Consider the following 72,089-nt stretch of genomic DNA (forward strand, 5'->3'; position numbering starts at 1 on the left):
GTTAAAGAGATGTTACATTGTTACAGTAAAGCTTTGGTGCTTTTAGTTTTTATGACTTTACTAAATACTTATTTGTTTATTCATTGTTATGAGGTGTTTTATGTAACGTAAAACCTTTATATAAGAATAAGTCACATTTAATAATATCATTTTGTAAACAATTATATGTAGTATATTGATACGTACATACTATTTTTAATATTTACAATCTATTCATGACACAATCCACTGTTAATTAAATTTAAAAGCATAATACATATTAATTTTATAGTTTTAACTTCGTTTTACGTGCGTATCCAGAAGTCACACACTGGTATAAAACGAGGAACAAAGCGTAAACAAACATCTGGGGGCACGGTCGTGCCCCCGACAAAACTAGCCAAGCGAAGCGCAATAGCACTACTGCCTATCTTTTCTCGAATTGTTTCGTCGTTTTTTTTATACATCATACATCGATTTCGTCACTGACACACTGACAACTGATGATGATCAAAATCTTTGACTACTTCCTGAAGTTACAGAGAGCTGAAATTTGGTTTGTAATCTATGTTTAGTATACAACCGAAAATAAATTCATAAAATTATAACTTTCGCCCCCCAACCCCCAAAAGAGGGGGATGGAGGTTTATATGACACCTTATGTGGTCGTCTCGGCGACATTCTACAAGAAATGTTTTTGGTGGGATATTAATTTATTCATAAATAACAAAATTATTTTTCGAGGGTGGAGTGTGACGATACACGCGACCTTTAATCAAATTGTAATTTAGGGATAATATTTTATTCACCTGCAATTTAACTCTTAAAGTATTAATAAACATTGATAAAAGTATGAAATACACCATGTTATTGATATTCTCTGCAAATAGTTTCTAATTTTCCATGTATATAGTAGAAATTCAGTTTCATGCTATTATTTTACTTATTTATTTCAACTATCCACTTACGACTGATTTTACAATTTCCCACAAAACAGTTGTCTACAGTTTGTCTATATTTTGTCCATAATTGTTCCCACGCTATTTAGATACTACAATCAAGATGATACCTCCTCACATACATTGTACATGCGTAATACACGACTACCACATATGCGAGCACTAAGTCATAGTATTCATTTACATTGAATGTCGTTTTAGAGGTCTGTGGGTTCAATTGTTTAGTTGTACGGCAGATATGGTGTTATCTTATATCTAGCGTGTGATCGCTCCATGGCGACTGGCGAGCGAGTGGAACGTACAACCGACAACGTATAGGGCAAACGAACACAGTAACTGGCGCGAGGCGGCCGCGTCATCGCTTCCACTCGCCCAACTCTATAGTTTCTAAACTTGTTTGTGACCTAAATAAACCACCATACGCAATACCACGCGACGAATTTGTGCACCGTCAAAATGTGAAATGGATGTGAAAACAAATCACAACAAATATCACAAAGTGTTCGCTCGAAGTGACTCAGTGTTGAAAAGGTTTTAAAGTGTTCGTCTCTGAGATTGAACGGAAAGTATACGGTCTCGGATATCGTCGATTAGTTCTAAAGTTAGACGAAGTCTAAGTTTATATGATGTAAAACGATGATTGTTGTTTTAAAATTAGTGCGACGCTATTAAAGTTGGATTCCAAGGGAACCAACCAAAATGTTCCCCATGAGGATTTGGCATTTACAAGTCCTCACAGCTGGGCTTTTAGTTTTACACCCGTTCCACGCTACAGGAGGTTTGATTTCAATTACTTTATTAACAATGCAAAAAGTGGTTTTCCTTCGCACGATTCTCTACTAAAATCGTATAGATTTAAAAGCCTTTTCATAAATTTGTTGTAAGGGGCGTTGATTATATTAAAATTTTCTTTCTACATTGTTTCTCTTTGAAAAGTAGTTACAACAAAACTATGTACATGCTACTATTATTATATACTAGGCACCTCAATATTTGTTTACTCAGACGTGTGGACATGTTTTTACATTTATTAGCATTATAAATATAAATTCATAAGACCAGTTTGTTTTTATATACTTAAAACTAATGACGTTGCAAAATATCTTTAGTGTGTAACAAAAACTAAATTTGATGTGCGTAGTGTATTTAATGTATTTAATGAAACTCTGTTTTAAATTTAAACCCAATCAAAACATTCGTGGTCATGTTTACGGCAGATTCTAATCGTCATATTTCATGTTAAAGAATTGTAATCTACTTTTTTTTTCAAGTTCATAATCGACTCAGATATTTTTATTACGTATATCATATAATATTACAAAATAGTCGAAGCATCATACTTTAAATCTGAGACACGTACATTATGTCGGCAATAATGCGAGGTATAATATAATTCCCCTGCCTATACAATACGACAGTAATTTACCAAAGTTCAAGTTGATATTATTATTCCATATTATGACGATTTGTATTGCGTCATCTACACCACAATAATTACATTATGACCTGTGTTATTACTAAATTACTATGTTAGTATTCTTGGATCCAATTTTACTAACGATTGTTAAAGTTAAAGAACGAATTAATATCATTTAACCCGTCTCGTTTTTCTTGTATGAATGAAAGAGAAGACATGCCATTTTAACAAGCTGTTAACACTAACCGTTGGTGAAATTGGGCCTTAATCGATTTGTGTAATGTTGTAAAAGTAATTAATATGGCAGGTGTTTATAAAGAAAAAATTAGAAATCAATCATATTTATTAAATAAAACTTCACCAAAAACGGCACTTGCTAAGTATCGAAAAGGCTTTTCTATCTGTACTCCAATATTCTAGGGACATCAACTAAATATTTAACAAGAAGGTGCATTTTGTTTTGGAGAACTGTGGTTAACCCGAGTCTATAATATGCTTGGTAGAATGGTAGAAGATATTAACAAATGTAAATAATTCTGGTCAATAACCGGTCTCTTAGCTTATCCTGTGCTAATGCAAGTGGGCTGAGGAATCTTGATACTTGCGAATCGACTAATACTTTGAAATGAAACCATGCACCTAACGAAAACAAAATGTAGAGACTAAAGTTGTAGAGCAATAAGTATGAAAAATGTAAACTTGCTGACAATATTGTTTGTGACATTATCATGATTATCAGCAAGTTTAGATGACATCTGTCAGTTGAACCACGTGCTTATCAGTTCACAACTCCTTTCATTTGGTATCAGTCAGTTTGCCTGTCTGTTTGCTCACATTTTGTTAGTGATAGTCCTTTTAAAAGATGAATATGAATGCATACTTCGTTGTAAAAATATTGTCTTGTATGAAAAACTTATCATTGTATTGACTCATACTTATTTTATTCATTAGCATGATTTTGAGTTAGAAATCAGAGATACTAAACCAGTGGTCCACGAATTCGTTGAGTGTTAAAACCATAAAGTTAATATACCTAGCGGAATAGAGAAACAAAGGCCTGAGCAAGAGAGACGTCAATATCAGTAACACTGCGTGGTAAAAAGAGACGTGTGATACAAGACAGCAGCACTCTTTTTTTGACGTCCAGTCGGCACGTGCCGCACGTTGACAATTTAATCTCATGGAAATCATGTTCAATCATGGTTGTGCAAGTGTACACATATTTTTACACACAGATATAAACCAATTTCGGTTTCGTTTGACAGCTCGAGATTGTTGCTCTATTCCGCTAGGTATATTAACTTTAATATGGTTAAAACTAATTTTGGAACCACGTATTTAAAAAATAAGTTTCCTTAAACAAAGTTCCATTGGTCAGTAACTTAACTATATTGCCTGTGTAACTCAAAAACAATTCGATATTTTATAGAGCGCGACCATGATTTTCTTATCTACTTATAAATAACCTAATCATTTATACCCATTACATTCTGAGCCACTACCAAGTAGCCCGATTACAATTTTTTAAGGAGGGGAATGCCGGAAGGGACATTAGGCATTCTTCACTGCCCTCAGGGTTCCTCTTCATACCACATTTTATCTAAATCGGTTCAGCCGTTTAAGCTTGAAGATCTAACAGACAGACACAATTTCTCATTTGTAATATTAGTATGAATACTGGCGCTCGAAAACATTGGCGAAGTCGGGTAAAAACCTTAAGGTTGTTTTCCTTTCTACCAGACTCATACAACTAATGAATGGAGTTGAGTCAGACGTCTGGACATGCTTTTCTCTGGCTCCGACACAGCCTCCAACGTGAGTCATCGCGATGAATCCATAGTGCCTCAGAAAACTTAGTGATTCATTTTTCCGATAATTGTAAGAACGTGATAATAATAATAATTATGGGATACCGTTGGTGAGATAGTAGAGAGTTTATGAATTCATTGATGTTTCCACTTTCGCAAAGTTATTATAAATTAAGGCGACATGCCATTAAAATATTTTACAGATCGGAGTTTATCGAAATTACTCTGTTATACTTGCAAATAATATGGAAGTAAACAAAAAATAAATACCTACCGTGCTTTCCTATGGCGCCTAAAATTGGCAAATTTTCTTATAATTAAAAATCTTATAAAAATCATTAGGTTAAATTAGACCAATATCATTTTCCTAGAACGTTAATTCGTTAACATGATAATGTGTAGGACTGTAAGTGCTCGTTGAATATTTAAAACCTTCCAGTTAAAACAACGTCGTACTACGTGTCTGAGTAAACAGCACGTTTGAGCAACTATACAGTTTAATGTACAGTATGATACATAATACTGACCATTATGTTTTTGCTATTTAAGGCCCGCGTCTAACGTCTCAAGGTTATAATATTATCTTGGTACACATGCTGACTGCATTACAATCATTACCGAACAAAATATCATTTTAGGATTCCGTACCAAAAGGATCGAAACGGGACCCTATTGCTAAGACTTCGTTGTCTGTCCGTCTGTCTGTCTGTCTCCAGGTTGTATTTCAAGAACGGTGATAGCTAGAGAGTTGAAATTTTTACAAATTATGTTCTTCTGTTGCCGCTATACCAACAATTAATATTAAAAATAAAATAAATTAAATACAACAACAAACGCGATTTTTTTTCCTTTTTTGCTCTATATCAATGAGTAATATGGTTCCACGTAGGCCCTTAAAATATTGACAAAATAATTAGTTGTATTTGTACTTTGATAATATTAATGATATTTAAATCCCATAAAAAACACAATTTGTTGTCTATCTCATGCTTTATAATGGTACGGAACCCCTGGTGCGCGATTCCGACTTGGCCGAATTTTTTTAGGTAGTATTATTTTTTAGTAGAAAATTGTTTTGTAGTAGTTTGTACGAATTAATAAAATAAGCTCGTTGTCTATGACATTCGAGAAACACAATGAGTAACACAATTGATTTGATGCAACCCCACCTATAATAACGTAGTGTGCTTATGTATCAACTATCAATGTATCTGATTAGTGATCATACAATGTAAACTACTCTCTATTAGACAATTTATCAATATCAATGCCAATGAAAATTTCCTCTTTCCTTGGTTATTTATCACATTATACTTAACAATACTTTGAGTGATTGCGCTGCCAGTAAAATCGCTCATTACAAGGCGCTCTTTTGTCGAAATTTCAATACCTTTATATTTAGTTTAGACTACAATATTTTGTCTCTAATATAGCGAATTTATAATGAATAAAAAGTTTTACAATTAATAGTAATTACACATGTTAAAAATGTTCACAAAACAGGAAATAATATGTCACTTTTTTGTAATATTTCAAAATGTAAAAGGAAACATCTTATTTTAGCTACTATTTTAGGCTAATTTAATGTACAGGATGTAACATCACGATATCATAAAAGGAACGTCCTGTCCACAGTACATGAGTCCAGTAGCGTCGGTGTAATTTGGATCTAAATATTATAATATTATACTCGGTCTTGCTTGTAAATACACAATTTCGTACAATGAATGTACGAAATGTATCTCTATTAACTGTCACATCCATCACTATGTTATATAATTGTAGGTTATATTATATCGATCGATATAATATATCAATTAATTGCCAGTTAATCGGCAACGATATCGGAGCTAATGATCAATCAATTAGCGACGTTCCTTGGTGTCACCAAAACATAATATTTGGCTACTCCGATAATTGGACGAGATAAATTGATACCCGAGTTCGTTTGGTATAAGACTGATAGGATTAATTTTGGGAAAGGGACCACTCCCGCGTCGCGCCCAAGTGCGAACTAATTAATGTCTGTGTCGACTGTCGATACACGCGTTTCGGGTACCGGCTCAGGTTACCGATTGGGTTGCGTAAGAATCCTTAGTTTACTCCGTCCCCCTAATTATATGACGTGAAATTCTAACCCTTACCAAGGTCGACGGGCCCATGATTAACTACCTGATATCGATGACGGGACGCGATGATAAATTAGCTGCGCGAACTTTCCACGAACACATTGTCTTTTCAATTTGCGAGGTGCGGTACCATCGTATACGGTCATTACTTTATATAAAGTCCCTTTAGCAGTTTCAGCGTTAATTACGATCAGGAGACGAATGTTTTCATTATCTGAATCCGATGTTTTTCACATCCACGATTCTCGTGATCGCTTTCGTATTATTTAATAACAATGCAACTTACGCAATTTTGAATACACATTTACACATTGACTCGAAATTATGCCTAATATACCTAATATGCCTCATGAAAGCACGTAATTTTCAGATGAACATCTCCACGAAGGTCCATTTATCATTCCGGCGACGAGCGAAATCATACTAAAGAAAGGACAAAACTTTACAATTTTCTGTAACGCGAACGCCCCCGTAGTAATAAAACAGCAGGAAATTCCGGAGGAGAGCACGGACACGTTCAAAAAAGTCTTTAGAAACTTGTCGAGCACAGATTTAGATTATAGATACAAAGCCGCCCTCGATTTGTATAACGTCGACCAGTTTTCCGTCGGCTACTACGCCTGCTTCGACGAGGCGGCGGACGAAAACCATATCCTAAACAATTTACTGGAGGAACCTCAAAATAACGAGCACGCGGCGTACATATACGTTTACGTGGACGGTGAGGAACTACTTACATAGCAGATCCACGCGAACTCTAGTTTCTATGACATTGTAATAAAGTGCCTATTGTGAATTTTAGAAACCGGTAGCCTGTTTGCGCCTATGCAAGAGGTAATAAAGTTGAGAAACGGGAACGATGTCATAATCGAATGTAGACCGACGACGCCCGATGTTAACGTTACTCTTATAGGGGTATGTATGACAAAACTGCTGAAATTACACTTTGTAGGAGTTACTAGTCACTAAAGAATTAAAAGAAAACTGTTTAATATTCAATAACATAAGCTTTTCGAGCGGCCGTTGATTACCCAGTTAAAACAAATGTATAAATTGCTAGAATCGCATGACTAATTTGTATACATATTTATTAATTTTTAATCAATATTGTTGTGCCTCTGTGAGGTACCTAAAACATTGTTTAGATGCCTGATAAAAATATTAGCCAATTTCGCTCTCGCCTCATATCCGACTAACGCTTAGAGCTACATTAAAAGGCATGATTAACCTAACGATTGCTTCAAATAAATTCATATCTGCATTCTTAATGTTCAGGAATTTCCAGACAGTCCGTATAGTTATAGCCCCAAAATCGGGTTCACCTTCGATACTGACAGCTTGACCAGTCAGATAGCCCTGCTAAGTTGTGGCTTTATGAGAGGAGACGAGACGATAGACAGAGATGTTTTTGTTAATAAATGTAGGTGATTAGTCGCTGTGTGTATTTTATGCTACTGCGTTCCTATTATATTTACCAATTGTATTAATTTCTTACGATACATGTACTCGATCGTCACTATGAAAATTAAAAGTATGAATCGATTGGTAAATATAGTTTGACATGTTTTTCAATTTTATAACTTCTACTGAACTATTTATTTCATTCCTAAATTGAAAAACAATATTACATAGTACTAAAACATATCATTTATTTCATAATATACGCAGAGTAACAGGGCAACAGTTAATAAAAAGTACCCGACTATAAAAAAGTACTCCCCAAAGATTGGATTATTAGTGAGATTAGATAGGCCTAAGACTGGAAGTCTCGGATGCATTGCTCAGCGTGGAAACGAAAGTTATACGAAATATTTGCGTAGTAAGTAACGAAAGTGGATGTCAGTTATCGAGGTAGCGTGGTGTGATGGTTTCATAAGTTCTAGATTACAATTAATCCTTTTGTTTCTAGCTTTCGCTTGTTCTTCTTTTCTTTATGTTTGGTGTGTTGCTCTGCGTTACTTAGTGCACATTTTTAGTGTTTTAACTACTACTAAACACTAACATTTAATGTTATTTTTGTGATTAATTATAGTTAGATTATTGTTATGAATGCTTTCTTCTAACGTATTCTTTAAATGTTTGTATAAAATTCCATTACGCACTGGTGTATTACTGTGTTATACTTATTCATTAACGGTATGCACGACGCAGTTACTTAATAAAATAATGATAGCTCTATTATAGAGCACCTTTGTAGTTGTTTAACCTCTTAATGAAAACTAGAATTTCGTACCAGGATTATGAAGAGTATAAATTATTTATTATTTATATTAATTATAATATTATAATAAAATATTATTATTTATATTATTTATTAACTCTAATTTGGCTTAATTTGTCCGGAATGTTGAGTATAACACCAGTGCGCGTTGGAGTTGTGCATTTTTTTAATAGATTTTTTCTATTCAAATCAGATTTACTTGACCACTGTTATTTTATATCAGAAAAAAAAACGTATTAGCATTTTTACACAGGTTTTTAGATAAAATTATAATACAGAAATATGAGATTTTTATTTAAAAGAAATAAACGTTTTGTTTTATAATTAAGTAGGAATAATAATTATTTGTAGTTAAGTGTGTTCAAAACAAACCTGTTTTATGAAAATTTTTTTTATAAAAGAAATGTTAAATGTTATGACATTACACAGGGTGTATTGTGATATCATTACACTTTTAGTTTTTACAAACGTAATGAATTTGCCATACACTTAATTGAATTTAAGTTCTTTTCTTTTACTCCAGTCTTTCCCAGAGAACCTTTTACAAGTGACACAGACATCCTAAAGTACTTTGTTCTACAGGGGTAGAGAAAAATATGATATTGTAAAAGTTTTTTTTTTCGTCGCCGATTTTCTTTTTAAAATAAAAAAAAATTAATTTCGTTTTAGTAGTAGCTTTTAGATTTTAGATGCACTGTTTTCATTTTGAACTATTTTTATTTTTCTAGGCAATGCTACGATCGATTGTTGTACTATTAACTAGTATTTTATGATAGGTTATCCAAAGTACAATTTCACATTTACCTTTTAGATACAAATGATCCGGCTCCCCCACCGAGAATACAGAGTAGTTCAAAATGGTTCGTGAAGGGAGAAACGTTTTCTCTAAACTGTGCAGTTCAATACAAGGACAACTCTGCTTTAGCGTTGGAGTGGAAACTGCCATCATCAGTTTCAAAGGTAATCTTGCATTTTGCATTGATTTATGCACATCAAGATGCAGTATTCACGTACATTTCATGTATTCAGTGATTCTCATGCCTGTTTTTACCAACCGCCTCCGAACGCGAAGATTAGCGATCTAGCGGGCTGGCGGACATTAAGGGTTTTATTTTTAATGAAATAAGGGGGTAAACGAGCAAACGGGTCGCCCGATGGAAAGCAACTACCGTCGCCCATGGACACTCGCAACATCAGAAGAGCTGCAGGTGCGTTGCCGGCCTTTTAAGAGGGAATACGCTCTTTTCTTGAAGGTTTGCAGGTCGTATAGGTCCGGAAATACTGCCGGTGATAGTTTGTTCCAGCCGGGTACATTTCCTTCAAGATTTCAATCATTTTTTTATTACCATTTTGTTCTTTCAAAAACGTGTTTACTTTAAGCGCCATAAAATACCTCTACGGAACACATAGCGTTAGGAGGCGGTTGGTGAAAACAGGCATAAGAATCTAGCGAAAAAGATTTGCCACCACAATTACTGGTTATATTTCATTGACGAAAGCGGTAGGTAGAGATCAGGCAAATCTGCAAGTGTTAGTAAAGATTAAGAGAATTTACTACTCAGAATAATATGTGTTATATCGCATGATATGATACATCATACAATCATATAATACGTTTACACTTTACACTGTCACTTAATTATTTTGCAGGATCGTGTTAATATAGAAACAAACGAACATAACATAACGTCTGCTGGGATTCTGTACAGTCATATAACGATTAGCAATGCAACAGAAGAAGACCAAGGAAAATACGTATGCGTATGTACAAGCAGAGCAAATTCAAGCGAAGCGACCATAGAAAAGAAATATAGTAAGAACCATATTTTGTGTTCTGACTTATAAATACTTTTTAATTTATTACGCGACAACGTTACTTTAATAGTAGAGTACTTTACTTTAATAGTATCAATTATTAATTTAGGCATTAACTAAGGGCCCACCCACACATAAATACTATATGACGTCGCGTCGCACAATGATGCGGCGTAGTTACACGATAACGTTTCTGCTCTTAAGAGGATACACCAGGGGCTAGAGAAATGAAAAAAAAGTACGTGTAATATCTATAGCTGTCTCCCTTACCTCGAGCCTCTACCGCAGAACGCGATAGAGACAACTGCAGAAAATCCAGAAAATCAACGATTCGTTGTCCCCTGATTCCTTCTCCAAAACTTAACCGATCTAAGGACTTTTTTCATTAAAGATTAAAAAAAGGCTTGAGCTGTGTTCCTATGTTTTGTTTTTTTTGTATAATCTAGCCAAATCTGTTTTCTGGACGTTTGAACACAGCGGAAAATCTGGCCATTTTTTTGGGTTTTTGAACGTTCATATCTTATTTAATAATTAAATTATGAAAGAAAAGAAAACATAGAGACATTGTATTAGTGGTCGTAAATATTCAGGAAAAAAATTATAACTCTACTAGCATTATCCAGGGAGGAAACAGGGGACAACGTTTGTATGGAAAAAAGGGCGGTGTGGACTCCTCTTAATAAGAAAACGAAGAAAGAGAAGACAGTTGATACTGGATCCACCCAGTTCTTTCAACCATGAATAATGTGAGTCACGTTCTAAAGAAACTGTACAATACCTTAAAAATATACCACAACAAGTTTTTTTGATTACTGCGCAGTATTGCATCGTGACACGTCGTCGTCGACGTCGTGTCGTAGATTTCCACGTCGTGTCGTGCTTATGTATGGGAGCCCTAAGGGCTCGTACACAGAACTGCCATGCGGCGTCGCATCGCAAACATCGGTGGCAAAAATATTTAAACCTTATAATAAACATTTTGAAAATTCGCAAATATTTGCGGTGCAACGACGTCGCAACTCGCATCGCAGTTTTGTCTACGTGCCTTTAGGGCCAGGCCACAGCACTGCGTTGGGGCGTAGCATCGACATCAACAGTGACATCTCCAATGAAATTTTTGCGATACGACACAGCAACGCAGTGTTGTGCCTTAGCGGGCCTGGCCCTTATATCTCTAGTTAGACCTGAGCTGGGGATTGACTAGTCAAACTTACGACTACCACCAAGCATCGTACTTTGGACATAATAATACGTATCTCAATGTAATAGCCGATGTAGACTGCAGTAGAGCTCAGCCGCGAAATCAAACTCGCTCAACGCAATCTATTAATTATTACACTGTTACAATATTATGATTCACGAGATGTGATGCGCTAATATATTTTTGCTCTTTTAAGTTATATGAAATTATTAGGATTTAGATGTGTGCTTGAAACGATACAAACTTGTATTTAGATTGGCTGTAATATCTATGTATAAAGAATGGCTGTGTGGTGTATCTGTTCTGATTCTAGTAAGTCCTTTTCTAGTAAAAAGAAAAACGTTTCGTCGATATACTAGGTAATACTTGAATCTTTTTTAAAGTAAAATAAATGCAAGTTTATGGTCCGCACTAGCCACTAGGTCACAAAGTTTCAAACACTTATTCAACTTAAGGCCGTCCCCCGAGCAAACGACCTGGACCATTATACATTTGCCGCGCTGCCGAGATCGCACTAAAACCCATTTTTTTACTTATCTTAGTTCAAAATTGACCTAAAAAAATTAAAACGTGGAATATGTAGTTTATGATATTGTTGATCTATTGGCATGTTTCAAATAAAAGTCATTTGTAAATACTCGAGAGATGCTTAATGAATGCATGAATTTTAATAAATTGGTTTTACTTTGGAAGCTGACATCATAAGTATAATAAACAAAAATAGGAAATTAATAACATGGAAAGGAATGTTCGTATACTGAAGATTATTGGTGTATTTTTATTATAATTTTGTAACTTTCAAATTACGAGTTATAAAGCTCTAAAAAGTGGTAAATTACGGCATCTCCGTAGAGGGACTGCCTTAAATAAATATATTATATGCGGTATCGTGATTTGAACCACCTTGTCTACTAATTAGTGGTACTATGCTTATTATATAATTTATGTTAATGTGATACTTTTTAATTTAACTATTAAATATAATATTCGTGATCAGAAACATACTACAATATTCTGTTTTAGGAGATGTGGGCTTCATCAAACTTAATGTTAGTTATGGATCAGTAGAAACTACTCAACGAACTTATTCACGCCGAATATACGTAGACGCATATCCATGGCCCACATTCCAAGTGTAAGTGTTGTTTTAAAACATTAACGGTAATTAAAATCGCATACTTTTTTTAAACATTTATATTTTTTTACTTTTTCCACAAATATAATAATTTAAGGGCCTGTTTCACCACTTTCTGATAAAAATCCTTAAAAGGCTATTCACAACTTTTTTGACAGATTCTCCATACTTGTCCTCCACTCCATCTGTCAAGTTAATTGGTGGATAGCCTTATCAGGAAGTGGTGAAACAGGCCCTAAGCATTGTAATATTATTCTGGCCTATTTTACACAAGTTGTAATGAATCTGAGTACATGTAATAATATGATAGTCTATTCAGCTTTTTAAATGCCTTTAGTAAATTTTAATTCAGTCATTTATTTTTAGATATAAAGACGGAGTCTATTTGACCGAAGGAAAGAACTATAATATCACGAGGAACGATAATACAATCTACTTTAAAATAGACCGTTTAAGCATAAATGACACTGGAAACTATACAGTGGTCGCACAAAATGAGTATGTCAGAAAAAACGTTTCCGTCGAATTGCGAGTTAGAGGTTGGTGAAAAATTATTTTTATTATTTTTGTGCACCCAAAATAGTAAATAATTTTACTCTCTGTATCTACTGTACCATAGAAGAAATTGATTCATAGGCAGTTTACGGACCAACGTCATTTGATCGGTTTATGTCAATTCAATGATTGGTTTGACTTTATACGACCAAATAACTTAGGTCCGCCATCTGCCCAGGAATTAACTTCTCTGATTGTACATCTGTGCTGAATTTTATCAAAATCAGTCCAGTAGTATGAGTCTATTTAATAGATATGTTACCGTTAATGTGCGTAAGCTAGTTAGACTGCAGATTAGTACAAGGTATTCTGCAGATTATCTGAGTGAGTCAGTTAAAGTACAAAAAGTTTATTCTATTCTCGTTGTATTACATAAAACAGCTTATTGTTTGAATAAACCATGTTATGTAGTTTTAATAGAGAACTATTTAATATAATTTTTTGGACATAAACAAAGTTATAAGTCATAAAATTTTAAGTAAAATGTTACTCCACTAACAAAATATAACAGATCGTATCAATTAGAAAAAAAATAATCAAAACAACAACAGTCTTAGGTTGATAAGCTTAAGTCAAAGTTTTTAGGACTTTTACGAAGGAAGAATTTCAAACTAACTAGGTAAAGTGAAAATATAAGTTTCTTTTATTTTCATTTCAAACTTTATCGGATGGTATCCCTGTTACTGTATCGTTACGTTAACGTTAACGTGCATAATACCTAGTTAATCTGTAGATTAACTAGGTATTATGCACGTTAACGTATTCTGCATTCTAACGGTAACAGATACTCGATATAATATCTTCTTTCATTTGTAGCATTTATAAAACATAGATAAAATTAACTACTATCCAAATTCCTCTTCTCTGATGTCTTCCTCAAGTCTTGCTTGATCTCAGTGGACTGTCTTATGAAGATTTTAATTTTCAGTTGCGCCAGAAATTAATATATGGGAAGATGAAGTTCGAGTTGGGGTTAACACGCAAAAGTCTCTGATATGTACTGTCCTAGCTTATCCACCACCGACCATAACGTGGACATTCCATGATGGCACAGAGGATCAAAATATTCCAGAAAAGGCACGTTATTATGTTCAAATACTTAGATCGATCCGGTTGATTCATTCTGGTTCCCTAACTTGATCAATTTACAGTAATTTCCGCAGCTAGTCGTCACATTTAAGACTCTTGTAGAGTTTTGTTTTTTTAATTTAAAGCTTCCCTATATTCTAGCTCTGGAAATCAAAACAGTATTCTTTTATCAAAACGGAATCGGAACTCGAACTGATTGCGAGAAGACCGGGGACTGTCACGTGCCACGCGACCAACGACAGGGGCGAAACGTCTTCTTCTATCAAATTTATGGTAGACGAAGTACCCGGAGGCTTCGGAGTTAAAAATAATGTCCCGAAGTCATATGCCGAGGGGTTAAATGTTACTATCGACTGCTATGCTTCGAAATCCGATTTCGACAATGTAACGTGGCATAGAAACGATGATGATAAACTACTCAACGGTAAGATTATATTTACCAAAATAAAGTTCACTGACCAAGTATCACGTGTATTATACATAAGTTATTGTTTTGCAGTGAGAATAAAAGAGACCTCGATGTCTTACATAGCGCGATTAATCCTACAAAATATTTCTTTGGAGGACGCAGGAATCTATACATGCGAAGCTCTGGATGAGGAGGGAGTTGTTAGTAACTACACTATGCCAGTCCATGTTGTTGGTAAGAAAAAAATCACCTTTTATGATAATAAAATAATACCTTCAATAAGCATGTTCTAGAGATTACAGAGAAGAGTCAAGCAAGGCACAAGAGTACTACCAGTCTTTTTCTCGATGAGTTTTATTGATTTTGTAAATGTGATTAGTGATAAAATGAATTTACTAATGGGGATTGTCCATTTTTTTTTATTTTGCTCATTACAAAAACATTTCAAGGAATAAGGTCAGTGATCGTTTTTCTGTATTTAAACGAAAAAGATACCCATTAGTTACTTATATTTTTTAACAAATATGTTTAACCTTTGTTTGACCTTCAATGGCGTTAAATTAGCAATAAATTCGACCAACATCACGTTTCGAACTTTTGGTAAGGTTCTCGTATCAGCTTTCACATAATGAGAACTTGCATTTGACGAACCACCCATTATAAATAAGATTGAAAGGGAATTTAAAACATACTCAGAGGTCAATTGTCCGCCGATGATGACGTCAGAGCGAAACTTTAAAAAATTATTGAGAAAAAACTAGCCAATGAATTTCAAAATTATTTAATTTATATTCTTAAAATACCCTATTTTAACGAAAAAAAATATAAAAAGTACATGTGATTTTTTTTGGACAATGCCCAGTGCTGATAATAACAAACATTATGATTTTAACGTATTAATGTATAAAAATTGTCATTTGTTAGAAAAACAACGGCCAGTATTCTACGAGCCCGTGTTCGACGCCGAAGTTGCGGCATTTCCGTATCAGCCCGTAAAGCTTATTTGTTCAGCCTTAGCAGTACCGTCACCCGAGATTATATGGCTAAAGGTATATCTTTAATCTCATTTATATCTTATATCTTTAAACAAGCAATTCTTGTATATATTATATAATTGGAATCTTGGAATCGGCTCCAACGATTTTCATGAAATTTAGTATATAGGGGGGTGATAAATTAATCTAGCTACATTAGCGGTCCCCCGACACACCGTGACAACAATTATTATGTACTAAAATAATTATTACTTTACACAAGTTAGGAATCATTTGAACTTAAAGGCAGTAAATATTATTTCATTACTTTTTAAAGATGTTTTGGCGGGGGTTTTTTTAAATTTCTTAATTTAATTTTATTAGAAAATGTCATTTTATTCATGTTTTATCGAATACCGGGCTAAGCTCGGTCATTTGAGGTCGCGGCCGTAACAACATATTGAAATTAAATTTAGATTAAAATACAAATAATACGCATAATAAATATTGATGGTAGGACATGCTTTTGGACAATCGTACCACAATGTGCCATACAAACAACAGTAATCTAAATAAAAGTTACATACAGGATGGCGAAGCCTTGCAAAATACGAGTGATGGAGAGATCATGATATACACAGATTATTCAGAAGAATTGAATACACCTGTCAACTCCTCGGTGGAAATAAAACAAATGTCTGAGGCACACAAGGGTAAATACGAGTGTAGAGCACTTAGCGATGGAGTTATGGAAATCAAAGCGTACAGTCTTATCATGAATGGTAAGTGCCTTTTAATTTTAATACTTGTAATTAGTAAATCTAGGCGTCTGACAATGATTTCGGTGTTTTCGAAGTGGGAGTCACTTTTTCTAGTAGAATGTTTTACTCTTATTACATTAGTAGACTAATAGGTAGAGCTCTTAGCGAACTCTTTCTTCCCTACCCTCCCATATTTCCTTCCCTACCCTCCCCTTTTTTCTTCCCTACCCTCCCCTACCCTATTACCCTATTCCCTCGTAAAAGGCCGGCAACGCACCTGCAGCTCTTCTGATGCTGGGCGTGTCCATGGGCGACGTAAGTTGCTTTCCATCAGGTGACCCGTTTGCTCGTTTGCCCCCCTTTTTTCATTAAAAAAAAAGTTAAGAACATATTTAATGATATTTAAACAATGATATTCTATGTTACTAAGTATTTTAGAAACTCATTGTATTTAAACATGATATCTAGAGATACACAATATAATTTTTTTACAAACAGTCTAACTGTGATTAAGTAACGCTCAAATTGTCTTGTCATGATAATACATTTTCATTGTAGTTATATTATTGTTTGTACAGTAATATAACAATAGGTAACCCGCACCGGTAATGTATGGCGATCATTAATCAATTGGAATTTAAAAGCATTACAGTATAAATAATAATTAGTATCAAAACTTTATTATTGTGTTAGCTATTATAATATAGCTAGGATAATATTTCTCCTAAGTGTCTGAAGTCTAAACACACCATACCGAAGTTACGCGACGGAATTTCGGCACGGTGTGTCATCGGTAATTTAAAATATATTGCAGGCGGAATCATGCCGAACTTCCGCCGCCGAACTTTGACATGGTGTGTTTAGACACAGTCAAGTCAGGTCAAAAATGTCAAGACGTAATGAAGCATATTGCAATTATTCGTATAAATGTTTTTCAGAAAAATCGCCCTACAAGTCAACATACTTAGGTATAGCCGGAGGCCTAGTGCTCCTGCTACTCGTTTTGGTGGTGTACTTAGTATTGAGGGTACGGAAAGAGAAAAAGTTCAGGAAAGAGTTGGCTGCAGCTGGATTATTGTATTTCAAAGAAGGAGTTCCGAAATCTCTTAACCCGGATCTCGGGATAGACGAGCAGGCCGAACTGTTGCCTTACGATGAAAAGTTTGAGTTCCCACCTGAAAAACTCATCATTGGTAAGTTCCATTTAATTTTATATAGTATCGATTTAATTATTAGTGACTAAAATAACACGTTGCCCGTTAACGTCTTCAAATATCTCGCAGTAAATATAATAATATTTTTTCGCATAAGCCAATATTCCGGGACCCAATAATAATGTCCATCAGCTTTTGAAGCACGAGCAGGAAACGGGCAGACAGACAAGAACGTTTTAGCATGTAAAGTGATATGAGACGGATACTCGTATAACAATTATTTCGGTCATGATATTGAGAGCAATCGAAAATAGAAATTCACCGATACATTTGTTTACTCAGGCAAGCAGCTGGGCGCAGGTGCTTTTGGCGTTGTTTACAAAGCGGAGGCGCGAGGGATCATCAACGCCGAGGAAGTGACTCCGGTCGCCGTGAAAATGGTGAAGAAGACCGCCGACAACATGTACATCAAGGCCTTGGCTAGCGAGCTCAAGATCATGGTGCATCTCGGAAAACACGTCAACATTGTCAATTTGCTGGGCGCCTGTACGAAAAACGCGGGGAAACGTAAGTGCTATTAATCTATACATATTACTAGATGTCCCGCGCGGCTTCGCCCGCGTAAATTATAAATTTTACAGAATCCGTAGGTACATTTTCCCATAAAAAATATTTCCCCCGTTTTTTCCCACATTTTCCTGAGTTTCTTCTGTCGTATTAGTCTTAGAGTAATAATATAATATAACCTTCTCGATAAATGATGAGTCTTACTCGATAAATGATCTATCTAACACTGAGATAAGTTTTTAAATCGGACCTGTAGTTTCTGAGATTGACGCGTTCAAGCAAACATACTCTTCAGGTTTATAATATTAGGTAGATATAGATTTTTTTTAATTATCGCTTGACAAACTCGAGTCTCGATCTAAAAGACTATGAAATGGTATAATATGGTAGTGATGATGATGATGATGATGATGAAGAATGTAATTTGCATAGTAGCATATGCTTTCTGTTCTTAAAACAACGCCGAAACTCCCAAACTTGTATCTATAAAGAATCAGGAATTCTCTCAGCACCTTCCGAACCACGGTATACCAGGTATATCTCGGTGCAAAATCTTACTTGTTGGTAGCATATGCTTAGAATACTTCTCACGAAACCGAAGTCACCATATGTTTCCCTATAAGTTTTGAGGAGTTCCCTCGATTACTTATGGATCCTTCATCAGATCACCACTTTTCTGAATATAATACCAAATTGGGATGATACCCTATATACCAAAAGAAAAATTTTGAAAATCGGTTAACAAACGGCGGAGTAATCGTTGAATATAAGAAAACGAACATAACACCTCCCCCATTTTGAAAGTCGGTTAAAATTGTAGCCTATGTGTTATTTATTTAATCTTTTAATCAGCACATGAATTGAATAACAAAATTTTTTCAAATTAATCGTAGCACCATCTGTCAGGACAAACTAAAATTGAAATAGAATAATATTGAATGCGATGATAGCGCCGTCCGCCGGATCTAATGTAAAACATTCCAAAATCAACAACTCCTTATAAATAAGAAATTAATTCAAAAAACATTTTCCAGTAGACCAAACTGTAAATCTAAACCATTCTCGAATCTCCACGAACACACACAAAAAATTTCATCAAAATTGGTCCAGTCGTTTAGGAGGAGTTCAGTCACATACACACGCACACAAGAAATATATATATTAAGATAAAACAAAGTCGCTTTTTTTCCCTCATGTCCGTTTGTTCCATTTTATCTTTAAAATTACACAACGGATTCTGATGCAGTTTTCTTTAATAGATAGAGTGATTAAAAAGAAAGGTTTATAAGTATAATAAAACAATTTTGAAATAAAAAAAATGTTTATGTAAATCTAAATATATAAATTATAAGCTAGATGATGAAGTCGGTAACTTACAAGGATTGTTCAAAATATAATGGAAAATATCAGTAATTGCTCATAAGTTGTAAAATGTAAGTTATTCCCTTCATCCACGCTTTAAGCACGAGTGATACCTGAGACAAGGACCTCTGACAGAATATGAGGACTTTTCACGTGAGAACTTTCGACGATCGTGCATCGGGGGTCAAAGACCATAAGTTTCTAATAGCTATTGTGTTATAAAGGACTACAATATTTCAGGGGAACTCCTTGTGATTGTGGAGTACTGCAAGTTTGGGAACATCCACAACTACATCATGCGCCATCGCGAGGTCTTCATAGACCAGCTCACCGACAATAAGGAGAAGAATTTTGGGAAGGTCAACCGCGGGTTCTCCTACAGTTCGGGAAGTACCGGGTATGTATTTTTGATGTCTAGGACTTTCTTATAGCCTTATGGACTTATAGACTCTGGGCTTGCATACATAACTGCGAATTCGCACAGTATCGCAAATATCGGTATTGTATTGGTAAAATACATTTTTTTATTACGTTTAAGAGTTTTTAATAAATTTTGCTGCAGATATTTGCGATGCAGATTAGCAGTTTTGTGTGGAAGCTAGTGTTCTGGTATAAGATTCGAAACAGACGTCGAGAAAAGTAGAGTCCCATTTTCAGTGGTATGTGTTATCTATATATATAAAAATGGATTTTCAATTGTGTTAGTAATGCTAAAACTCGAAAACGGCTGAACGGATTGGGTTAATTTTAGTCTTAAAATATTCGTAGAAGTCCAGGGAAGGTTTTAAAGTGACACGAAGTTCACCGGTACAGCTAGTGTTTGATATATTTTTCTCGCGACTTAAGGCTAGTGCTATAAAATTTTAAACTGGAGTCTGGAGAGCTTAAAGCAAAATGCTTATTTTGAGTGATCTGAATTTTCACTGTATTTTTGCATTCTGAGTCTTATACTTTACAGCCTAGGAATTGCCTGTCTTACAAAAAATAAAGAGAGTCATATTTACCGACTACAATTTTTCTATCTGGTGATTTATCACATTTTTAATGTTACGACTACAGCATCCATTATTTTCAATTCAAAAGTAAAGCGTTGCTTAACATGTAGCGCAAAACAATATATTATTAATAGCGTATTTTAAAATACGATGTTTATACAAAGTATGACGCTTCCAGATATAGTTGCGAAAATAAAATATTGGTTTAAACGCCAACACCTTTGTTTAGTATAAACACTGGCGCTGAAACCAATAAAGTTTTACGAGTGATTTCTTTTACGCTGAAGACGTAAAACGAAATTGTTAAATTAACCATTCGAAAGGCGAGTGAACGCTACATAATATTTTCGTCACCATTATCCATGAATGACACTGTTTGATATTATAATTAGGGCCTGTTTCACCACTGCCTGATAAAGTGCCGATAGGCTATCCACAACTTTTTTGACAGATTCTCCATATTCTATCTGTTAAGTTAAGTGGTGGATTGCCTATCCGGCACTTATCAGAAATTGGTGAAACAGGCCCTTAGTATTTATACTCTGAATTCTATTACTAATGCGGTCAATAGATTTGTCAAAGCAACTTTGCATTTGCGGTGCTGGTTCTATGAAAATTGTTTATAAATATCGATTGTGGTTTACGACTAAATCTTCTGCGGGGTTAAAATGGTTGCTTTGAAGAATCATGATATGAATCATAATATGATTCATTTTTCTAAAATCGAAAAATGCAAATCTGCTTGCAATTCATTTCTGTATTTTTGTACTGATTTGACATTTGTCAGTTTGACAGTTTTGACAATTCATTTGCTGAATTGATTGAGAGGAATTGCTAAATGTGACCATTTTAGCCCCGCTGAATTTATCCAGAATTCTGATTCTAGTCAGCGAACTAAAGCTTTGCGTTACATTCATACTAAATATAATAAACTACTGCAAAGTTTCCTCAAAATCCGTCTAATAAACAAACGTCTCACGTGGGAGAGCCATACTTTGGCACGAATGGGCCGGCTCGACCGGAGAAATACCACGTTCTCACAGAAAACCGGCGTGAAACAGCGCTTGCGCTGTGTTTCACCGAGTGAGTGAGTTTACCGGAGGCCCAACCCTATTCCCTTCCTTACCCACCCCCCTATTCCCTTCCCTTCCCATCCCTACCCTCCCCTATTATCCTATTCCCTCTTAAAAGGCCGGCAACGCACCTGCAGCCCTTCTGATGCTGCGACTGTCCATGGGCGACGGTAGTTGCTTTCCATCAGGTGACGCGAAAAAAAATTGGTGTCAAATATTAAAGCTTCGTAAAACCTTTGGAGGAACGAAGTCACGGCCAACGTCTAGTTAATTATATTTACCACTACTAATGTATTCTGTTCTAATGAATTAATCACTTAATTTTCACCGTATACCTCCGGGAATAGAGTACTCGTAGTTCTAATTAATTATATTATTATTAATGCAAAACGAGTCCTTGCAATTTAATTATGTATCTGTCGCAGCCGACTGGTTTAAATAGCCGTTCAATCAAACAGCTCTAGCCCTTTGACTGAACAACGCCATTCAATCACACGGCTATACGTCGTTTAGCCGACTTGTTGACTACAACGTTCAACAATACAGCTAGACAAAGCTTAGCCAACTGGTTTGTTTTTGTTTTGGCGGGGGGCTGCGCCCCCCGTGCCCCCCTTTTATTTGACGGCGGTCGCCGGCTGCTGCCGCAGCACCCTCGCTGCGCTCGCTCGGCTCCCTCTGTGTTGTGGTCTAAGTTCCAACCTAACCTAACCAACTTTTGGACTTTCTGGATTGTGTTTGTTTTTGTTTTGACGACGGGCTGTGCCCCCCGAACCCCCCTTTCGGGGGAGGCTGCGTCTATCCATTTCATAATCCCGTAATTTCTCCTCGAATATTTGTTGAAATTTTAATTCACTCGTATGTGCCTCCACAATTTTTGTCTCTTTAATAACACTTGTAACTTTTATTAACTACTTTCTTTCCGAAAAACAACCACAAACACCAACAAACACCTGCTAGTTGACGCCATATTGTAAATAAAACGCACCTAGCGCCGCAGCGGTGCGCGCTGAACTACTTCAATTAGACGGCGGCTTTTGAATCAGCTGTAGTGTTGAACGTTTTGAGCGACTAAAATATTCAATATAAAAGCTAGACGTGTGATTGAATGGCGTTGTTCAGTCAAAGGGCTAGCTGTTTGATTGAACGGCTATTTAAACCAGTCGGCTGCGACATATCTACCATTCTACATATTGATCCGACTTGGTTTTCTGGATCTAAACAAAATGTATGGTACTTTATGTACAGGGAAGTGGGTACATCTATACTTCTATAGTACGAATATTATAAATGCGAAATTGTGTCTGTCTGTCTGTCTGTCTGTCCGTCTGTTACCTCTTTACGCCTAAACCGCTGAACCGATTTTGCTGAAATTTGGTATAGAAATACTTTAAGTCCCGGGAAAGGACATAAAATACTTTTTTATCCCGGAAAAATGTATGGTTCTCGCGCGATAAACTAATTTTGGCGCAATGGAATTGCGGGCGTCATCTAGTAATGTTATAATAATAATATTATGAGACTAGATGACTCTAAAGATGAAAATTCGTTTATCGCACGGGAATCGTACATTTTTCCGGGATAAAAAAGTATCATGTGTTTCATCAGATAAAAAGTATCATTTCCCGGGACTCAAAGTATTTCTGTACCAATTTCAGCAAAATCAGTTCAGCAGTTTGGACGTGAAGAAGTAACAGACAGACAGACTGAATACTGATAGACGGACAGACAGACAGGCAGACATACTTTCGCATTTATAATATTATTACTATATTAGTATAGTTATTATTTTATACGTATGAAACCTTTCAACTAAAAGAGTCAGAAGGAAAAGTAAAAGGTTTCCACCAGTATTTCCACCAGATAGACTTGTTATCATTTACGTTCAGTTATTATGAGATTTTTGTTTCTTTTCAGTGGGACTAGTGCCACACATTCAATCAACTTTTAACCAATATGAATATTTAAGTGTTATAAATAACCAGTGACGTGAAATAATGGCTGCAACGGAGGCTGAGGCTTCTTTTTTTGATGAACAACCATCACGGCCTTACCGGTATTGATATGGAGCAAAAAAATCTCGTTTGTTGTTCGAGGCCCCACAATAATCATTAATTTTATTTTGATTTTAATATATTTCTTAAAGCGCCAACAAAAAAACGTAATAGAAAGCGAAGTCTGATAGGTTCCCATTTTCAATTATTAAGCACAGAAACCTAAAAGCTTAAAAATATTATTTTATGTTACTTTATTTAAAAATATATATCTTTATGTTTGCGGCTTTGCAAGAACATTGAGTATGAGTTTCGACTGCATATTTTTTTGCGGACAAGGCGTTAAATAGTTTATGTATTAAATGAAATGTTATTTATTTTATTTAAAAGAGTTAATAAATAATGTAACATTAATTAAAAACTATAAAGAACACTCCTTGTTCACTCGATAGACAAAATAACGACGGTAAATAAGCCCTTTCAAATAATCTTCCCCGTTTTTTCTATTTTCTTCTGCTTCCTTGCTCGTATTTATTTTAGCGTGATAATTTATAGCCTATAACCTTCCTCGATAAATGAGCTATATAAAAATAAAAGAATTTTCAAAATCGGACTTAATTAATTCCTGCGATTAGGGCATTCAAACAAACAAACTCTTCAGCTCAATAATATTAGAATAGATAAGATGTTCTGTGGTCAATTTGGTAGTCGCCAATTGGAATGAAATACTATTTTGTTCCTGTGAGGAACGTGTAAGATGGTTATATCGATGCAGCTCTGTATTCAATGGTAATGCTCAAATTTACGACCTTCATAATTATATTCTCAAGAGTCAGTAAAAGCTGAATATAATAATCGACTCAGAATTATATTTTACCGTCCAGACTGTAGAAGTTATAACGAAGCCTCAAAGAATAATTTATTAATGTAAGATGCAACAAAAGTCTAAGGTCGTCAATGGTCACCTAGGGAAGGGAAATTGGAAAAGAAATTAACCTTGCTCAAGACGTATCCGAAAATACCAAGAAGAAGAAATGATGTTTTTGTTTTACCCTTTAGTGGAAACAGAATAAGTTAATACATTGATACTAAAATTTGTAGACTTTTGAAATCTATACATAATATACTTATCAAATAGTCACATTTCATTAGAATTTTTCATTTTAGACCTATAGTTATTGATGACATGTCCTTTTTATTCGTTCATTATAACATAGAAAAAACTTCTTAAATTAGCAGTGTACAAAAAGATATGTCTGTATTTTTAGTTTTTCTTACTGAAGAGTCAGAATTTATATTACTCATACATTATAAACTTATAAATTATGACAATAACATTTTATAAAGTGCTGAATGAATTTAGGACCTAATATAATATTTTTATTCTTTCAACGTAAAAACGGACATGTACGACTTAACCGTTTTTACGCAGACAATTCAAGACTGAATTTGTCTTGAATTTTCAGCGTAAAAACGGTCATCTTGTAATTTTGGCGAAAATATTGAAAATATTTAAAATTGTGTTATATCATTAGAAACGGCCTTCATTAAGCTTTAAAAATCAACCAAAAACATTACGTGTTAATGTTTTATGATAATCTACAGTAACAGTTTGAATCTTAAAGACGCTCTCCTGAAAACCACTACTTTTGACATGTCGCTTTATACGTAAGGACCGTCGATTTATAATATTAGTATGGATTGTACCTACCACATAATATTATATAAGTTTTTAATTAATATTTTAATTGTATATTTTCAGGGTGTCTGACTACTTCGGCTCAAACCACACTCAGAACACCGAGCACACGTTCCTGAACACGGGGGCTTCGAACAGATCGGGAAGGAAAGGTTAATAATTGACCATACCAGCTTTGAAGCAGCTGCGTACCTCAAGAAAAACTAGATTATGAGTTATAATAGAATAGAAAAACTGGAGAGATTAACTTAAATTTCATTTATCATACATAACTGAGTTTTTTGCATGTACAGCGCAATTCAAAACTTCTCTACATAAGTATTTTTCATTCTTCTGTGCTTGAAGAAATCACAAAACAAAATCTACAATGGCACTGATTGAGTCTTTAATAATATTATCAAAAATGAAAATAGGTAAACAAAGAGAACGAAAAATTTTAATGGCTAAATGCATTAGTAGTAAATTATTGCCCGTACCTTGTAATGAGTACACAATATTATACAGGTATATGACAAAGCTATGAGTCAGACGGTATCATCTTACAATATGGACGCTGCAAGCTGCAACCTACAATAGAATATCGATTGCTACATATTATAATAATTATATTACAATTATTACTAAGTTAGTGCACATAAAAATACAAACAAATTACTAAAGTATTCACAAATAAGATATATCCATGATAACATTAACACAATAAAATGTTGCAACAGATAATCCGAAAAAACAAGAGGAGTCGATTAAAGGTAACAAACGAATCAAAGTTGTTAAAAAAACTTAACAATATACATAATATTATACCTAAAGTAGTAATCACTCAAAATAATATAAATGTTTGCATGTTTGTTGCGCTTTTACGTATCGAAACAGTCTTTGAAATTATATCAGCAGCCTGCACAGATAAAGCAGGTTTACAAGTTGCGACGCATGCTTAGTAGTTGTTGTTGTTGTTTCTTCGTACTTAATTATTATAATATAACATCTCAAAGTTACTGTAATTATGATTCATAGGTAAAGTTGTGATTCAGGCATTTTTTGTTCCGTTAATTTTATGTCATCTCTGGTTTTAAAAAGGTTGAATATGACATATCTATATTACCTATGCCATATTCAACCTTATTTCGCGTGATATTTTTACGCCTTAATTAGGCGCATCAAAAAAGTCACACAAGTAGTCGCATGGGGTCTCCACTGACCCCAAATAAAAAATGAAAATTAAGTTGAAGGAATGAATAAAACGAAGTATTAATTATTATGCGAATTGTTGAATGCTTTATGATAATTAATCTTAATAAGCAAAAACCTTCATTTGCCTTTATACAACTAAAAAATCAATCAACTACTGCTCTGTCTCGAAATCTCATAAATATCACTATGGTTGAAATCGAGATTTAAAAATCTATTATTCACTTTGATGACCAGATTTTTTGCAGCACCGAAGGAAGTAGGTCCTGTGCTAACACTGACAAACATATTTTCCTCATTTGTATGATTTGTTACGCACTTCTAGTCATCACCCCCATCATCATCATCATCACCATCCAGTGGTCAGGAATTATTTTAGGTATCTCTGGGCTCTAAAATCTTGTCCACCGATTCATACCCGTCACAAATACCGATTTGTGACGGGTATGAATCGGTTATATTATTTGAGCCTAACTTCAAAACTATATGCACCGGCATATAGTTTTGAAGTTAGGCTCAAAATATTTCTTTCATCTTCAGAAACCTTCCAGCCGCCAGCGTATTTTACTATCTATACTGACATTTTTACAGAGCAATTATATAAAAAAATGTTGTCAATAGAATGATGTACTTACTCATATATTTATAGATCATCCTAAATTATATCAAAAATAATTTAACAATTAAACATAATATTACAAAAATGAAAACTTGTCTTGTGACAAAAAAGACGTAAGTGGTCGCATGGGGTCAGTGCTCAAGAGAGTAGCGACACATGCACCATCGTTAGCTAACTGGCTACCACGTATTAGGATACCTTAATAGGAGTTAGAAAACTACCAAAAGGATCGTTGCACTCCTGGAACTCTAGCACTTTTTTTTTCGGTTTGAAAGTGATTTGACCCCATGCGACCAATTAAGGGTTAAGGTTAATTGGGTTCATTTATCACTGTTATTGGTATAATAGGTGCTTTTATATTGTAGTAAGTAGTATAATTAATAATATAGTATTCTAGTAGTATATAGTTACTACTATAATAGAAATAATAATTATGTTTGATACGTAACTATCTGCATCTACAGTGTAATAATTAATTATAATTTGTAGATGCCGGTAGAACTTTTTAAGACCGTTACAACCTTGGCATCTTAGATATTATATATTTTTATGATAGTGACAGCATTGTATATGGAAAAGTTGGTTTTCGGAATGTACTATCAGAGAAGCAAATAACGTAGAACTGCATACGTAATTTGGTCTCGTTATGTCAAACCCACCCGACAAAAGAACTAATATATTGAATTGACATAGGCCCGTCATCAGCCTATGAATTAAATTCTTCGATGGTACTTAGAATTTAACTATCGACATGTTTACCCATTTAAATGTTACAACTTTATTCTCCTTCTGTCTGCTTGTGCGAAATTTCTACCTTTTTTTTTACCTTTTTCGCTGACGTATGATTTCTTTTTGCCTAATTTCAGTGTCAGAAACAGGCTACATACAGCCGGAGTGGCGGTCGAATTATGAAAGTGACTACAGCTACGACGGCCGCAGCCCGAGACCGCTCACATCTCGAGATCTCCTGGCCTGGGCCTTCCAGATTGCTAGAGGAATGGAGTATCTAGCTAGTAGGAAGGTACAAAATAATATACTCATGTGTTTTCAAATTTAATACAGTATTTTTCATCTAGTTCTAAAGAAAAAAAAAGTAAATCGTAGTTAATATTTTAGTCACGAACAGCTATAATAAACAATAATAATCGATGCTTTTACAAAGTCTAACAATAATAACACCTCTCATACCGGTTTCGGTGATTGTGGCCGGTTTCATTGAAATCAGGCCAGTTATGCAGTAGTAGTTTTATAGTACCCAAATATTATATCCAAGAGCACTCTCTATTCCTTTATTCTTATAACCCAGAGGGTCAGAAGACCGACGCGACTGGCGAGAGATCAGGCGCAGGACCGACTTCTTACACGCCAATCCGACGCATTGATCATCTTACTTGTCAGACAATCAGGTGATCAGTCTGCATTGTCCTAACCAAACTTGGATATAATTTTTTTTTTTATGGAATAAGGGGGCAAACGAGCAAACGGGTCACCTGATGGAAAGCAACTTCCGTCGCCCATGGACACTCGCAGCATCAGAAGAGCTGCATGTGCGTTGCCGGCCTTTTTTAAGAGGGAATAGGGTAATAGGGGAGGGTAGGGAAGGAAAGGGAGTAGGGGAGGGTAGGAAAGGGAATAGGGTAGGGGATTGGGCCTCCGGTAAACTCACTCACTCGGCGAAACACAGCGCAAGCACTGTTTCACGCCGGTTTTCTGTGAGAACGTGGTATTTATCCGGTCGAGCCGGCCCATTCGTGCCGAAGCATGGCTCTCCCACGTATAACATGTTGTCCAACGCGAAAATCGTACCCACGACCTCCGAGTCAAGAGCCACGCTCTAAACTACAGGATCGCGGAGGCGTTAAAAGTAATTACAATACCGCATTACACTCCTACACAGAGATAAGAACGCTAGCTATAGTTTTTTTTTATTACAGGTTCTACATGGAGATTTGGCAGCCAGGAATGTACTTCTGGCAGAAGATAACGTGGTGAAAATATGCGACTTTGGATTAGCAAGAAGCATTTATAAAAACGATGAATACAAAAAACAAGAAAACGTAAGTTATTCTTGGAACTTTAGCTTATTGTAAGGAAAGTTTATCCATAGTACCAACGATATGGACAAATCTTTGGCTATTGATAGTCTAAGCGAATTTTACAATTAAGAATAAAGTACCTACTACTCAACAGTTTGTTCGATGGAACGAGTTAGCTTAAGTTAGTTTCAGTCTGAATTTCATATTTACCTTCTAGCTTTAGACGCTAAGTACGTAAAATTTTGTATTAATTGCAAACTATGTAATTTCTAAACTATTGTAGAGTTTGTCTAAAATAAGAAAATTAATTTTATCTTTTGTCGATTTATTTTAATTTTTCTATATGGATGACTTTTTAAATGCTTTTACCGTTAACCACTGACGCTATTATCTATTCTGTGGTGTGGGTAACAAGATTATCACTATGTGTATCTGTGTGTGGCATCATAGCTCCCATACGTATAGTAGCTAGGCAATGTAGAGTTTCTCGTTTGAAAGTCGATGTGGTCGAATGTGTTCTATAATTTTTATCATCATCGTGTCGATCACAGCAGGTCTACATTAAGTATTTTATTGATTTGTATTAAGTTTTGAAATTTTTGGAACGAAGTTCCTTATCGCCCGTTGCGAAAGGGGTTAGACGGAAAAAAATACACCAAAAATTGTAACGACACTTTGCTATAGTTGTAAGCCAGTGCGCATGTTTCTCTGTCTGTCTCTCACCCTCGACAACTCTCAATTTTTTTTACAGAGTCCTCTTCCAATAAAATGGCTGGCCATCGAGTGTATGACAGATCGAATATTCTCGACGCAATCGGACGTGTGGTCATTCGGTGTAGTGCTATGGGAGCTGTTCTCCCTCGCCAAGACCCCCTACCCGAATGTCAGCCCGACCAGCTTCCTACAGTACCTGAATGATGGGTGCGTATTCATAATACTTATCTTATATCATTGGAATCTCGGAATCGGCTCCAACGATTTTCATGAAATTTAGTACGAGTATATAGGGGGTTTCGGGGGCGATAAATCGATCTAGCTAGGAATCATTTTTCGGGACACAAATGTCCCAAAAATTATGTAGTGTAATAGAAGTGGGTATAAAAATCTTTATTTTTGTCTCGACGATGGCATACAATACAAAAATAAAAAGTTCGTTGTACTATATTAGAGTGTCTGCCAATATTTAAGTTTTGTATTACATAAACTGTAGGTAAAACTGTAGGTAACTGTAGGTGACCCCGTACAATTCGCTTAATTTTCAATGCTTTCATTTTAGACATCGTCTGGAAAAACCGCAATACGCAGACGACCGGCTGTACGACGTGATGCTTCAGTGCTGGCAACAGAAGCCCACGGCTCGGCCGAGCTTCACCCGTCTACAGGAAATGCTCGGATCTTTCCTCGAGGATAACGTGCGAAATGTGAGTTGTCATTGTGTAGCAGACTGCAGTGCGTGGCTAGAACGGAAAAATGCATTGTATGCCTCGGGCGATAATGTGCGATAACACAAGGCGCGATAACTCTTGCCGCAACGGCCATCACATCAACGTGGTATAAAAATTTATGTATTGTAAAACGGAAACGGAGCAATGTAGCAATATAATAAGGCTAATTTCAGTTATGAAAATATGAAAGTGCGGAGTATACAGTGTGTAACAAAAATAAGTGATAATACTTTAAGAGAATTCACTGTGAAAGTAATAATAATAATATGTTTATTGCCAAAACTTTTTTACACATAACATACCGATTCTATATATTACAATTTACTTAAGACTAGGATTTTTATGAGAAGACAGTTTGCAGCGGCCTTTGCACTAAGCACAGCTGAATTAGTTTTGATTTAGCTACTCCGCCCCAGACTTTAATTGCATAAATGAGTGTATATTGACAGAGAGCGTTGTATACGGTATTTACAACTTCCTTATTTGCCGAATATCTAAGTAGCAGCGCTGAAAGACGATTTTTTATTCACTTTTGTATGGGCAAGGGCCCGAGCGTCACGAGTTTCCCCATACAAAAGTGAAAAAAAAAATGTAGTATTTCAGCGCTGCTACTTTCACAGTGAACTCTCTATAAGGAACACGTACACTCCCTAAAGTATTATCACTTATTTTTGTTACACCCTGTATAATATAAATACATACTTTACTCTGTAACACGATGTAGTTTGATGATTATGGTGTTAAACTCAGCCAAGCCATAGACCAGAGACTGACTGGAAATATATTTCCAGCACTACGTGGACCTGAATGCGGCATACAACGATATGAACAAGAAGATAGACGGCCAAGAGGACTATTTGGCGATGGTGTCTGCGCCTGATTACAACAACCTGGTGTCGCCGAGTCCACACCACTATGTCAACGACACCCAGAGCTTCGTCATGCCTCCACCGCATCAGCTGCAACACGGTATGTACTTTTGGATTATACATTGCCCTATACATAATACAAGATATTAGTGTAAACACCGTTATCCTTGAAACCATCAAATGAGCCGGTCAAAATGAACAACTTTTTCTATGAGAACAATGATGGGAACTAAAAAACATCCGTCTTCATATCCACACAAATTGCCGATCTGGGCATCCATATGGGTATGAAGACGGCATTTTTTTTGGTAGAAATTTTTGCGCGCGTTGCCGAGAACGCGCCAAAATCCTATTTTTTTACTTATGTTAGTTCAAAATTGACCTAAAAAAAATTCAAACGTCCAGTATGTAGCTAATTAAATTGTCGATCTATTGGCGTGTGTTTCATATAACCGTAATTTGTAAATACTAGGGAGATACTGAATGTATGCTTGAGTATAAATAAATTGGTATTACTTTGGAAGCTGATATCATGAGTATAAAAAACAAAAATAGGAAATTAATAAGTAATAACAATGAAAGGAACGTTCATATACTGAAGATTAATGCTGTATTTTTATTATAATTTTGTAGCTTTCAAATTATGAGTTTATAAGACTCTAATAATATGATGAGTTATACGTGGGAGAGCCATGCTTCGGCACGAATGGGCCGGCTCGACCGGATAAATACCACGTTCTCACAGAAAACCGGCGTGAAACAGCGCTTGCGCTGTGTTTCGCCGAGTGAGTGAGTTTACCGGAGGCCCAATCCCCTAACCCCTACCCTATTCCCTTCCCTACCCTCAACTATTCCCTTCCCTTCCCTTCCCTACCCTCCCCTATTACCCTATTCCCTCTTAAAAGGCCGGTAACGCACTTGCAGCTCTTCTGATGCTGCGAGTGTCCATGGGCGACGGAAGTTGCTTTCCATCAGGTGACCCGTTTGCTCGTTTGCCCCCTTATTTCATTAAAAAAAAAAATTGTTAATTATGGCATCTCCGTAGGGGGAACGCCTTAAGTTATTATAATAATTGTATGAATGGTAGATATCTAAAACATAGATATATAATACAGAAAATATAAAAAATATTATTAGTTTTCAATGGTTTAAGTAGAATCATAATACTTATAATAATTGAACAAATATATAAAACGATATTATTTTTGTTTGAGACCCACCGAAGTCTTTAGGTAAGAGTTAAGACTATTCGGTCAATGGTTAGATTAATGTGTTTTTATTTATTATCCACATCCACCGTTCACAGTGTATAATTCTGCGCTGTTTATTCACATTATGCACATTGTTAATTGTTACCGTAAAATAAGTTTGAGTTAATGCTTTGTGGAAATGTTTTTTGTTTCGCGTTACATTACATCACATACATGAAATATTATAATGCATGTTCGGAAAACCACATATCCAACTACGAAATGTCTGCCAAAATTAAGCAAACTGAAAACGGTTTATTTATTCACGAAGATCTGATCTGAAATAGAACTTTGGAACAATTCGCTACGACCTTTTAGACTTGCGAGTATGACAGTTTTGTAGGTCTAAATTAAACCTGGTTGAATTTTCTAATTATAATTCATGTTTTCATTTAGAATTTTGGAATCGAATCGAAAACTTTTCGTCAGACAGTTCTTTATAATTTTAGATATTTTTGGTGTGCCTTATGCGTGTACCTATTACCATAGAGTAATAAATATACTGGTCTCTGCTATTACGAACGACCAAGAATAATAACGGGGTTTGTAGATGTAGTAGGAGATAATGTGTGACACTGTGACACTACGAATAGTTTATAGGTGTGTAGCAATAAAATATAGTATGTGCCGTGTGACATGAGTCATGACTCATGACCCATTCTAGAGTAGTAAGAGAAGGACTTATAATATCTTAGACAGAGCTGTAACATGAGCGGCTGTGTTGTCATCGGATTATTTGGTGTCTTTACGATGTTAAAACTATGACTTCAAAATTGGTAGCTGATACATTTAATTTTGTACTTGAAAACTTAGGCTGGTATAAATAGCCAGTACTTAAGATGCGACCCGGTCTCAAGACGCGGTTCGGCTCTCTAATTGGTCCAAATTTTGACAGCCAACCAATCACAGAGCCTGAACCGTGTCTTGAGACCGAGATGCATCTTGAGTACTGACTATTTATACCAACCTTAGAAGCAAGCAAAGGGTCAAATAATTATAATGTATTACGTTTTGTCTTTGATTTTAATAATTAATTGTGAAAGAAATAACTGTTCACAGTTATGATTTTAATATTACAACTGGACCTTAGTTTCTTTCGTGGGTTAAGAACACCTTCATAAAAATGCTTAAAATTTAATTTGAAATCATAATATTACGCTATATCCGTTTTTATAATAATAAGTCTATTTACGTTGTACCCGTCTCCCTATACAATATATTTGATACATTTCGTAAAGTATAGAATGAGGATAATAACGTCTATGTATCATAGAGAATATCTTTATTATATGATCATAACGAATTTTCCTTTGTCAGACGTAATGGAAAGTACCTCGTTTTGACGACATGAAAAGATTCTACACGGTAATGAAAGAGAACATTATGTATGATTGATACAAGGCATGATTTATTACTAACAATTTGTCGAGATTATAACTATTTGTGTCTACTCTCTACTTATTGACAATTTTCTTAACAATTTCCTTTTCGCCATAATATTATTATTGCGCTAGATTTCCTGTATGGATTTTTATGAAACAAAAATATTTTCATATATTATTTTTAATTCCGTCCAAACATGTTTGGTTTGAAATTTTATTGCTTGTGTTCTTAAAAGTATAAGCGTCTTAAAATTAATAATAAGAGTTTACTCTTTACCATTTATTATACAGTTCTTTATAATTTTAAGTTTATTTCTATTGAGAGAGAACAAATAATTTACTATAGATTTAGGATATCTACTTTAACACTTTCCTTCGTTTCCAATTTTATATTTGTAATGAAATAGTGACAAGTTTTGACATCGCATAAAGCAAAAGGAGCATTGTGTGCTTTATTATTTTGTTTGCCTGTATGTTCATGTATTTTACTGCTTTATTCTAATAAACCGTATGAATGTGCGTAATTAACAGCGTATTGTTCTTTTACAGACAGCGACGGCTACTTGCAAATGAGCCCAGCGAGGCAGTCATACAGTAGCCCGCGTTTTACAGGCAACAAGTTCGATTTCGACACGCGCAAAATGAACGTAAGAATGACGGAGCCGAACTGCCACGGCTCGGAGTTGACGCCGATGCTCACTCTCAACAACCTTCCCACTAAAGAGTCGGAGTCGGATCAAGACAACAGCTTCGTGTCCCACCACGGCACGTGCCCCCCGGTCGAGGAGGAATCGGACGACGTGTTCGAACTGAAGCAGTACAACATCAGGAACGCGGAACTGAACAAAGCCAACTCCCAGAATAGCGCCGTCACGAATCCCACGTATATAAGCTTCGATACAGAAAAGAAACCTAAAAATGAATCCAATAATTACATCAACGTTAATATACCAAACGGTCTAGTCAAATAGATTTTCCTCTGAATGTTCATTTCATGTCTACTTATTGCTATATTAGTAAGGTATCATAAGTCATTTTGATCTCCTACCTACTATGAGTAACTAGAAATCTCAGAACTAATAAATTATTTTAACCATTTCAAACGGGACATTACCTTTTTTCTTAATTTTCTTAAAAAATCAATTTAAAGATTTATTTCTTGTGAATCCATGCTAAAATGACTTAACAACACTCGTACCACGTACCCATGAATTTTTTGCCAGTATTTGCCTTTGTAAGTAACCCACCATGTACAAATTTAGTTTTCTAAGAACAACATATTTTAATATAATATTATAAATACACTTTAATAAAAAATAATATAAATTTTCATATTGTCTACATTCCAAAGTATAATATTATAAAACTCGGCTGGGTTTTATAATATTTGTTAGTTGTTTTTGGTTACTTTTATTTTATTTTCATACCTTGTCTTATTTAATTAAATCGTAGAAGTACTATATAATTTTATCATAGCATTATGATCATACTTTTAAGATTAATATTTTCTTAACATCGGTGCCGATCGTTATTCGTTGGCTTATAAGTAATATTGTGCATGTTGCTGTAAAATATTATGTCAATAGTAAATACTTCTAGATCGACAGACATAATATTGCCCCGCCGTTGGGTAGCGGCTGGTGGCTGCAGTGCCGCTGCGGCGACACTGACGTTTGCCATACTTACATAGTATTTGGTAATGTGAAGCGATTGACGCGTTGCACTTTTACCACCTTGTACTACGTTGTCGCACACCGCTCCACATGCTGTTATGTGGCATACAACGCCATAGAGTCATTTCAGACCACAACACGACGAGTAGATGCATTTCTTGTATTAGGGTCAATTCAAACCGCAACGCGACGAGGCGAGGCGAGGCGCGGCATAAATTTGTATGGATTTGACAGATTTAAATTGCGCGAGGCGACATGCCAATTTGTCAATTCAGTACAAAAGAAATGCATCAACGCGATGCGTAGATGCATTTCTAAATTTATATGGATTTGACAGATTCACAAGACGTCTTACGCAGTTGAAATCTGTCAAATCCATACAAATTTATGCCGCGCCTCGCCTCGCCTCGTCTCGTTGCGGTCTGAATTGACCCTTATTCCATTCCGACAACGCGACACAGCGGAGCAATGTGGCTTCGCTCCAATTTGTTAATATTATGCCTTTTGTATCTAATTGAATCTAATCATAAACATGGTCATTTCTTTATTACACATTATGTTTAGATTAAATTGGATTAAAAGGCAATAAATTACCGATATTTTTAAAGAACCTTTTTTATTAATAGTACATGATTATTCTGTGGTACCTGTGTAAGCTGTATGTCCTGCCAATGTTATATATTTTGAATTGATATATAAACTGCTTATCGATGTTGGTCATATAACGGAATTAGGAGTATTTTTATACCGCTTTTTGGACTAATGTTCTGTTAAGTCCAGATTATGTGTCTTTAAAGGATTATATTGTTTGTATGAAGTGTGTATGGATTGCGTGTAAATATATCTCATAATGATGCCATACATAATATTGTAACTCGTACAAATAAATCAATGTGATATTATTATAAATGACTTTCATTCAATTTAATTTTTTTATCTAATACAATAATATCGTTATTTAATCTTTTTTGATCTGGAACCATGTGAGTTTAAGTTTAAGTGGGTAGTTTAAAAATTAGCTACTACTTGTTTCTTTTTATTATTATATTTTTACATATTATCATCACAAATATAGGAGTTCTAAATATTGATAGGTTGCTTAGGGTTGGCATTTGAATCACGCATTATAGGTAGAGGGGCGGGAACGGTGGCATTTTATAGGGGTTAGTTACCCCTTTCAAATGACATCTGATTTGTGTCTAGCAGATGCATAGTTTTTTTTAATACATGTTTGAAGTTACGTGTGACGGAACGCTATTTTTTGTTAACGTGTCTTTAATATTAATTTTTCACTGTAGTTACCTTTTGTTTTACGCGTAATTTATTGTAAAATGTATTTAAGTGTCATAAATATAAGAACAGTAAGTATACAATAATTCTTTATGGCATTTACATTAGGTAATTAATTATAGCGGTGTATAGTGATAGTGCAATTAAACCTTTAGTTAGTTTGCTAGGGTGCAAATAAGTGCCTATAATTTGTTACGCAAGGGCGATAGGGCATTGCATTCCCGCAGATGCCCGCAGCGTCGGAGCTGTATATTTACAATATAAGACATAGAACCGAGTTTGCCCACACCCAACAAAGACTAATTTTGTCGTAAGTCCACTAATTTGGTTGTTTTATTGAACATAATCTCAAAAACAAAAAAAAAATTTTCGTGGTAACTACTGATTTCCTAACTTTAGGGAGGGGGTAGGGGGATCTCCCCTCGCCCCCCTCCCTTCCCCCCTTCTCTCCCGCCCCCTCCCTATAATGCGTAATTCAAATGCAACCCCGGTTGCTTACAATACTATGTTACATAATTCGAGTGTACACTTATTTAACTTCCAACTATTTCTGTGCACAATCTTCATTATTTTGAAGTCGGTACCAGTCTTAATAAAAATTAAAAATATTTTGTCATAGAACTCAGCATTCTTAGCTGGTGCGTCTTCAAAATAATGAAGATTGTGTACAGAAATAGTTGAGATCTAGGAGAATTCTGCATAAGGCACTATTAGAGAGAAAGAATTCTTTAACACTTTTTTGTTCATTATATTATTATCTATTGTTTTTTCCCTGGAAAACAGTTTAAATTTTTTGTTAAAAATAATTATTATTTCATTTTTGCTTCGACATTCCCCATGGTTACCCGCAGTTTTTCATAGCACCCTGCACAATTTCGCCGTTTAACGCTCATCTCAAGGACATGATCTCAGGAACTAGGTCCTGGTCCGATTTAGAAAATTCTTTCATTGTTAGATAACTCATCTATCGAGAAAGGCTATAGGCTATAATTATTGTTATCGCGCTAAAACTGACAGAATCGAAGAAACAGTGGAAAATGTGGAAAAAATTGGGAAAATTATTAGAAATGGTTTATCTCACGAACTACTGTAGCAATTTTTATGTTATTTGGCACAGATATAGAGTAGTTCATCTTTCTATCTTTTTCGAGGCCATCCCCAGCGGCGTTATCCGTCTTCTGGTACACTGCACTCTGTGGTGACATAAGCCGACCAAATGACGTACGTCATTTACGGCGGTTCCCAATATTTGATCTATCTCTGGTTTGGCCCTACTAGAGATAGGAATAACTCACATTAGACGTTAGAGACATATATTTTATGTCAATTGTGAGCTATTCCTATCTCTAGTAGGGCAAAACCAGAGATAGATCAAATATTGGGAACGGCCGTTAGTCGGCTTATGTTATCACAGATAGGTACGTCAACTTTATTTATTTATTTATTTAACTCAGGCATCTTGGCCCATATTATAAATACCTTATAGACTGACATACATACAATTATACTAAAAACTAACACTAACACTAAAACACTAAACACAGTAGATGATGCGTCGGGACTCTCACCAGTCACCACAAAGGAGCTAAAATTCACTTTGTGGCGGGAATCCAAGCGCTCGACCCTCAAGACGAAGTGGGTCTTACTCCTGATATAGTCCACGACCTGCTCGACCGTCGGCGGCGTCGCAGGAATCTCAAGCTGCAACAGCTGCTCGGGTCCTTCGGGTGCGGTGCTGCGATGGTTGCGGACGACGGGTTTCTTCTTCTTCCTCTCCACTCTTATAAACCCGTCATCATCGCACTTTCGGTCCTTTTCGGAGGGAGGACACTCCTTTGCAGGGGCTTCTTTTTTCCCTTTGTTTTTGGAACGCGGGGGAGGAGGCGGGGGGCAAGCGGCGACACTTGCGTAGTTCGGCCGCGGCTCCGTTGCAGACGGGGAGCGGGCGGCGGGGGCAGCGGCGGCGGTGGCGATGACGTGCTCGTGCGTTGACCCGTCTGAAAGTGCTGACGGGCTGAACGTGATCGCTTGCGATCCACGTCGGTGGGTGACGAATGCGGCATCAGGTGACCTACATATTGAATAACCACTCTTTAATTGTGATAATTAATTACGTAGATCGCTGATCGTAGACTCTGATGCCTGCAGTCTACCTCGAACTTCGACCAACTTTTCTTTTAGGAACCTGATGTCCTTTAAGAGGGTGACGACGTCGACGTGGTCCAGCGTCACGGGTGGCAGCTTGTGCAGTTTTTTCGCCACAAAAGCCGGCACCTCATCCGGATCTATCTGCTTCAGCAAGGATATTATATCCTGCACGCTTCTTTCTGTTCCATCCCTCCGTCGTGATGGCATATTCGCGCTCTGGCCGAGCGTCTCGTAGAGCAAATGCTTCCCCTGGTTAATCTCCTCGCTGGTGAAGGAGGACTTGCAGATCTGCATTATGCTAACCTCGTCCATTGTGTCGATGGCGTGCTGGATAAACGAAAAGAAACTCATTCGCAACGAGCGCTACGGTGACGGGCAGCGGCAATCGGCCGCTCAATTCGCGAAAAAATTGCTGCGTGTGCATAACGTAGAGCACAACCGTCCACTGGCTCGACACATTACACGAATCTGCCTAGGAATCAATTTCTTCGATGGTACATAATTATTGAAGTACCGTAACCAAAATGTGCCTTCTAAATTTTACTCACCTTATTAGGGTTCCATAGTCAACAAGGAACCCTTATAGTTTCGATCTGTCCGTCCGTCTGGATGTCTGCGGTTTTGCTCAGAGAATATAGGACCTACAAAGCCGTAATTTGGTATGAATGCAAAATGCACATCTTAATGATGCCGACAAAATGGTATATAAAATCTTTTAAAAAATATATTTTTTACGGTCCCTCCCCTACACATCAATGCGGGGGTGTTTTTTTTTGCATCAACCCCACCGTTGACGTTGTATAGGTTTTAAAAATATAACGAGTATTCTATTATCATTTTTCGATCTAGGGATCCATATTTTGTGAAATATGAAGTTTTAAATTGGAAACAATCGTTAGAGTCCAGTGTCCCTCCCTACTACTCCACCAGTTTTTCCACCTCCACCAGTTGCCTCTGGAAATGTGAAAAAATCGACGGGAGTAGGAAAGATAATGAATTTAAAAGGAAAATTATCACGGCTAAGAAGACTTCATGATTAAGTTATTGAGTAATAGTCGATCAACTAGAAAAAATGTATTCATAGAAGTACAAAGGAACTTATCGTTCAAATTCCTTTGAATATAACTGAGATGATGTTGTTGGTAGTATAAAACACGAAATGTGCATTCTTTGACACATTACAAAAATTATCAAAAACTAGCGGTACTACGGAACCCTATATTGCGCGTGGCCCGACACGCACTTGGCCGGTTTTATCCTTAATGCTGCCGAGTGTCCTTGCTACGTTGTCAATCTCTGAATACTTTTGTAGGGGTTGTCTCCTACAGATGATGGATGCTGGATGCTGGATGATAGTGATGATGCTGATAGAGATGCTGATGCTGATAGAGATGCTAATGCTGATGATAGGTGTTAAATAATACGCTCTTGATGCTTGATAATGCTCTACTATTGCTCTGCTGTTGCTCTGCTGTTGCTCTGCTAATGCTCTGCTGTTGCTCTGCTAATGCTCTGCTGTTGCTCTGCTAATGCTCTGCTGTTGCTCTGCTATATTTCGTCGTAAATGCATAAATTTACCCAAGTTCAAACGTGCCGGTCAATGTCATACCGAGCCGTACAAGTTCACTGTACGTGTCCGTGAACCGTACATCTTGCCACTCTAAAAGAAAAGAAAAAGTCTAAAAAATATAAACGTAAATTAAATTAAGAGATGATTTAAAGAAAACTAAACATTTAACAAATTAAGTAGTAAAAAGGAAATATTTAGTCTATCCGGGGAAGTCTGGGGAATGTGACCGTCGATGTCGCGGTGGTGACGAGCGCTGCTGCCGCCGGTGCGGGCGCGCTCCTCGCTCCAGCAGAGGTGTAGGCGGGAGGCGCAGGCGCGGGACTGGCCTGCTCCTTGTCCCTGTTAGACAGCAATTAGTTTTGTGATGACGGCGTCTCCCGACTGCTTGATAGTCATTGATGTTCGCTTTCTTTGTACCAGGAATCTGTTGTTGTATGGTCCCGTCCACTCCATCGTCTCTTTTTGTGCTAGGTATGGAGACCGATGTATTAATAAAGTTATTCAATGTTGATGTTGTAGGTAGCATAATTCCTTGCTGATGTTGCATTTTGATATTGATGTTGTTCGAGGTGTGACGTCCCAGCAACGTAAAGGTGTCTCCTTTCACAGTCGAGTCCTGACCTGAGACAATAATGCTGTTTGTGGTGTCATTTTCTTTACGTATGTGACCCCGTGACTCATTTTGATGAATAAACTGTTTAAGGCTATCTGATGACTCTTTGCTGTTGTTCTTTGTTGCTGTAATTTGGAGCGTCTGTTGTTGAGAGCGATGTACTCGATGTTGACCGCCACACGTCCACGTTCTGCAATGTTTGCAGTTTGCTGTTTGAGTACACGACTGACTCATGAATTATCGTGCTATGCGGTCCATTGCACTGCTTGCAACGCCGCGTTGATATACATGGTCTATTATGATGCGTGTAGAGACAATTTATGCAGATATTATGTTTTTGCAAAATCTCGATTTGCTCTCTGCCTGATAGGTTAAAAAATGTTGTACACATGTAGAGATCGTGGAATGCTTTACATACAACACATGATTTTTGTCTGTATGTTACAAAGGCTTGATATTGTCCTTTCTGGGAATGTTCGTTTTGATATTGTGACCAAGTCACGTTTTTGTTATAATTTGACGATCTCGGTGCTTGATACACATGTTTGTTTGTGATGTTATTTTTCTTTTCCCTATGCTGAATAGGCTCTAAGGCTGTAAACTTGCTCTCGATAAATGTCATGAACTCTTCAAGTGTAGGAATAGACCGTGGCTCCTTGCGGGACTCCTGGTAGTTGGTGTAGGTGTCCACATCCAGTTTCTTGCAAAGAATGTGGACCAATAGCGGATCCCAGCTGTTAGTATCCACTCCCAAATTATGGATGGCGTGAATACATTCGGTAGTAGTGTCGTAGAGCTTCTTCAGTTCATAAGATGACTGTTTGTGAATGCTTGGTTGACTGAGAAGGATTTCGACTTGTTTGGTGAAAAGCAGCTGAGGATTGTTGTAGCAATGATTTAAAATTTCCCAGGCGATCTCGTAGTTTTCTGCTGATATGTGAAGATGTTGAATTATGCGCTTCGCCTCCCCTTTAACTTTACATTTTAAATGCTGCATTTTTTGCGCGTCAGTGATATATTTGTTATTATGTATTGCTTCGGTATATAAATCGTGGAATGTTGGCCATTGTTCATAATTACCAGTAAATATTTGTATATCTATCTGGGGCAAAGATTGTTGTACATGTGCGTTAGAGCATAATTTTTGATTTAAACTTCTTTTCGCGGTGACATATTTTGACTCTATTTCAGTGAATGCTTCCTCGTAAGGGGTGTCGGTTCCCGATGATAAAATGTCTATGCGTAGGTGAAGTTCGTCGATGTTACGCCATCGCTGTTGAAGGTTATGCAGCTCGTCCTCGATCTCCCATTTCTCTTCGATGTTTTGTTCGCTGATACGTTTTAATTGCCGCTCTAGTGCTCGAAAATTGGCGTACTGCTGTACCAAAATCTCTTGATAGTCCAGTCGAGGTTTGACTTGTTCAAAATGAATTTTTAGAATTTTAATGAGTTCCTGCATTTTCCTTGGAAGTCAAGGGAGTTGAAAGCTGTGAGATTGTTGGTGTCGCAGGCCTTTCTGAATCCGCTGTCACGGTGGCTCTTAATGTTGTGTAAAAATGCTTTACCTCGATGTATATGTCTTTCTTGAAATATTCTGATGACTTATCTTCGACTCTCTGCAATGTGTTTAGTTCAAATTCACCCCACAAGTTGTCTATTGCCGCAATGCGTTTTTGAAAGTATTCCGGCGTTTTTCTAATTGCGGAGTCCTTTTTATAATTGATGTGGATCTTCTCGATCTCCTTAATTATAGCGCTCTGACGTGCCAGTAGCTCCTGCATGATGATGGATGATATATTTAGGGTGTTAAGAGTATTTCACAGTGTGTGCGTGTTGTCTCAACTCTTAAGGGGCGACCCGCTTGTGGGAGACTGGTTGAGCCGATTCGCTACCGTATCAAGACAACAAAACACACCAAATATTGATTGATTTTCGTAGTAATGATGTTGTGCTGAACGTTTTGAGCCGCTGTGCTTGATGAGATGATCTTCTTATAAATGTGTCTTGCTGATGGCTGGAAGGTTGTGCTCCTGATAATCCACAGATGCATTGATTCCTTGTTCGAAGGACCAAAATGTAGGGGTTGTCTCCTACAGATGATGGATGCTGGATGATAGTGATGATGCTGATAGAGATGCTGATGCTGATAGAGATGCTAATGCTGATGATAGGTGTTAAATAATACGCTCTTGATGCTTGATAATGCTCTGCTATTGTTCTACTGTTGCTCTGCTGTTGCTCTGCTGTTGCTCTGCTAATGCTCTGCTAATGCTCTGCTGTTTCTCTGCTAATGCTCTGCTGTTGCTCTGCTAATGCTCTGCTGTTGCTCTGCTATATTTCGTCGTAAATGCATAAATTTATACAAGTTCAAACGTCCGGCACGTTTGAACTTGTATAAATTTATGCATCAATGTCATACCGAGCCGTACAAGTTTAAATGATGAGTAAGCAAACGTGCCGGTTCAATGTACGTGCCGGCTCAATGTCATACCGAGCCGTACAAGTTCACTGTACGTGTCCGTGAACCGTACAACTTTGTTTATATTTAACGTAACAAGTTGCTCAATCGAGCTCGAAACAGTCTCCAACCAATCAGCATTCTTAGTTAAAATGCTGATTGACTGACAGAGTTGCGAGACTAATCTTCTTCAGTTTCGAATTGCCTATTCTAAAAAGTCTCCCTATATTTTGTATAGAACATGGGGTGAAGTAGACTTATACTCATTCAAATGTTGTTTCTTTCAGAGTTTCGACGGTGAGATGGGTCAGATCGAATACGTTTCCTGGTACGATTGGCTCTGGCTGAACCGTCAGTACAATTGCCCAGGTGCCTGGTCTCAGAGAACAGGCGTTCAGGGCGTTTGGTCTTGATGACAAGAGCGAAAAAGTCGTAGCCGTTGAAGATCTTGAAGATAAGAGCTAGAAAGTGGCTAGAAAGTAAAGAGTGATAAAGTGGTCGTTGTCGATAATGTTGAGCAATAAATAATCATAATTTATTAAATTATTTAACAAAAGCATTGCAGTTGTATCATTTATTTAGTTCCTGTACTAAAGTCTACTATAGACTATATATCAAAAGTATCTTGTAAATACCATCGAATAAATTAATTCATAGGTTGATAGACCTACGTCATTTGCTCGGATTGTGTCAATCACAATGATAGTCGTGATCTGTCGGCTAGGTTGGACATAACGCTACCAAATTACGTAGGTCCGCCATCTGCATATGAAACAACTTCTCTGATAGTACAATACTTGAATTAGCAAAATGTTCTAGGAAGAATTCTAGGAAGTTATGTTAAATGATGGATAAATTCTTAATTGATTGTCATATTATAAAAATCCAATTTATATTCATGCATGTATAATATATTTTAGCGTTTGCACGAATGCATATATACAACTAGTGTGTAAAAATATAATTTAGTCGACACGATAGCTTATTATGTATTTATAATAATGTTTTTGGAACAACTACACAATAAAAATAGTATTAGCTATGTGTTTTATAGTGAGTTTTATAGTGTTTAGTTCCTCGTAGAGCCTCGTAGCACACCGCTACGAAGTTCTACGAGCTGCTACGTCGTAGCTAACTCGTAGGTTGTAGAAAAAAAATAGCCTAAAAGAACCAGTCCACTCGCTGAAAAAAATTTTGATTGTTGGGAGCCAATTGGGACATATTGTATATTTATAAGATCTTTCAAATGTATTTCCTTGTTGGTGTGTCAAATAAATAAAATAAAAAATGAACTAAAATCCACGCGGACGTAAATTATGAAATTTCATGATACTTTCATTGGTTACGATTTTATAATTATTTTGATAAAAATTACTTTTTACAGATAAATAAAAAAGGGGAAATCCGTATCACAAACGTCACAAATTCAAAAATATACAGGTTTCCTATGATTTCCTATGACAAATTTATACAGGGTGTTAATAAAACTAAGTGATAATACTTTAGGGCCTTCCTTGTAGAGAGTTCACTGTGAAAGTAGCAGCGCTGAAAAATCAATTTTAGTTTCCAGGGCCTAATGATGGATTCGGAAGGTGGCCAAGCTGGTCTATCATTGCCAGTAGAGATATACCAAGTTATAGTTTAAGAGATGACGAATGGTAATGACTAATGAGTAATGAGTAATGAAAAACAGAAAACAAAATATTGCCCTCGAAAGGAAGCGGCTTATTATATTTACATAAATTCATATCACTAAATAGTATAAAATAAAGTCACTTTATACGTGGGAGAGCCATGCTTCGGCACGAATGGGCCGGCTCGACCGGAGAAATACCACGTTCTCACAGAAAACCGGCGTGAAACAGCGCTGCTGTGTTTCGCCGAGTGAGTGAGTTTACCGTAGACCCAATCCCCTACCCTATTCCCTTCCCTACCCTCCCCTATTCCCTTCCCTTCCCTTCTCTACCATCCTCTATTCCCTTCCCTTCCTTTCCTTACCCTCCCCTATTACCCTATTCCCTCTTAAAAGACCGGCAACGCACTTGCAGCTCTTCTGATGCTGCGAGTGTACATGGGCGACGGAAGTTGCTTTCCATCAGGTGACCCGTTTGCTTGTTTGCCCCCTTATTTCATTAAAAAAAAAAACTTTTTCTTCCCTCATGTTCCTTTATTCCCTTTAATCTTTAAACTACGCAACAGATTTAGAAGTTTATAAGTACAATAACAATCATTAAATAGTGGAGAAATACTGTTATTTTTGAGGTTTCTAATCTGATGTCGTAAATAATTACATTTTTTCCGCTTACATTGCAAACGCAGGCTGAACCCTATGAGATTTAGCAAAATAATGTACTAAGTATTGTACACAATGAAAAGGTCTACAGAAAATTTAGCGATGGTAAGTATAATATGTCTATCTCTTATGGATATCAAACAATAACATTTTTTGTCATTTACTTTTTACTACAAATAATGGCCAATTTTCGAAGCGATTTTAACCAATACGGCATTAATCCTTATTCAATTAAATACTTTTAATACATTGTTGATTTAATATAGATGTATATGGCCCTTTACAGCATAATATGATTTAAATGAATATTTTTGAAGATATTACAGATTTAAAAATTGCGGGACGTAGCTTTTGCGGCGGTTCCGAGTCACGGGTAGTAATGAATATAAATCAAAACTACTGAATCGATTTTAAATTGTAATCATTTTATCAGTGAGTGACATAGGATATAATATATTTTATACCCGTGCGAAGCCGGGCGGATCGCTAGTAATGTAATATAATAATTAATAAATAATCATTAATCATTAATCATTAATAATACCATCGACAAAAGATCGCTGAAAATTTATATTAAATTTCCATATTAATATTAACTTAGATTGTTAATGGTTATCGAAATATATAATAGGTAACAGTTTCAAATGTATATTTCATATTATCTAGACAGGAAAACCTCTACTACACCGATTCATCAAATCAGAAAAACAAATGAAATTGATAATACTCTGCCGCTCTGATTTGCCTCCTGTTAAAGTATTCCTTAGCAACTTGTTAAACCAAACATTAGGTAGATACCTAATGTTTGGTTGAACAACTTGCTAAGGAATACTTTAACCGATATTTTCGTAGCTCGTTTCGACCTTATGTTTCCTTATCCGCTTAGTTTTTTTAATTTTTTAAATTACAATAATTAGGGTCTTCTATGGGTCAGTCGCTCATATCCTTTGTTTGTTTCATTTACATAATTTTGTCGCGTACCAAGATTACATTTTCTCTTAATCTACTGTAAGTCCATCACGCCTTGGACCTTTTACCAATAGTTTTTAGTTTGTAATGGTGCTTCTATTCTATTCTAATTATCTGTTTGTGTCCCACTGCTGGGCAAAGGCCTCTTTCCTTCCACACGTCTCTATCCTTTGCTGTGTTTGGCCACTCTTTATCAACAGCGTCTAGTTCGTCGCACCACCTTTTCTTTGGTCTGCCCCTGTTTCGCCGACCTTTCGGTAGCCACTCCGTAACTAGACGCGCCCATCCGTCCGGGTGCATGCGGGTGACGTGCCCTGCTCAGCTCCACTTTAGACCAGCAGCTTTTCTGCCCACATCCATTATTCTTGTCTTGGAGCGCAGAGCGGCGTTTCGAATAAGGTCAATCCTTTTGACACCTAAAATGCTGCGCTCCATAGCATATTATAGTATGCGTGCTTACGTAATCATTTTTGTTGTTATGGTATCAACATTGCTGTTAAATCTATGTCGCTATGGTTACTTTATTTAAAAAATACAGTTGTTTATAACTATTGGAGTTATTAAATTGCAATTTCGTACACTTGTACAATCTCGAATATCATCGAGATTATGATATTATGAATTTGAAATTATCAGCCTCTAATTCAAAGTTGAATGCTTTGATAACCTTAATCTTATAAATTTTCCACAAGTAAACTACTATACGTATAAAATACTGATGATATAGAAAACGAGGGGAGATACTCGTACTTTGATAAAATAAATAATATATATTTTATCAAACACATTTTACTAAAAAATATCCAAAAGTCTGTCACGCTTTTTCGATTAAACTTGAAAAATCTATTTTTTTATCGCCAGAAAAGTCCTCTCGTTGATAGGTAGGTCGAATGAAGAATGACTGATATCTCATAATTCATAATCTTTTAAAATATAAAAATAAGTCGTGTTTTCCTTCCTGACGATGAACTCCACCCACGAACCGATTTCCACGGTTTGGCATTCGTTGGAAAGGTCTCGGGCTCCGTGAGGTGAGAAAAAAAACCAGAAAAAACTTCAAGAGAAAAGCAGGAAAATAGGGAAAATCATTTTATGGCAAAACAACATTTGCCGGGACAGCTACTATAATATCTAGGCACCCTACATAGCTATTGCGACTCTATATTCTTGCTGCAAAAGCTGTAGCATGCTACAATATCATAACATAAGCTATTTTACTAAGAAAATATATGCTATCAGAGAAGTTTATTCCCATTTCTAGGCAGTAGGCGGACTTAACTAATTTGGTCGCATTACGTCAAACCCATCAATGTGCCGAGGCCCGAGAGTGAGCTTTTTGTTTGACATTCGATCGTGAACGCGTTTGGCGTTTACTAAGATTTTGTGTGGGATTTGTACAGCGCCACCTAGCGATGCTCACGGGAGACGGGAGTGAGCCCAGCCCAGCAACTAATCCCATACAAAATCTTAGTAAACGCCAAACTTGTTCACGATCGAATATGAAACAAAAAACTCACTCTCGGCACACCGATCGATCACATGAGCTAACATTGAATTGACATAAGCCGACCAAATGACGCAGGTCCGTCAACTGCCTAGGAATCAATTTCTTGGATGGTACATAATTAAAGTAAACAAAAATTTTCTTTACGTTATTAATGTGCCTACTAAATTAAACTCACTTTTTCAATCTTGTCAATCTCTGAATACTTTGTTTATCTATAGAAACTAATTACATTGTTTTATTAAGGATGGCTATTGGGACAGGATCGTTAATGGGTATACAAATAAACAAAATAATAAATGTAAATGTATATTATTGTTACACAGTTTACTATAGGTAATATAATATTATAATTTTTTGTCGACCTTCGCTTTATTTAAGCAGCGAATAAGGTAGATAATATGAATAGCTGTGCGTAAGACCAATTTAGGTAATTATTGTTGGACTTCAGTAATTATATCAATAACAAGAAAAAAATAGATACACATAGCTGTTGCGAATTTAGATTGTTTATTGTTGTTATATTTTGTCCTTTTTTGTTTTTATGGAGGGTCATTTTTTATTAACAGAGCTTATGATGTCATCTTTCTGCAAAAAAAGAAAGAAATAGGAAGTTATAATAACTATCATAAAAAATATCGCTAGCAGGTGTGACATTTAATTTTATCGTCAGCAGTTACATCCTATAACACGGCATTTATAGTTATAGTTACTTACCTACACTTAAAAAATAGATCTTTTTTATTAATTGTATTCTATTACAATACTTAGTGCACTAGTATATTAAAATATAATTATTATCATATTATATTGTAACAAAAATTAAAAAAAAAATGAATAAATTAATATGATGTAAAATTTTAAAAAATCAAATAATGAAGAATGATATCTATGACTGAATAGATCTAATATATAAAATTCTCGTGTCACAGCGTTTGTGCGCGAACTTTTCAAAAACGGCTTAACCAATTTTAATGAAATTTTGTATGTAACATTCGTTAGGTCTGAGATTAGGTTACCTAGGTAATCTGCAGGTTTCCTGATACCATCCGGTAAAGTGTGAAATTTAAGTAAAAAAAGCACTTTACCTACTTAGTTTGCATTCTCTTCCTTCATAAAAATTAATTGAAGCTTTTCAACCTAAGACTGTTGTTGCTTTGATTGTTTTTTTTATAGATAATAAGATCTGTTATATTTGATTGTGGAGTAACTTTTATTTAAAATGTAATCATTTTTCCTTTATTTAGGTAAAAAACATTATGTTAAATATTTTTCAACAACTAAATACCATGTTTTATTCAAACAAGAACCTGTTTTATGTCATTCAATGAGAATAGAATAACATTTTTGCACTTTAACTAACTCACCCTGATAATCTGCAGAATACATTATCAATCTGCAGTCTAACTGGTTTACGCACATTAACGGTAACATAATATTATGCGTTTAATAAAGATTAACTTACATCTTTTTCAAACCCGCTGAACTGTCTTGATGGGCTTGTTCAACAATTCAAATATGTTTCCAGAAAACTGCAAATTAAGAAAATGATTTATTTTATTTTAAGAAAAACTTACAACAACTTACACGCAAAAACTAATCAAGAATTTTTATGCTAAGTTATAAAATACTAGATGATGCGCGCATCTTTGCGCCTAAATTTATTTATGGAGCGGGAATCGTACCTTTTTCTTGGATAAAAAGTATCCTAAGTATATTCTTTTCTGGGGCTCAAAGTATATCCATACCCAGCAAAATCGGTTCAGTGGTTTGGGCGTGAAGAGGTAACTGACAGACACACTTTCGCATTTATAATAACAGTAGTACTAGTAAAGTATGGATAACTTATCATAATATTATACTCCTCATTTGTGCAACCTCATAAAATATTATTTTTTCTGATAAATTAATTAACGGCGAAATTAAATAGTCACTTTCTGAACTTACTTTGGATGATCGACGCGTCCTCGCTGTAGTATTAGTAGTATTTGTAGTATTAGTAGTATTAGTAGTATTAGTAGTATTTGTAGTATTAGTAGTATTTGTAGTATTAGTAGTATTTGTAGTATTAGTAGTATTTGTAGTATTAGTGGTATTTGTAGTATTGCGGCCTGATCGAGGCGTCGTCGGTGTAGTATTAGTAGTAGGAGTAGTATTAGTAGTAGGTGTAGTATTAGTAGTAGGTGTAGTATTTGTAGTAGGAGCCCCCATGGCTACTACTACCAAACTCAGCAATAACACAAGCACTCGAGCCATTGTTGACGAATATTAATATTGTTGACATAAAAATTTTTCTTATATACGATATTTTTGATAACCGTATCAATTTGGAAACAAAATAAAGACGCCGTTACACGGTACGCAAGGTCTGTACACGCATTGATTTCCAGATTGTATTGACTTTTGTACACCAAAATACCACCAGAATAATGAAGGTGATCATTTGTTTTTATTTAGTTTGCTGACGGAAAGAATAATTAGAATACAACCTTATTTATAATTTTTTAATGATTAAAAACTTTGTAACATAAACCTAGAACTTTCAGCATTGTCAAAAGATTATTGAATAAATTCATTGTATGTTGCTTAAAATAAAACCAAACATGCTATAATATGGCATTGGAGTATATTGTACATTTTTTTAATAACTCTAATGATAAAAAAAATTATAATTGCATTGGGGATAAGACCAAGCTCAACAGCTTTTCTTTACCCAAAACCGTTACTACTAAAATTCGTGGAAATTCTGTAAGCCAGTTCCGACACACTCATTTTATTGTATTGTTTAAGTGTTATTTAACGTCTTGTGTATAGGATAAGATAATAGGCATCCCTATTATTGAGTTAAAAGTAAAAAACCTACACTCCCTAGGAATAACGACTTTTATAATATTAACTTGAGCTACGTGAAAAATTAGTAAAATTCATATTATTTCCATTGATCAAATAATTTTAAAAATTTTAGTCCTGGAAAGGTATAATATTATTATCTATGTTAAATTAGAACCGAAGATAGCAAGAACGATAATGACGTATTCCGTGTCACTTGGTGGAAATTTTATAGATTTCAATATTAAAAACATCCTATTATTGATATACAATTTTATAATACGGATAAGTTACTCCCTGATTAAAAGCAATAACAATTTATATTATTTAAATATATTTTTTGTCCGTATTTTTTTGAAAATACTAGATATAAAGCATTGTAACTTGTAATTGTGTTTATGATTTTATTCAACAATTATTATATTGAACAAAACCGGCCAAGTGCGTGTCGGGCCACGCCCAATATAGGGTTCCGTAGTACCACTAGTTTTTGATAATTTTTGTATGGTCAATGAATATTGTACATTTATAACACGACTAACAACATCATCTCAGTTCTGTTCAAAGGAATTTGAACAAAAATTTCCTTTATACTTTCGCCGAATACATTTTTTTAGTTGATCGACTATTACTTAATAACTTTTGAAGTTTTCTTAACCGTGAGAGTTTCCTTTTTAAATTCAGTATATTTACTAATCCCGTGAATTTTTTCACAGTTCCAGAAGCAACCGTTTAGCTGGTAGAAGGGGGGGGGGACACTGAGCTATAACGATTTTTCCACTTTAAAACTTCATATTTCACAAATGGATCCCTAAATTGGAAAATGATCTGTGAATACTTATAATATTTTTTAAAAACCTATCCAATGGGACTGCACACAGGGGTGGGCGCGAATAAAAAAATAATTCCCGCTTGATGTAGCCTAGGTAACATAAAAAATATTTTTTCAAGATTTTATGTTCCATTTTGTCGGCGTCATTAATATGTGATTTCATGCCGAATTACAGCTTTGTAGGTCCTATAGTCCCTGAGCAAAACCGCGGAGAGACAGACGGACAGACGGACAGACAGACAGCCAGACGGACGGACAGATTGAAACTATATGGGTTCATTGTTGACTACGGAACCCTAAAAAGGAGCACGCAGTTGTATATTTTACTCAGAATCATGTGTTGGTCAAAACAATAATTGCATGGTTTTTGGTATGTACGCGAAAGCTTCCAAGATGTTCAATATGGACATAACACATAATTTTTTTGAAGTGGGACATTCCCATTCTGATGGAGATGCTATGCTATGCTATGCATGCTTTGATAGAGAGACGCAAAAAAATCAAACTGTGTATACGCCTGATCATTAATAATAATTAAAGGTGCCAAATCTTATGGAGAACCATATAAGTTGACTGAAGTTACACAAGATATGATAATATAGGACTTAAAAAGAGGCCAGCAATATCCGTTTTTTTAATGAAATAAGGGGGCAAACGAGCAAACGGGTCACCTGATGGAAAGCAACTTCCGTCGCCCATGGACACTCGCAGCATCAGAAGAGCTGCAAGTGCGTTGCCGGCCTTTTAAGAGGGAATAGGGTAATAGGGGAGGGTAGGGAAGGGAAGGGAATAGGGGAGGGTAGGGAAAGGAATAGGGATAAAAACACTAATAATATTAAAGTCTCATGGTAGCAATAAATCATGTACATTTCTCAAGTGCTGCGCCCAATATTATGCATTTCCAGTACAACTATTATGACGACGTCGGTCAAACAATTGACATCAAATATTTTCCACCAACCTAGAGGCAACGACGACGTGGTTAGAAATAGGATGTTATAACTGCTTTTTATATTGATACTAGAAATAATTTATATCCGACTTCCAAATAGGAGGAGGTCCAATCTTCGGCTGTGGATTTTTTTTGTTACTAAATTTCTATCTTCACTATTATCGGTACTTCGTAAGAGTAATTATGCGTGAGTGAAAGAGACAATAATTAGTTATGGGTCAATGAACGAATTTGTATTCCGAGACTGTAATTTAGCCAAAAACACCGCGGACTATCGCAATCACCACGCTCTCGATCGCCTCCGCTCCCTGAAACAAGTTTGTATATTGTCAACGGAAGAGTTTTAATATCCATACTAATATTAATGCGAAACTATGTCTGTCTGTGTATTACTCCTTTACTCCGAGTCTGAGAAGAGAGAAATTTGGTATAGAAATACTTTTAGTCTTTAAATACTTTATACGTGGGAGAGCCATGCTTCGGCACGAATGGGCCGGCTCGACCGGATAAATACCACGTTCTCACAGAGAACCGGCGTGAAGCGGCGCTTGCGCTGTGTTTCGCCGAGTGAGTGAGTTTACCGGAGCCCCAATCCCCTACCCTAATCCCTTTCCTACCCTCCCCTATTCCCTTCCCTTCCCTACCCTCCCCTATTACCGTATTCCCTCTTAAAAGGCCGGCAACGCACATGCAGCTCTTCTGATGCTGCGAGTGTCCATGGGCGACGGAAGTTGCTTTCCATCAGGTGACCCGTTTGCTCGTTTACCCCCTTATTTCATAAAAAAAAAACACATCTTACGCACACAATAACCATTTGCACGCTTCAGAATTCACACACTTGCACACAAGGTACAAAGTAAGGAAATAATAATAATTATTATTATATGTATATATAAGCAAAAGCAAAGTATATAATATTATATTAATATGTCATAATAAGGAAAATATACGAATGATGGATATTATGTAAATAACAATAAAGGGTAAAATGGTGCTGCAATTTGACAGCAGCAGGTTGTAACCAGGAGGGAGTTTAGTCCGTATGTTACTGGGTAACACCACAGTAAAGTCGGACATATCCTTTTGGGCCGGCACATAAGGAATCAATGAGGATTCTCCCGCCCTCCCCGTGGAAAAAAAAGACCCCACACAAAACTTTGCAGAACAGAGTTGCGGGTGTCATCTAGTTGACAATAAAGGAGGTTACTTTGAATCCAAAATCGGTATATTCTACAGTACTTATTGCATTAGGATCAACTTGTCTAAAATTCTTTGTCTGTGACACTTATAATTTACTTATAAATATTAGGTAGAGAAAGAGAAGTTAAGTAAGCAAATTAGAAATCATCACATAGTTTCTCTTTATTCTCAAGCGTATATTTAAATATATTTCGGTTATTTTTTAAGAACTTAATAATCATAATTATACATAGTATATTATGTAGTCCTATTGAAGTTTTTAAAAATTCTATGCAGTATAAACAATAGAAATATATTAAAGTATAAATAGTAGAGTCATAGATTTGCAAACAATAACATAACTTTATATTAGAAAGTATATTGTTACTCGTATATCCCTTATTTCTATGATTGTATTATGTTAATATTATTATTCTGTACTTACATCCTTAAAAGCTTCAACGATCCCCAAAGGAATGTCTACAAACACTCGACCAAGACTCGCTAGCGCCTGAAAATAATTTGGAAATTTTACAATATTATGGGTTAAACGTAGAAAACAAAATTAACGATTTAAAAATAAATATTTATGTACTTGATAATAGGCCACAAAAAAAAATTAAATTGTTATTATTTTTAGCAATATTCACTTGTATAAGTACTTATTTAAAGGTGTTTTAGTTACTGTCTAAAGTTCCAGGTAAACTCTTATGCACTTATAATATAATTTATATTTTTTGGTTATTGGGCTATTGACTCAGAAAAAGTTACTTGTGAGTGTTTGGTGGACTAGTGCCGGTGTCGTTCACTACAGCTTTCTAAAATCAGGCCAAACGGTTGCGACAAATATCTATTGTACCATGATGGAAGAACTAGCTGCTAAACAACCAAGGCTGGTCAATCGCTCTAGGCCACTTCTGCTTCAGGATAACGCTAGACCACACACTGCACAACAGACGACCGTAAAACTGGAGGAGCTGCAATTGGAATGTCTGCGACATCCATCGGACCTTGCTCCAACAAATTACCATTTTTTTCGAAATTTGCGTAACTTCCTACAAGGAAAAAATTCAACTCTGATGTGACAGTCCAAACCGCACTCAAAGAATTTATTGACTCTGGTCCCTCCTTTTTTTTTTGAAAAGGGATCAACGAACTACCCTTATGATGGCAAAAATGCATCGATAACAATGGTACATACATTGATTAATAATAAAAAAACGACTTTATATTCCTCCATAACGCCAATTTCATAAGTAAGGATCTGATATAATATTGAACTTTGAGTGATGAAATTAAAACAAAAAATTAAAAATTTTGTTTCAATTTAAATAATATTATTAGATATTGTTGTAACTTTGAACTTTATAATAACGATGAAGAAAACACGACAAAGGTACAAAAAATACAAAGGAAGAAAAATGCTCGAACTAAGGCTGGCCGCATACACACGTTTTCCGTATTCGATTTACTAATGTGGAATTACGATTTGGAGTTCAGTGAGACTAGCGCAAACGTTTGTTTTTCTTTACTCGCTAACGCGTCGGCTTGCACACATACGTGCGGAATTCGTTCCGTTCGGAAAAAAGCGAACGTGTACGTGAGTTAATGTATCTTTTACTGATTCTATGCATTCGTAAACAGTATGTCCGAATAAAGAAAGCGAAATCGCTAATACGAAAAACGTGCGTACGCACTACGCGGCCAGCCTAAAGTAGAGCGCAAGTTGAAACTTAATTGCACATTATATGACGTTCTTATCTCCTGGATAACTCTCCGCGACGCCAGATGTGAGAGCAACATTTAATAAAATACGTACTTACACCACTTGGCCTAGTTGTTCCAGCATTTTCTGTAGCGTTCTCCGCACCTCTCGTAAGTACTAGCACCGCCAATACAACGAGCCCCGTGCTGAAGCCGGCCATAATGTGTAGAGAGTCTCGGTGGGACCTATTTTATTATTTTACTTACGCAAAACAGCACAATTAGCTATGCATGTTTAGTTATGGGTTTCAAGGATATTCTGTGATGTGACAAGGTGTGAAAACATTATTCTGAACTTGGTGTGACTGACATGTTTAGTCAATTTTATTGTATGTTTTGTTTATTTAGTGTGCTACGTTTCGGGTTTTTTGAAGCGTACGGCATAATTTGTTTACAGAGACTACTGACATACTTTTTTTGATAGGATGTCATGGGGGTACCCAGGTTCTGGGCAAATCAGATTTTACAGTTTAATTTCTTTGACCAGGTACTTATACATTGTCCGTGGGATATCTATGGACAGGTCTTAAAAAATTATATTGAGGTTCCTAATATCATTTTTTTCTAACCTGAATTTTTAAAAAAGTTTTCGAGAGAGACTCTTCTAAAATGGTAAAATGTGTGCCCCCTCTAACTTCTAAAGTAGGGGCATGATAATTAAAAAAAAATATATGATGAACATTACTATAAAAACTACCAACGAAAATTGGTTTGAACGAGATCTAGCAAGTAGTTTTTTTTATACGTCATTAATGGTAAACCTTAATGTATCTTTCATTAAATCAACTGAAATATAAAAATAAATCAAAAACCTTTTAATTTCATAGAAATAAACCTTATTGCTGCTGCAGAACCCTTCATGGGCGAGTCCAACTCGTACTTGGCCGGTTTTTACTTTAACGCGGCGTCACCTTAACCCCGTCGAGTTTAGAGTTCGTTTGATTCGTCTTGATATTTAGCACTTAGGGTTGATTCAGACCGGGTCAATTCAATACAAATTTAGAAATGCATCTACGCGTCGCGTTGCGGTCTGAATTGACCCTAAGTCTTCAGATAGTTTCTAGGGTCTAATGATGGAGTTGGAAGGTGGCCAAGCTGGTCTATCGTTGCCAGCAAAAACATACCAAGTTGACGAATTGTGATGAAAAACGGAAAACAAATTATTGCCCTCGAAAGAAAGCGGCTTAGCATTTGTCATACTTACATAATTTCATATAATAATACTAGATGTCCCGCGCGGCTTCGCCCGCGTAAATTAGAAATTTTACAGAATCCGTAGGTACATTTTCCCATAAAAAATATTTCCCCCGTTTTTCCCACATTTTCCTGAGTTTCTTCTGTCGTATTAGTCTTAGAGTAATAACATAATATAACCTTCTCGATAAATGATGAGTCTTACTCGATAAATGATCTATCTAACACTGAGATAAGTTTATAAATCGGACCTGTAGTTTCTGAGATTGACGCGTTCAAGCAAACATACTCTTCAGGTTTATAATATTAGGTAGATATAGATTTTTTTTAATTATCGCTTGACAAACTCGAGTCTCGATCTAAAAGACTATGAAATGGTATAATATGGTAGTGATGATGATGATGATGATGATGAAGAATGTAATTTGCATAGTAGCATATGCTTTCTGTTCTTAAAACAACGCCGAAACTCCCAAACTTGTATCTATAAAGAATCAGGAATTCTCTCAGCACCTTCCGAACCACGGTATACCAGGTATATCTCGGTGCAAAATCTTACTTGTTGGTAGCATATGCTTAGAATACTTCTCACGAAACCGAAGTCACCATATGTTTCCCTATAAGTTTTGAGGAGTTCCCTCGATTACTTATGGATCCTTCATCAGATCACCACTTTTCTGAATATAATACCAAATTGGGATGATACCCTATATACCAAAAGAAAAATTTTGAAAATCGGTTAACAAACGGCGGAGTAATCGTTGAATATAAGAAAACGAACATAACACCTCCCCCATTTTGAAAGTCGGTTAAAATTGTAGCCTATGTGTTATTTATTTAATATTTTAATCAGCACATGAATTGAATAACAAAATTTTTTTCAAATTAATCGTAGCACCATCTGTCAGGACAAACTAAAATTGAAATAGAATAATATTGAATGCGATGATAGCGCCGTCCGCCGGATCTAATGTAAAACATTCCAAAATCAACAACTCCTTATAAATAAGAAATTAATTGAAAAAACATTTTCCAGTAGACCAAACTGTAAATCTAAACCATTCTCGAATCTCCACGAACACACACCAAAAATTTCATCAAAATTGGTCCAGTCGTTTAGGAGGAGTTCAGTCACATACACACGCACACAAGAAATATATATATTAAGATGTATAATCAATCAATAATAATGTCATCGACAAAACATGGCTTAAAGTTTGTAATAATACGATAAACCTCTTTAGATTATTAACAGTTATCTTAGAACTGTATTGGTAATAGGTTTATAAGTATATTTCATAATATCTAGACTGGAAAACCTCTACTACGCCAATAATTAATTCAACAAATCATAATATAGCAGAACATGCTATACGTGGGAGAGCCATGCTTCGGCACGAATGGGCCGGCTCGACCGGAGAAATACCACGTTCTCACAGAAAACCGGCGTGAAACAGCGCTTGCGCTGTTTCGCCGAGTGAGTGAGTTTACCGGAGGCCCAATCCCCTACCCTATTCCCTTCCCATCCCATCCTTACCCTCCCCTATTACCCTATTCCCTCTTAAAAGGCCGGCAACGCACCTGCAGCTCTTCTGATGCTGTGAGTGTCCATGGGCGACGGAAGTTGCTTTCCATCAGGTGACCCGTTTGCTCGTTTGCCCCCTTATTTCATAAAAAAAAATGACATTGATACAATCCTACCGCGGCCGCTCTGATTTGCCTCCTGTATCCATCTTATGCTCGATGTACACGGGTGATTAACGGGTCGATCAAGTCACCAGTCGAATCGCCTGTCCAAGGCGAATCGCCAGTCGCCACCCCATTTACACATTCTACAAAAATCGCCTGTGCCGCCCGAGATCTCCGCTATGTATTTGCAGCAAGCTATCGTTTGCGACTGAGTGTTTGCACGGTCGATTTTAGTCACTAGCCGCATGCGGCCATTGGCTGCACGACTTTGGGGCTTGCGGCTTTAGCCGCAAGCGGCGTAGTCGAATTGTCATTTAGACGGTCGATTTTCGCCGTGCGGCGTAAAACGTGCGGCTTTAGTCACTCGTGTAAATCCAGCATAAGGAATGTAATTTTCGAAGCACTCTCGTCTAGACTTTATGTTTCCTTATCCGCTTGCTCTTTGCTTTGTATTGGTGCTTACGTAATAATTTTTCGTTGTCATTAAGCGACTTTAAAAAAGGAGGTTATCAATTCGACACGTCTGTATGTAATATCTCCAGAAATGTCCATGCAATTTTCGTATAATAAAATAATATGTTAGTCTAATTATCAGCGTCTGAACAAATTGCCAAATTTCAAAAAATATTTATTTTAAATTTATTCAGAAATAAAACAATTTTGATTTTGATTTCAAAAGTGTATGTATGTGTTGTATGTATGTTTTTATGTTTGTGTTTGCATATTATCTCCGGAACTGCACGTCCGATTTAAGTAATTCTTTTTTTGTTGTACTAGGTAGGTATTGTTTAATGTTCAACTTCCGTCCGTAGTATTTGAGATAGATAATTTTAATTCTCAATTACGTGCAATTTTGAAGTCGGTTTTAACTTATTAAAATACTATTATGTTATTGTTGTTTAATCTCTGTGGCTCAGTGGTGAGCGCGTTGGTAGCTCAAGCAGGGGGTCGCGGGTTGGAATCCCGCCGACGGAACAAAACAAAAGTTTTCGATGTTCCTGGGTCTGGATGTGTATTAAATATGTGTATGATATAATAAAAATCTTAAATATATGTAAAGTATAAAAGTATTAAATATATTTCCGTTGTCTGGTACCTGTAACACAAGTCCTTTAGGTACTTAGCACGGGGCCAGACTGACGTGGTGTGAAGCGTCCATAGATATTATTATTATTATATTATTATCTATAATCGCTTTATTAAAAAGTACCGTTGTTTATAACTATTGGAGTTATAAAATTGCAATTTCGTACAAGATATCTCATAATAATATAATATACTATAGGTACCCTATATAGCTATTACAACTCTATATTCATACTGCAATAGCAACATGCTGCAAAAACATACCATAGTCCATAAGGCATAAGCCATTTACTATGGAAGTACATAATATAGTACGGGAGCCCTAGAACTTTTTTGTTAATACTATCAAGCAAATTTTTTGTGAGTAGCTTCATTTTGATAAGACGAACAAAATTTTTATCTGCGAAAAACCAAGTATTGTTGATTACCGAACCTTATAACGGAACCCTAACGAGCAGATTTTTTTGTATATTGATAGGTTAATAGTTATATAATTTAAAAGTATCATTGTCCTACAAATAGAATAATCCATATTTTAGGACCATCAAGTCAAAGTATAAAATCCTTTCTATTTCTGTTAGCTACCACATTCAAGATTTTTCACAGATAAAAATTTTGTTCGTCTTATCAAAATGAAGCTACTCACAAACAATTAGCTTGTTCTAGGGCTCCCGTACTAATTTCCATTTATTGCTTTTTAATTTATTATTATTTATTAATTTATTACTTATTTTACTTACCCTATCTTTATGTTTTTTTTTTTGTAATGGGCATTGGACACTGCAGGACAGGATAGGTATACAAGTAAACAAAATAATAAAAGTAAATGTATATTATATTGTTAAACTAACTTACTTTATATTATAACTTTTAGTCGTTCTTCGCTTTACGTATGTTTTTAACTAAGCAGCAAACGACAAGAAAAAAAGGTACACATTATACATAGTTGTGAATTTAATTATTTTATTGTTGCTGTTTGTCATTTTGTGTTTCGATAGAAGGTCATCGTTTCTTAAATCCAAATAAAGAGCGTATGATGTCATCTTTCTGCAAAAAAAATAGCATATATAATATTATCATCACAAACATAATAGGCATGATGACTATTTTTTTTTCTTATCGGTAATTGAAAGACACTTAAAAATAGAAACATTGTTGAAAGAATGACTCTGATAGCTTAAAAATTCACCAAGATATGACAATTCAATTATCTCATAAAAAAGACCTGCCCGAAACGCTCCATGCAAAGTGCTACGAAAGTATGACGTCAGTCTTTCGTAGTTTGTACGCATCGGGAGACAACTTTGTTCGACAGGTATATTAAATATTGCGTTTATGAAAGTGGTTTCATAACAAAAGTTGCTTTTAATTGCATAAGTTATCGAATTGTATACAAACATTAAGAAATTTAATTGAAAAAAAAAATCGACTTGAATATTCAACTTTGAAGGCGCATAACAAAAAAATACAAATGCTATCAAGCTGAAATTTTGGGAACACTTTTTTTTTTTACCGTGATTTCTTTATTTTAGTAACAAAATTCGCTAATCTTTGACCTTGTCATCATCCCTATTATCACATCATGCTGCGGGTAAAATATATAAGATATTTATAAAAGCTACTAAATAGATTTTATATAATATAGTATATAGTAATAATATAAATTAAAATAATCTGCTAGTCAGACTCGCGTCCGAAGGTTTCAGTACCGTTATAGAGCAAAAAAGGACAAAAAATTGTTTTTATTTTATTTTAATAAGTAGGTATCTATTATTATTAATTTTGAGGCAAGTACAAAATTTCGAATGCCTATCTGTCATTATTAATATCGAGCCAAAAAGGCCAAAAAATCACTCTCTCAATTTTATTTTGTTTCTAATATTTTTTGTTGTAGGGGGGTGTTGTAGGTCAACACAAATACACAATCTGTTAAAATTTCAGAAGGCTTGTCATAGCTGTTCTTGAGGTACAGCCTGGATACAGACATACAGACAGACAGACAATGAAGTCCTGGTAACTATACGTATATAATTGTATAGTAATATGGTCCCTTTTTTACCCTTTGGGTTCGGAACCTTAAAAAGAGTCACTTACCTCTTTACAAACCCGCAGCACTGTCTCGATGGGCTCGGTAAACAATTTAAACAAGCTTCCAAAAAACTGCAAATTCAAAATAATATGTTAAACATTTTAAATTCATGCAACAACTAAGCTTTATTCAAGAATTTTTATGCTAAGTTATAAAATACTAGATGACAGACAGACAGACACACTTTCGCATTTATAATATTAATATGGATACCTAATCATAATAATATATTCTTCACTAGATGACGCCCGCAACTCCGTTGCGACATAAATCGTTTATAGATAACCGTACATTTTCCCGGGATAAAAAGTATCCTATGTCCTTTTCCGGGGCTCAAAGTATATCCATACCAAATTTCAGCAAAATTGGTTCAGCGGTTTGGGCGTGAAGTAGTAACAGACAGACAGATAGACAGACAGGCAGATAGACACACTTTCGAATTGTAATATTATTAGTAATTAGTATTAGTATATTAGTATGGAATTATGGATATTAGTATGGAAGTATGGATTTGTGCAACCTCATACAACCTTTTTTTTCTGGTATTAAAGTCAACGGCGAAATTAAATAGTTACTTTCTGAACTTACTTTGGGTGGTTGAGGCGTCGTCGGCGTTGTCGGTGTAGTCGGGGTGGTAGGTTTAGTAGGTGTAGTAGGAGTAGTAGGTGTAGTAGGTGTAGTAGGAGTAGTAGGAGTAGTAGGTGTAGTAGAAGTGTCGTTATCAGCCCCCATGGCTACTACTACCAAACTCAGCAATAAGACAATCGCTCGAGACATCGTTGCCAAATATTCATATCGTTTACGGAAAAAATACTCTTATATACAATACTTTAAATAACCGTATCATTTGGAAACAAAACAAAGACGTCATTACACGGTACGCAAGGTCTGTACACGAATTGATTTCCATATTGTATTGACTTTTGTACACCAAAATGCCACCAAAATATCGAAGGTTCTTGTTGTTTAGTTCGCTAACGCAAAGAATTAGAATACAACCTTATTTATAATTTTCTTAACTGTTTAATGAGTAGTTTAAATGTAAGTACAGACTTTAAGCTACTCATTAGAAACTTTGTAACATAAACCTAGGGCTTTCATCATTGTCAAAAGATTAAGAATAAATAATATTGTTTATTGTTTATTGCTTAAAAGAAAACTAAACACTCTATATTGTACTGGAAAATGTACTTTTTTTAATAACTCGGATGGTTAAAAAATTCATTATGATTTATGAGTTATGATTGTTAGGTTATGACATTGGGAATAGATTGGTGATTAAGATTAAGATAAGACCAAGCTTAATAATTTTTCTTTATTCAAAACACCCTTATCTACTACTAAAATTCGTAGAAATTCTGTAAGCCATTTCCGACACAATCATTTTAGTGGGTAGGTATATTGTGTAAGTATTATTTACACATTGAAATCGTCTTATATTATTATTCGGAACATGCACGTCAGTAGTGACATATTTCAAACGAAGTTTTAGGGGCATGTGTCAAAAAAATAAACAACAAGAGTTTGTTTATTTTGTAAATATTATAGCAAATAAAATATATTTAGAACATTAATTAATGGTATTTGGGTTAGATTTAGTTAAAAACTACTTGTGGAAAATGAATATAATCATAAAAAACTGGTTTTGAAAGTATAAAACACTCAATAAGTTTCAAGGCCCAATCTATGCTAAAAGGAAATAAATTGGTGTTAGCAGGACATGTAAGGGATGTAGAAGAGCTAAGAACTAATGGCAATGTTATTTAATACGAGCCAATATAATTCGTTGAACATCGGTGACTTTAGCACCCTATAAAACAAGTTCAAACGTAAGTAATGAACCAACCAAAAACGTAGCTAAGCATTTAGATAAGGCAGTCTAAACATTTTTATTCATTCTTACAGATAGATAATAATACAGCTGCGTTTATAACCAGAGCGGCAAGTGCAAACATATTGCTGCTTTAATCAGTAACAAAAATACAAGCAATACTTTATACTTGAAAAAAATAAATGTAATGTTTTTAAAAATTTTGTTTTTATTTATCTTTTACAATATTAATACTCTGTAAGAAAATCGGAGTCTTTACTAAAACACTGATACTTTGGATTTAAATAAAATAGGTATTCTATGAAACTATCACTGCAAGTTTTGTCATCGAGTTTTTGAGAACATGGTGGTCCATCATTCATCAACACTAAAACGATAGTTAGGTACTCAATTAATATCTTTATAAAATGCAACTTAAATAAAATTGACTTGACTGATAATGCAATTTTAGGTTATATCGAATCACATACTTTTTTCATTTTTACAGCAGCTATCTGATCTAATTTCTTAGTGGATTTAGGAAAAACATTAAATTTGTATACTGACTACCTATTTTTGCTGTTATTTTTGCAGTCTACGATACAAAAACATAAAGACCAATTTCTAAAAATTTCAAAACAAGATTGACAAGTTTGTTTGACTACTAACTGAGCCCCTTTGGTTGCATATTTTTGCCACGGCAAGCGCGGCAATCGCTTTCTTTATTCCCTCCACCCACTTCGCACGCTCCGAATAGGCTATAGCATAAGATAATATTCAATATCATCGTGTATTAACAGTTCGAAATTTGAACTCAATCTGAACCCGAGCCTGTAGAGTGTAGAGCCTGGGTCACCAAATGGCGGACCGCGGTCCGCATCCGGACCGCCCGCGCAGACCCATGATTGTGTGCGGACCACCGACCAAGCATTTTCGAAGATAGAACTTCGTTTAATGTCAATAGCTTGCACCAATTTCACTTCAAACTTCAGACAGATAATAATTAGCAAATAAAAACACTTTTCTCATTCTTTGATACCTTTTTAATTTCCGTTATTTGTTTAAAAAATATTTTTTCATAAAATGTGTGGACCGCGAAGGTCATTTCAATTCTGAAAATGGACCGCGAGCGAAACTAATCGGTGACCCCTGCTGTAGAGTATATAGCTTCTGACAGAACACTACTATTTCTTTAATACGAATATAAATTGGAGCACTGTGAAGTCAATCTCCCGGAGTCACGTCAAGTGTACAACCGCCATCTTATTAAGGTGAACCGAAACACAATTCGGGAAGTCGGATGCTCGGGGACGGGGGAAATTCTGCTTGCCTTATCCTTTCACGTAGAAAATTAAATGTCCCCCGGTAATATCCGCGAGTCGCGGCGTCGGTTTTGGCACTTGATCTATTGTCTGCACTCGAGTTAGTTTCAGCGAACAGAAATGAGTAATTATTGTGTTGAAGCGCGCGAAACCCACATCTGACACGATACTACTTGGAAAATGTGTTTATTCGGCTCACTGTTATAATGGAGTTCAGAAGTTGAGATATATAATGTTATTAATGTTCAGATTGTTTGTGTTGTGATTGTATTTTGATGTTTTTTTAAACGATTAATAATTAACACGATCGATCGCTCACGATCACGATCTCGAGATCATTAACAAAGTTACCGCATTGCCACCAATAAATAAATAATTCTGGTAAAATAATTTGGGGCAGTGTAAATCCATGTCATATAAATTCCCTTCATTGGCAGCCGTATGCATAATGACTGTGTTTTGCAGGAGAATTTATCATCGCAAAATATCCAGGCATTATGTATATATTACATATTTTCATTTTTAAAATAAATAAAAATAGGTACAATCATAATTATCTTTAAATTTTTATCGCCATTAATAGGGTTTATTATTGTCCCACTCATTATTATCCAAGTTTATAATTATTATACTTACCTATTATTATAAGGGAATAAAAATTACATGGTGCGGTAGCGAACATACAAGTAGGCAAGTCCACGGGCAAGTCATGTACGCTTACAAGCGCCTGTATAAGTATACAATTTTTATAATAATTTTTATTGATTTTTACACATAATATACAAAATTTTTGGTTACATCTTGTAAGAATAACAAAATTAGGGGGCTAACGAGCAAAACTGCCGTCGCCCATGGAAAGATCAGACGTGTCGCAGGTGTGTTGCCGCCTTGCCGGCCTTTTAAGAGGGAACACGCTCTCTTCTTGAAGGTTTGCAGATTGCAGACGCATTGACCTGGAAATACTGTTGGCGACAGTAACTATGTTCCAACTTCCAGAGTTGTACTGTACGTGGCAGTAAGTTACGTGAAAAACATAGTACGATGGAAGACTGCCATTGATGAAAGTGATGAGTATGTAATAAAAAAAACACCGCCGAACAATATTATACACCCTTCGTCCTTTTTGAAGTTAGTTAAAAATAAGGTACCTACTGTTATAAACTTCAATAAATTCAAAATTGGAATCTAACGTAGCGCGTCGAGGTGACAACCGACAGAAGTCCTGCTCCTGACGAGATGGCTGCGAGCCAAAGATGATTCTAGAAAATATATAAGAACTCTCTACTCACAACAAAGCCCGAATAAAACACTGAAGAAAATGAAATATGAGAGTTTCTAAAGACTTGATTAGCGATAACAAATATTCAGGAGTTCCATTATAAACTCAACAACAGTTATTTTTTTAAAACATTGTGGAAGCATAATAATATTTTTTAAAAATTGAGTAGAAATTGCAACATTTTCAACGTCACACATTAGTAACACTTTATTCGCTGCTGTCGTCTAAAATCGTAGAGGATTAATAAATATGCAAAATAAAACCAGTTATTTTTGTTCCGTTTGTTTTCTTTGCCTCGGCGGGTTATGATGCACTGCGGATGCTGCATTTGCATAAAAGCGTCCATTATCCACAGCTTCAGCCAAATAAAAAATCAATAGCCGGGGCGGTAGCGGGTACACCCTGTATAGTGTACAGGTCGTGTGGAGGTATTGTCGCGTAATCGGTACTTAGCGATGGCGTAGTTGAAAATTTTGCGCTGGCCGCGCTCACCTTATTTCCATCGGATATTTCACTGAATTTGGAAAAATGAAGATTTTAAATCGTCGTAATTTAAGCGTTATGGTAATGAAATACTTGTGTGCTTATAGTAATGAAATACGTGTGCTTCCTATAATATAGAATAACATTAAATTATAATATTGATTCCGTATTCGTGCGCAAATTGATATAAAATATACGCTAAAAAATGTATCGAAAAAAAAATATAATAATCATGCCAGAAAAAGAACATTGATGGAATTGGTCACAGATATAAACTAGACTACCACGAAGTCAGTCTTTTTTTACTGAAAATTATTATGTTAACCATAAAATATTTATTTTTGTGCGTAGGAAATCGCGAGCAACATTTAGTCTCATTGAGGTGCTAGTTTGTAGATTCTATAATGCATAATAATATAATAATTCACACGTGGGAGAGCCATGCTTCGGCACGAATGGGCCGGCTCGAACGGAAAAATATCACGTTCTCACAGAAACCGGCGTGAAACAGCGCTTGCGCTGTGTTTCGCCGAGTGAGTGAGTTTACCGGAGGCCCAATCCCCTACCCTATTCCCTGCCCTACCCTCCCCTATTCCCTTCCCATCCCTACCCTACCCTATTACCCTTTCCCTCTTAAAAGGCCGGCAACGCACCTTCAGCTCTTCTGATGCTGCGAGTGTCCATGGGCGACGGAAGTTGCTTTCCATCAGGTGACCCGTTTGCTCGTTTGCCCCCTTATATCATAAAAAAAAAAAAACTATACTAGCTAGCTTTCCCGGCAAACGTTGCTTTGCCATAATATAAATCAAGTATTTCGCCCATATTATTTTATTGAAGTGACTAAATAAGTATGTTACCATGACAACGTCCATCGCTGTCCCGTCCCACAAACAATGGTCGCCGTCAGTCTCGAGTTGTAATAATATACTATTATTTATTCAACAAATGCACTTATCAATATAAAAAGTACCCAGTAGCCGATTCTCAGACCCACTCTGAACATGCATAATTATGAAATATTTTGGTAAAAATCAGTAAAGCCGTTTCGGAGGAGTACGGTAACTAACATTGTGACACGAGAATTTTATATATATAAAACTAGTTTGATCAACAGACAGCTTTAGAATTTGCAGCGGGAGACCAAACAAGCAAACACAGCTGTTACCCAACTTCAATTGTGTCCAAACTTACATAACGATTCTTAACACATGACTAACAAGTTTGACCCAAATAATTATACGGCCCCTTACACACTGCGACTTTTATCAGCGATGCAGTTGCGATGCTGTCGCGGTACAGCATCGATGCAGTCGCAAATGGTCCACCTTTACGCACTTGCGCTACTTTAAGCATCGATACAGTCGCGATACAGTAGCGAAGCGCAGAAGTTAAATCAATGCAAAAATCTATGGTGTCGCGCGTGTGTATCGATGCTCGCGCAACTGTAACTACTAACGCGCGACAGCTTCGATACAAAAATTGCTGGTGTCGCGATGCTATCGCGCGTTTCAAAAAGTCGCAGTGTGTAAGATGCCTAAGTATAATTGTTAAAGTCCTAACTCCTATTTCTGCAAAATGTCGATAAGCATGCGTGACAATAAAAACAACAATAATCATAGATTAGCAAAAATGCCACAAGCACTGTGCTTATAATATTAGCATGACAATAACATAATTCATTATATTATTATGATATTATGAATATTATGTAAGTAGTAGACGATAATAATCGTCGATTTTCTTTGATTATTTTATTACTCTTAAACTTATCAATTTCCTTTATTTATACATACACTATCTGATAAAAAGTAGATACAAATCCTTCCCAGGACTAACGAATCTATCATCGGGGATATTAATTCCTAGGCAGTTGACGGACCTACGTCATGTGGTCGGCTTAGCAGCTGTGATCTGTCGGATGGGTTTGACTTAACGCGACCAAAATAGGTCCGCCATCTGCCTAGAAATCGACTTCTCTGATCGATCGCGGCCGCGCGCGGCCTACTAACCACCGCCCACGTATCACCAGGACTCTGTCCTGATCAAGCATCACACCTCGCTCGGTCGGAAGATCTTCCTTTACGGCCTCCACGTATATCCCCACATTGGTGACCCTCGATCCTCGATAGAAACTCTCCTCAACAAAGACTCCTTCATCATCATCACACTCCGCCCGTCCGCACCGCGCCAGCCAGCATCGCCTCATTGGGTACCTCGTCCACTAGCCGCAATATACCGCGGCCGCCAAGTTCAAATTCAAATTAGAAGTATTATGGATCAGGTTATTGATGAAGAAGGTTATGACTTATGATCGACTAAATGCATCTAAACTTGGCATTGGATTAGATTTAATTTCTCTTCTAGGCCAAGAATTATTATCCGATAGGAACTCGGCCCCATTTTAACAGGTATGTTTTTGGTGGGATATAATTATATAAGATTGTCCTCGCGATCATTGACAGTATAATATGATAAGATAGCTTATAGACGTCTAAGTCTACCTGATAAAAATGTCGATTATCTTATCACGAAATGTTGTTTTTTTACTAAGCGTCTGAGACGCAGAATCTAGATAAGTTACTTGTCACTTGGTAGACGATTGTGAAACAGCTCCAAGAATTTTGTGACTTTCCATGTATGCGAATTAGGTACCTATGCGAATTACTTATGTCAACTAAGATGAATACCATACGTCTTGATAGAATCAGTATCAATAAACCAGTCACGTCCGTACCCGAATGACCGAATGACGTTTGATTATATATGAAAAGGTGCCTGAATTCAAACCCGGCTGAATTTGCGAATTTGAGGCCGTCACTTTAGAACCTTCCCTGGACTTCTACGAATATTTTAAGACTAAAATTAGCCCAATCCGTTCAGCCGTTTTCGAGTATTAGCGTTACTAACACAATTGAAAATCTATTTTTATAGATATAACTAGCTGTCCCGGTGAACTTCGTGTCACTTTAAAACATTCGTAGAAGTCCATTCTACGAATATTTTAGGACTAAAATCAGCCCAATCCATTCAGCCGTTTTCGAGTTTTAGCGCGACTAACACATTTGAAACTCCATTTTCATATATAAGAAGATAACATGCGATTGAGGATTTTTGCTGAGTGTTATCTTGTGACAGAGGCTTTAGGTACTAGGTAGCCGCTAGTTTCATGGCTCGAGTTGAACAAAGACGTAACAAATCATTTAAATACCAGGAAGATGCATAGATATGCAAATTTTATTCTCGTCTGTATTAAATTGAGATTTATCTTGGCACAAAAAGGGATACTTGGAATATTAATTGTTTCTCAACTTTTTAATTGTACAATATTCACTTTTATCTGCGGTCTCCTTTTAAGGCTTAAACATTTCTGTAGTTTTACGGACGTTCCTAATTATATTGATTTATATAATCGTTGCCGTAAATTTCATAAAATTAGACATAAAATAATGTAAAGTTAACAAAATACTCTTTTTTAGGGAAAATCCAGTGTCCATGTATAGAAATAAAATACTGGTGTATGATTTAAGCTACCTACATAATTATTATTATAATTTTATGTCCTAAAAGCGAACGCGTTTGTTTACCATAACTTTATAAGCGTATAAAAATCCGCATCTAACAGTAAAAGGACATTCCGGTAATTAAAGTTTCTACTTTTTACCCTCAATAATGAGGTTTTATTTTATTTTAACTTTAAGGCTGGTGTCCGACCCCCGAAGGGTAAGTTTTTAATGTCGCGGAAAAACCCATGTTTCCGTTTAATTGGTCCTTCGAGTTCGAAAGTTAAAATCTCTTTGTTCTTTTATTTTTATGAATGAACCGTACAAAATTAGAAATAGTTCGGACAATAGTTTATTCCAGCCGCGACTGCGAGTAAAAAGAGAAAGAAAATGAAAATAAAAGGTTACGACTAAATAGGTAAAACAATTTCGTCCTTTCAATATCGACTGATGAAACTACACGGCAGCAGGAGGTCTGTGCGGTCGGGCAGCACCTGTTCGGCTGTACCAGCTCAGCGATTCACCGACATTTATTCTCGGTGCGGCTAGGAAAAGAGCGGCAAACGCCATCTTGAATTATGACGTTGGATTCATTTCGTGGATTTCCGTTTCGCGCCTGCTCGTAACCTTTTAGATATCTCGCGAGCTTAGCGCCGGGAAGCGAGCCAAATTGACTATGCAAATGATGATGCAACGCGCTACTAGGTAATCTGATTATGAATATTTATGACTTTATTTGTAAAAACCTATTTTGCATGCTGAAAACTGGACTAGTAAGGAGTTCACTGAAGCCAAATTAATATTACGGTAGATTCATAATTTACAAGATATCAATTTACAATATTTACTTTACCTATTTCTATAATGTCTGACGGACTATGTAAATGTAGAGACACAGTTGAGCCCTATAGGCTTATAGCTCGACGACGCTATGAAAACAAGACCACACAACTTGTTTTGAATATATACACTGCCCACTTTGAGAACAAATTATGTTTTAGCGCCCCCATTGTTTCGATTTAAAATGCATCCTGATGAAATGAAATAACAAATCACCCCCTTAGCCTCTACACAACGCCCCCATTCTTTTCCTGGGTCCCACACCGACCTTTAGAGTTTCAGCGTTATCGCCCACTTTGGGAAAGGCTGATCTAGGTGGTTTCTAAAAACTTTTGCTTATTTGAATAATTCTAAACATAGTGCTGTAAAGTGCAAAGTAATCATAAATAGTAAGTAAGTAGCTTCTAAATTCTTAACTCTGATCTTGTTCTTTAAAAAAACTAATCGGTTTAGCAGTTTAAGCGTGAAGAGTTTACGACTAACAGACAAACAGATGGACACAAAAACAGAAGGACAAATTTATTTTATAATATTACTACTAAGTAGATCCATATTAATGGATCGAAATCGTCCGTTTCAGGGCCCAATCATTACACTGCTGTGGTTTCTCCTACATCCAGTTGCTTGGCTTTTAACTAAAT

The 72,089-nt window shown here is 35.9% G+C and overlaps 1 protein-coding gene and 1 long non-coding RNA gene across 6 annotated transcripts; one reads left to right on the plus strand and one right to left on the minus strand.

The window, feature by feature from the left end:
• Window positions 1–1,241: 1,241 nt before the first annotated feature.
• Window positions 1,242–35,380, plus strand: LOC121728593 (vascular endothelial growth factor receptor 1). 5 transcript variants are annotated; one of them, XM_042116766.1, is made up of 24 exons: window positions 1,242–1,716; window positions 6,663–7,013; window positions 7,095–7,207; window positions 7,961–8,111; window positions 9,325–9,473; window positions 10,164–10,326; window positions 12,553–12,664; window positions 13,031–13,203; window positions 14,148–14,296; window positions 14,450–14,732; window positions 14,808–14,951; window positions 15,642–15,766; window positions 16,281–16,473; window positions 17,391–17,645; window positions 17,949–18,173; window positions 19,776–19,932; window positions 25,357–25,445; window positions 27,967–28,121; window positions 29,035–29,157; window positions 29,888–30,057; window positions 30,413–30,557; window positions 31,373–31,550; window positions 34,018–34,065; window positions 34,632–34,720. In XM_042116766.1, exons 1-23 carry the CDS (start codon window positions 1,638–1,640, stop codon window positions 34,041–34,043), a joined length of 3,708 nt encoding a protein of 1,235 aa, XP_041972700.1. In that variant the 5' UTR covers window positions 1,242–1,637; the 3' UTR covers window positions 34,044–34,065; window positions 34,632–34,720. The 5 variants fall into 5 exon arrangements, with proteins under 5 accessions (XP_041972700.1, XP_041972699.1, XP_041972698.1 ...); XM_042116765.1 differs by lacking the exons at window positions 7,961–8,111; window positions 34,018–34,065 and adding an exon at window positions 7,568–7,712 and having other exon boundaries at window positions 34,632–35,380; XM_042116764.1 differs by lacking the exon at window positions 34,018–34,065 and having other exon boundaries at window positions 34,632–35,380.
• Window positions 35,381–53,121: 17,741 nt separating this feature from the next.
• Window positions 53,122–56,306, minus strand: LOC121728595. The gene is made up of 3 exons (XR_006035844.1): window positions 56,216–56,306; window positions 54,838–54,903; window positions 53,122–53,521 (listed from the first exon to the last, which is right to left on the minus strand). It is a non-coding gene; the product is annotated as an uncharacterized LOC121728595 (long non-coding RNA).
• Between the last annotated feature and the right edge of the window lie 15,783 nt (window positions 56,307–72,089).

Source organism: Aricia agestis, chromosome 7 (genome assembly GCF_905147365.1).
Source record: "Aricia agestis chromosome 7, ilAriAges1.1, whole genome shotgun sequence".
Lineage (NCBI taxonomy): Eukaryota > Metazoa > Arthropoda > Insecta > Lepidoptera > Lycaenidae > Aricia > Aricia agestis.

Bases quoted from the DNA above. Each gene is read 5' to 3' on its own strand.
- LOC121728593 (XM_042116764.1), top strand. From the start codon at position 1,638: ATGTTCCCCATGAGGATTTGGCATTTACAAGTCCTCACAGCTGGGCTT. The intron at 14,952-15,641 runs GTAAGAAAAAAA...GTCATTTGTTAG, and splicing joins TATGCCAGTCCATGTTGTTG to AAAAACAACGGCCAGTATTC. The intron at 19,933-25,356 runs GTATGTATTTTT...GTATATTTTCAG, and splicing joins TACAGTTCGGGAAGTACCGG to GGTGTCTGACTACTTCGGCT.